Source organism: Peromyscus leucopus, chromosome 22 (genome assembly GCF_004664715.2).
Source record: "Peromyscus leucopus breed LL Stock chromosome 22, UCI_PerLeu_2.1, whole genome shotgun sequence".
NCBI lineage: Eukaryota > Metazoa > Chordata > Mammalia > Rodentia > Cricetidae > Peromyscus > Peromyscus leucopus.
This window is the reverse complement of record NC_051081.1, coordinates 47,609,969-47,682,057: the sequence shown is the minus strand read 5'-3', so window position 1 is coordinate 47,682,057 and position 72,089 is coordinate 47,609,969. Positions and strand designations below refer to the sequence as shown.

The 72,089-nt window shown below is 43.9% G+C and overlaps 1 long non-coding RNA gene across 1 annotated transcript; it reads left to right on the top strand.

Annotated features, from left to right (window-relative positions):
• Window positions 1-37,209: 37,209 nt before the first annotated feature.
• LOC114698829 lies at window positions 37,210-61,245 on the top strand. The gene is made up of 5 exons (XR_005089765.1): window positions 37,210-37,313; window positions 51,372-51,589; window positions 51,877-52,016; window positions 53,224-54,089; window positions 60,814-61,245. It is a non-coding gene; the product is annotated as an uncharacterized LOC114698829 (long non-coding RNA).
• The last annotated feature ends 10,844 nt before the right edge of the window (window positions 61,246-72,089 follow it).

Sequence of the window (72,089 nt, the reverse complement as noted above, 5' to 3'; positions counted from 1 at the left end):
GAGGTCCAGGAGACTCGCATCACAGTGAAGAAGATGTGAGGAGGTCCAGGAGACTCACATCACAGTGAAGAAGATGTGAGGAGGTTCAGGAGATACGCATCACAAAATAAGAACAGAAAGTAACCAGCTCCATAAGTGATGATGCCATTTTACCTAGTTACCTAATTTAAAATTTAAACATCATTGATTTCTTCACATTAGCCAGTTATGGTCTCTCTTCCTCCCTCTCTATGTGTCCCCCCTTCTCCCCCACCATTCCCTCTCTGTGTATGCATGCGTGCTCCTGCAACTCTGCTTTGGACTTGGCAATTATGAACGGAGTCCTAAATTATCCATAGCTCTCTTATTTGAACATAGATCCAACACATGATGGATGGATAGGCTGTCCTTCTGCATGAACTGGAGCTAGCAACCATTGCCTTATCGACATCTTAATAGTATAGCCACCAGTACACAGAGAAACCCATGCCACACAAAATCCAATTACCTTCCTTCCTACCGTATAAAAGGGTGGCTTGGAAAATCCGCTCTGTTGTCCTCTGGGGACTTCAGAGCTGCTCACCCAGGATCTGCCGGGATGTCTGCAGGAACCATCAACACATTCCTGGGGAGACTTATTTGAAGCCTCCCCTCAGAGGCTTTCCAGGACTGAATGGCCCCTTTGTGACAGTCCCCTGCCTCCCCCGCCACAGAAGGATTTATTTCTGTGGGCCGAAAGGAGTTCACGCTTTATAGCATGTTTGCCTAATGTGGGAATCAAAGGCCTCCCAGGTGTTAACAGTGGCAGTGGCGTGGAAAAGCCCAGAGCGACAGAGCCTGGTTCTGGCTGGCGCTGGCTTGATTGCCTTTTTGGCATTAGCTAACCCTCAATTTCCTTTCACCTTTCGAAGGAATGAACTGGGGGAGCTGAGGCAAAGTTTCCGAGGGATTAGAGTGTAAACCTGATCTTCCTGTAGCCTGGATCCCTGGCTTAGAAACCAGCTGCCTGAGCAAGGGGAGAGAAGGAGGTGGAGAAACCTCCACTCCCAGGAAACCGAAGCGCTCTCCATGCTTGGGAGATGCTGAAGACGAAATCACGCTCCACGGTGTTGTTTGCTAATTAAAAACAAGGGTTTGTCTCTCCTCATCCATGGTGATGGAGGCTTCTGCCCTGAGCCACCTGCACCGTGCAGTGTCCGAACGGCCTACTCTACCATGATGCTGACAGTCACAAGTGAAAGGCTCTACTGAGTATCTTGGGGGCCACCCTTCCCAATTCCCACCTCCAGACTAAACCTGTTTACTTCTCTTAAAACAATAAAACAAAACAAAACAAAAAAAACCAAATGAAATCACCAAAATAATCATATCACTTTGCCTTTTGAGACAGGGTCTCCCACTGAATCTGAGCTGTTTCAAATTTCAGATTGCATGGATAGCCAGCAAGTCTGGGCTCCGCCTAGCTCTGCCCCACAGCTCTGAGATTATGGTCACAAGCCTCTGTGCTTAGATTTGAAGTGGATTCGGAGGATCAAATGCAGATCTTCATGTTCCCATACTTTATTCACTGCTCGACCTCTCCAGATGGACCACCTTAATGTTTCCACTGTTAAACTCCCAAGCATCAGTGGTGTAGACTATGGCAAGGACACCTGCACAGTGACATGAAGTGGCCACTAGCAGTGGTGTTCCAAGAATGGGGATCCAGGAAGAGGCAGGCTGCTTGTTCCTACTGACTTTCCCTCTGCCCCACCCACAGAAGGCAGACAAAGGCCAGCCACCATGTTTCTCTACCAGTTGCATCTCAAGACGGAAATGGTCACTGATTTTTTTTTTCACACTTAATAGTATTTCATATAGAAGAAGTTCAAAGAGGTCTGGGTTCTAGCTCCCAAACTATATTAGAGACAAATTCTATGCCAGACAGCCAGGTTTCCAAGTGTCTCTGACTTGCACGCAGGGACTCAGTCGCTGTAGCATGCTGCTCTCATCTGGGGAGGTCAGTTCATGCAGAGACTGATGCTCAGAGGAACCAGCTGTCCTTTCTGAGTGGGCACTTGACATTAGCATCAGAGGCTCCAGCCGGGCTTTGTTTCCCCTGCTCCAGACTAGGGCCTCCCCATTTCTATCTGCCAAATACAAACAAGCCTTCTGCAATGTATGTCAAGTGTTATTGAAAGCCAGAGGGTGGGGGTGAACTTCAAAACCCTTCAAGCAGGGGAAATGAATGGGACTTTACTACTCTTCAGCCAATGGACACTCACATTTGATGAAAAAAACAAAAAAAAAGTGTGAAAAAGCAGAATCGTACAAGCATTAGCCTCTGTTCTTTGCCAAGTCTAGAGCAATTGTTCTATTTTAGTTATTTGATTATGAAAAACATGGGTACAGAAATAAACAAAATAAGAGACAAGGGAGCCTGTGACTCTCCTGGGGTGCTCTTAGTCAAATCTGCTGGGGGTATTAGGAGGTTTAACTGAGGAATCATGTATTAAACTAGAGACACTCTGCTTTACTGGAGAAATGTCTTCCATGGGCTCATGTATATGCACATTTCGCCCCTGGCTGATGGTGCTGTTTTAGGAGGCTGTGAGACCTTTACAAAGAGGTGCCTCCCCGGAGAACTGTGTCACATGAGAGCAGGCCTTGATACGTAGAAAACAGCCCTGCCTCTGGCTCTCTCTGCTTCCTGTTCCACAAAGATGGAGGAGGAGACTTTCTCAGCCTCACTCTTACACTGCTTGCTGCCATGCCTTCACCCAGGATGGACTAGAGTTCCTCAAAGGGTGAGCCAAAATCAATTCCTCCTCCCATGAATCGTTCTGTCAGGGATTTTCATCACAGTGGCAAAAATAACCGGTACGAAAGAGTAAGAGTCACTAGAATGAAACCAGGGATAAGGCTGGTAAACAGCTGGCAGGCAGGGGCAGGGAAGACCACAGATATAGTATATAAAGGAGCCGAAAGTTAAACCATGGTGGCTGTGGCTGGAAGAATCAAGGAATTGGGGGGTAGAATGTGGTGGGTTTTCCCACATACTTTAACTTCCATTAACAATTTTTATATTTGGGGCAGATCATAAAAGAAAAACTTTGAAAGTGTGAGGATACAAGGATCTGATAGGCAATCCTTCCTCTAGGGTTATAAACTGGGATGCTTTCTCTCTTCAAGGAGAGAAGTATCTGAGCCAGCTTTCTAAGGAGCATCATGGTCACTGTTCCCATCCATCCACCCCAGTGTCGTCAGAAAGGGTTAAATCTGCTGCTCAACACAGAAATGATGATCGCATGTTCACTGATTGATCTGAGTGTATTTCCAGCTCTACCAGGATCTTCCCTGTTTTTTCTGTCAGATCTCAAGCCCAAGAAGTTTTGTATCTCCTCATGATGTGGACCTTTACAGTTTTCAACCTCCAATCCACCTGTAGGCCCTTATTTTAAAGGTTTAATCACTGGTCCCAGCAATGTTGGGAAATGGGGGCCCCTTTGAGATATGAAGGAAGTTAGATCTTTGGATGCATTCCTTTGAAAAGAATATTGAAATCCTGTCTTTGCCTCTCAGTTACCATAGAATAAAGATTTCTTCTGATGTGCGCTTTCACCATAAAGGGACATGCTGTGGATATCCCTCTGTATGCTGTGAATGCATTACTCTGATTTGGTTGATAAATAAAATGCTGATTGGCTAGTAGCCAGGCAGGAAGTATAGTATAGGCGGATAAGCAGAGAGGGGAATTCTGGGAACAGAAAAGTGGAGTCAGGGGTTGCCAGCCAGAAACAGAGGAAACAAGATGTAAAAGTACTGGTAAGCCACAAGCCACAAGCCACGTGGCAACTTATAGATGAATGGAAATGGGTTAATTTAAGATATAAGATCTAGCTAGCAAGAAGCCTAAGCCATTAGGCCATATAGTTTTAATTAATATAAGCCTCTGTGTGTTTACTTGGATCCAAGTAGCTGCAGGACTGGTGGGTGAGAGAGATTTATCCTGACCATGGGCCAGGTGGGACACAAGAAAAATTCAGCTACAGAAGATACCTCATCACAACCCCAAAACAATGGGGCCAGGTGACCATAGTCTTAAACCATGTGACAAATTAAATCATCTTGTTAGTTGGCTTTCTTGGATATAGTTTTTTGGTTTTTTTGCTCGTTTGTTTGTTTTTCCCAAGGTAAAGACCAGCTAAAGGATATGGAGATTGTCTCTGTTGATCTTTCAGATCCAGAGCTGGCCTGAAAGGAAGACACAGCACATGACTTTGCATCTCAGTCAATTCTCAGGCTTTCCATGGGAGGCCAGGACTGCTGATGGAATTGAGGACACAGAGTATGAATGCTATCCCTGTCAATTGGTGAATAACAGAAGGGGTGGCATGTGGGGTGTCCCTTAACCTCTCACGGCCTCAATTTCCTTTTTGCTACAAGACTAAATGGGCACTGTGCAGATTGACCTGCAATGGACGGGGAGCAGTACTTGGTGGCTGAGGTGCTGGCCAATAGAGGGTGTCATTCTGACTAACTTTGCAGACTTGCTGTCTGCAGGGGAGGGTAGAGAATGGAAGGGCCTGTGCCACACAGGCATCTCCAGGCTGGACCGGCTCTACCAAATGCTGGATTGACAGGCTTCCGTTTCCGTGGACCTTCCAGTAGTGACAGGCTTTGTGCTACAGGGTGATTAGTGTTTTCATTCTGTGTCTGGACCCCACAGTGATTGCTTTTTATAAGGAAGTCCCGAATAAATGATTAATTAAGACTCCATGAAGTATCGCTCTCCCAAGCCACTTATTACTCAAGTAGGAAACCGAAGTGCTCATGCTGGGTTTTGTTAAATCGTGGCACACGGAACCCGTTAATTTCTCTGCCGAGTCTCAAAGCGGATCATTTCTTCATCAGCAATGTGCTTGGACCACGGTGGGCACTGGGGAAGGCAAACAAGGAAGGAAGGGGTCTCCACCGTAGAGATCGCTTAACGACAAACACGCTGACATTAACAATTCTCCCCACTTCCGTGAGAGGCAGATGCTGCCACTGTCCCTTTCCCTAGTGGGAAACAGGAGGCTCATGCTTTTGTGGATTTGATGTATAATTGACACTTTCACAGGGCCAGGAAATACTGACACCTGGAAGTGAAGCCGGGTGCGGTCGGTTGTGAGGTGTCTATTCTCTCTACTCATTCGTGTGCTATCTCCAAAACGTAGCCTACGTCTTACATGGCTTCAGTCCTGCTCGACTAAGAATGGCGCATGCGAGGCAGAGATTGTCCCCAGCTAAGTTGCCTCGCTTTGAGTCCTAATGCTGAAAGATGGAGGAGGATGGATGGACAGCATGGTTTAGGAAGATGATTGATGGATTCATTTTCTGAAACGCAGACCGGTATGAGGAGGTGAGCTGGGTACCCATGGGAGGTTAGGCACACTGCTGACTAGGAAAGGTGTCAATCCAAGATGGGCCCAAATCCCCTGAAGCAGATACTCATGAATGGCAGGTAGCTTACTTACCTAGTAAAGGCCCCAGATACTGAACCTTTAATGATCTGAGTTTGATTCTCCACAACCCACATGCTAGAAGGAGATGGCCAGACCCACCTCCTAGGTTGTCTTCTTATCTCCACTCACAAGGTATGGCACATGTATATATGTGAATATGTGTACACGCTTGAACACACACACACACACACACACACACACACATACACACACAGAGAGAGACAGAGAGAGAGACAGAGAGAGAGACATAGTAAACAAAGTGTAATTAAAAAAAAGATTTTAAAAGTATTCATAGCTGCTTAATGTACCCAAAGGTCAAATTAAAAGTTTTGTTGTTTGGCTTTTGTGCTGCTAGGGGAAAAAAATCCAGGATGTCTGCACACTAGACACGCCTTCTCAGAGTGTCTCTTCTACCTCCAAATTCAAAGTATTAAAGATGAGAAATGGGGATCCCATTACTACAGCACTAGACCTCACTCACATCAGTGATTCTCTCATTGGCACGAACACTAGGTTTGTTGGGGGAAGTTTTAATAGGTCATGATGTCAGTGATTTACCCCTTCAACATCTATCTAGCTCATGCTGTACGAATTTTATTTGTGCTTAAAGACCAATGTCTTCACAGATGACTCTAACATCCTGGCAGGTTTGGAAGTCACTGGAGTGGAACATTGTCTGATTTTCCAGAGACCTCATTGGCTCAGGCACAATTTAAAGATGAGTCATACGGTATCGCCTTTCTCTTTTACCCCTCTCGGTTTCAATGACCTTTTTTTTTCTACCCCATCTCCATCTCCCTTTCTCTCAGCCATTTATGCCGAGTTTAGTACACGGTAATTCAACCTAAGGTACCAACTCCTGGGATTGTTCTGACTCAGAGAATACTCTTAAAAAGAGGCAGGAGTGGCTTTACAACACTAAGGCCATGGGGGAATCTGAAATCCTATGAGGGATTTCATAGGAGCTCACACAGGATGCTCAAAGCAGTTACCATGGATACAGCAAACCTACACCGGGAGCCCACATCCACTGAAACATCCCTTGGAACGAAGACCCACAGACCATGACATTCCCAAGGTCCAAAAGGATCTCTGGCAAACGGTCCACTCGGTCCTCTATTCCTACAGTCTACACTATCACTAGGGAGCCACCACACACTCGACTCACAATGTGTCACACTGTTACATGCTAGACTCCAGCCCTTCAATTCTTGCCTTCGAGTTGGGTGGCGCCACAGTTGTGGGATCCTGAGCACTGACCTCAGAGAGAGGGAAAATGTACCCCTCACTCAATCTGGAGGAAGTCCAAGCTCAGGGAAGATTTCCTGTGGACTGTAAGGATTAGATAAAGGCTATGGTAGCATAGCAACACAGTAGAAGAAAGACCACCCATGCGGGGGTCTACTGAGCCAAGGGAAGAGAGGCAAAGAAGAGACCTGGAACATGGGGAGATCATTGGCATGTGAGCCCAGGTGAATTTCATCCCAGGTTTAAGTGCTCTGTGTAAATTAACTGAACTGATCTCCTCCCAGACTTCCCCCGTCTCCAGCCGTAAGAAGGAATTGTGGGTGATCCTTTCCTACCCCAAGTTCCCGTAATCAAGCTCCTGAAGACTTCCCAGTTACCATCCTGTGTAAAGTCCACACAAATACCCAACTTGTACCATCAAGCCAAAGGGGCCACAGGTAATGATAATGAGCCCCACCCACAGACCCAAACATATATACATGTGTGTATAATACATGTGTTTACTATAGCCTCCTCATAGCTTGTCAGTTGCTTCTGACCAGTCTATGACGGACAGTGCCAGCCCAAGATTAGCCAGCTGTGTCCCAGCAGGCGTTACTCCATGCCTCATTTCAAGCAGTGGCCAAGGTTATACGTCATTTGTCCACATGGCACAGTGAGCAGCCCTTGGTTTATGGTTTCCCAAGAGAAGGTGGAAGGACCTCGAGAGCTGTTTTTCTTTGATTTCCTGACTTGTATTTCTCCTAGAAAACCTTTTCAAGCTAAGTTTGTGTGGAATCCAAAGTCAGAAGCATCTGGTTTGTCCTGGTTCCTGCCTCTGCTTTCTCCCAATGCTCAGCTCTCTGCTTTTCACTACACATATCCCATTAATGCTTATGTTTGGGCCTACACAAGCCCTAAGGGACACTGGCAATTTCCTCCTTGGCTACAGTTTTGTGACCATGTCATGACCAGTTATATGGCTTTGAGCAGACGGGGGAAGCTAACTTTGGTTGGCTGCCTACTGATGTCATTCTAAAGATGACCCAGTGTTCTTACCCACTGCACGAGATAAAAACCATGATTACTATTGCTGTGCCTAGCTTATAGATGAAGAGTCTCCAGGTCTACCTTTGAGGTTGAGAATCTCAGTTTCAACCCCCCTAGTCTTTGGACCTCGTGATGAGAAACAGCCGCCTTTCTGGTAGACTCCACCTTCTACCTCTGAACAGCTTTGATCATCTCTTTTCTTCCTGTGTGTTTCCTACCCTTGGTGACACAGATCGCAACAGTTCTATTTTCCTTCTTATTCATCTAAATGATTTGAAAAAAAAAAAAACCTACTTGTTCAAGTGAAAATTGGTCCAGTAGGTTCTAAACAAAGAGGGTAGAAACTTTTGAATACCCCTTACCATGAGACACACGACACACACACACACACACACACACACACACACACACACACACACCAGGTATATTTAAAAAAACAGCAATGCATAAGGCTCTCGGGTATATTCATACATTTATACTATAGATGAATCTCTATCAGTCTACAGAAAATTAGACAAGCAAATACATTGAACCATCCACTGGTAGATAGTGGCAGGGTGTCCCAGTAGATCCATTTGTGCCCTGACCTGCTCCTTCCCAGGCTACGTACCTTCCAAGTTTGCCTTCCCTATCAAGACCAATGTACTGAAGACTTCCCTGAAGTCTGTCCTGGTCTCCTTGTGTAGGGGTTGAACTGCGTAATTTCAGGACTCATTTCCTGAGTCCCTAATCTCCAGTATCTTAGACTGTGAGTGTAGTTGGAAAGGGGACATTTACATAGCCGTGGAGAGAAAATGAAGTCATTCACGTTGGACCTAATCCCAGGGCTGATGTTCTTTTAAGGACAGGAATCTTAGACACACAAAGGAAAGCTGGGAAGACAAAAGATGCCAGACACGTGTGTGCACAGGAGAAGGAAGGGCCAGAGGGGACACTGATAACACAGCCAAGGAGTGCCCTGAGGGGCAACCCACTGCCTCCTTCATCTTGGACTTCTGCCCTTCAGAACTGTAAGAAGAGAAGCATCCAGTGTCTAGGCCACACAGTCTGTGACATTTTGTTATAGAAACCGGAGTGAACTCACACATCCTCCAGACAAACTTTCTCCTTCCTCCAAGTAGAAGTATTTGTCCTCCATTGAATGTGCACATTACTACACTTGGAAATATTTGCCTCTTTTTCTGCAAGAAAAATAATTCAATAGCTGTGTGGTGTTGACCTAGAGAGATGGGGATCTTTGCTCTGGAAGGCTACAAGTACGTTGTCATACTAATTAACATTAATTAACACAACTAATTAACATGTGTAAAATTTCTAGAATTCTCCCTCCAACAAATCAGGGTTTCCCTTTCCTTTTGTCTCTATCATTGTGTGTAACCCATTCTCTAGCTGAATGACCCTCACTGACGTTTCTCATCTGTAATTAGACACACTTTAGTCAGTCAGGAAAACCTTTCATGGTTATAAAGTTCAGATGGACTTCACTCATCAAACGTAGTAGTCAGATTCTGAGGCAGCTATGGATAGCACCTTGTTATATGGACTGTGGAGAGCATGGGGGCAGGCACAATTCAAGCCCTAATATCCTAATACTCATCCCAGCTGATGCCAAAACCTCATTTTGAACAACCACCTTCTCAGGCACTCATTTCTTTCTACTTGTGGACATCTTAAATCTCTATTGTTTCTGTGTGTGTGCGCGCGCGCACGTGTGTGACTTGTACATGTGTGTGCATACACATTTGCTCATACATGCATGAGTGGAGGCCAGAAGTCAATGTCAGACATCTTCCTCTGTTGTTCATCACTTTATTGTCTTGAGGCAGGCTCTGTTATTATTGAACCCCCATTGATTGACAGCAGAGTCAGGAACCAGTAAAAGCCAGAGGCTTCTGGTTTGGGATCTACACAAAACCAATTAGCACCCTGGATCCATCTGCCTCCACTTCCCGAGCTCTGGGGTTATGGATGTGGGCCACTGTGCCCAGCTTTTCAAGGGGATCCAACAGGAAGTTCTCATGTTTGCAGAACAAACACTTCACCCCCTGTGCCATTTTCCAGCCCCTTCATGGTTATACCTGTGCAGTTCTTACCCTGGGGCACACAGAATATATCTATTTTATTTTCCTTTTTATTCATTAATATGCCGAAACTGTCTCTTGTTTAGAGAACCCAGGTTCCTGGGTACCCCATGACATCTTTAGTTAACCTCAGCTGCTTTTTGGAATCACGCAAGATCTTGTCCACCAAGCCTGCTGTGCCATTACAGACCAATCATATGCTTTTCCCAGGAAGACAGCAAAGTCCAGTTCTCTTGTCAAAGTAGCACAGGTAACTCTGACGTCCTCCCAAGGATGAGAAGATTGCTCCTCTGGCAGGCTGGGAGGCTGTCTCACCTGCACAGGTGAGAAAATGGACAGATGCTAGGCTATCAGGAAGCCTTATAATCCATCACCCATGTCACCCTGGCATCCTAACACCAAAAGATTTCACACGTGGGAAAAACACGTGTGAGCTTCTATCAAATACGCCATCCTCCATTTTTAGTCCCAAGCACATAGGTTTAGGAGACAATTCAAACCATCTTCTTTCTATTCAGGGACACGGAAGTCATAATTAGAGGGCTCTTTTATAATAAATTGGTTAATACCCAGGGTTTCATCTGAAAAGGCCTGGTTGGTCAATCTGGAAGGTGAGGGCATGGATATAAAGTCAGCATTGAGATCCCATTGCATCTAGAGGGCTCCAAACACATATTCCATGGGTAGAGAATCACACCCCCACCCTGAAACAACTGGGTTATCTGTTTTTGACAGAAGATAATTGCTGTATTTGAGAAAGGAAAAGACTGGGGAGAATCTATTAATTCCCCGTGTTCCTATGTCCCCCTCTACACCGCAGTCTAATCTCTCTCTCTGTGTTTCTGTTCATGTCTATGTATATATACAGTCTGTGTCTGTGTCTCTGTCCCTCTGTTTCTGTCTGTGTCTCTGTCTCTGTATGTGTATTTAAAGGCTTTAATCTATTCTTTTGTCAAACCTATAGTAATTTGTACCAGGAGCAATCTTAGAGAGACACAAACAAAAATGTCTAGTTCTGGCAAGACCTGAGCTGGAAGGAAAATAATATGGAGAATGGGCCAAAGGCTTTGAGGTGAGAATCACTTCCCGGAACACAATAGTTTTGAGGGAAACTGGTATTATTAATGGGATCATCATGGGAATCTGCACCTAATAAGTGAACATCTACTCCAGGACCTGTGTGATACAGATGGATACAGGGAAGCTGAGGGAAGACAGACATCGCCCGAGTCAAAATCACCCAGTAACGATTCTACTTCTAGGACAGAGACCAGGTCTCTTGCTTCCTGGGTTTTCTAAAGCATCACCCTCCTAGGAAACACTAAGTAAATGTAGCTGAAACATGGGCATGCTTTACTGTCCTGCACCCCAGCAGAGTTGGCCTGGAGAACCATTAGCATTTGACATCCAGAAGGTTCCCTGAGCTGTCAGGAAGTAGATGGTAGAGTCCTTTCAAAGGCCAGAGAGAGGGTCATTGAAGACACTGAGATGAGGAGGTGATACAGGTAACTAGGATAAGGGACCATTAGGAGCCTGCTTCAAGTCCAGGCAAGAAGGCAGGCACTGGGTAACAGGGCTGGGCTAACATTATTGAGCTGTGCTTTCTAACCCAGACTACCTCAGACAGTACATCACACTGACCCAAGAAGATGGTAGAGACGGCACTGGTCCCCAGACTCCACCTCCCTTCTCATTCTGATTCTTTTCTGTTTGTTCTCATTCAAGCCAACTTCTCTTCCCAGCTCCCCATCTTGCTGGGTCCCCTAGGTATTGCCTCCTGTTTGCTTTAATTATATATACTATCCATTCCCTGTTCCTGCTTGCCCATCTCTTTCCATTTGGAACTCTTTCTCCACACACACACACACACACACACACACACACACACACACACACACCGCCACTAGAGATGATACTAGCACATTCGTTAGCCCATTCCAGCATCCTGCATCCCCAAGGTTCATTCTCACAGAGTTAACTGTGATACAGGACATGGAATGTGGTGATATACTGTGTACCTCAATAAAGCTTGCCTGAGGATCAGAGGACAGAGCCAGCCACTAGATAAGACAGAGGTCAGGCAGTGGTGGCACACACCTTTAATCTTATCACTTGGGAGGCAGAGATCTATCTGGATCTCCATGAGTTTAAGGCCACACTAGGCTACATGAGATTGATCCAGTATAGGAGAGAAACAGAGCCAGACAGTGGTGGTATACACCTTTAATCACAGCACTTGAGATCTCATGCCTTTAATCCCAAGACGTAATATGGCAGGGTAGAGAAAGGTATATAAGGCGTGAGGAAACAGGAACTCACTCTCTTTAACCTGAGGGTTTTGTAGAGTTAAGAACTAGTGGCTGGCTGTTCTGCTTCTCTGATCTTTTAGCTTTCACCCTGGTATCTGGTTCTGAGTTTTTTATTAAAAGACCATTTAAGATTTGAACAATAAAGGAAGTTTGCTGGAACATGAAATCCTTGAAAGTCTTATGTAATCCCAACTTCTGTGGATGTGGGAAGAGGTGGAGAAGAAAGGATGGAAGATGTGGAAATGAGATACAGGGAACTCTGTGAGAGCCATCCATTGTAGAGGGCTGTGAACAGGGAAGGAAGTAGTTAGAAGGAAGTTTATCAGGGCTGGAAGATGTACGCAGAGCCTCAGGTACTGGTCTGAACTAAGCAGACAAGTTAGCTTTACATCATGCTCTCATTATCACCAAACACAGCTGAAGCCAGACCACCATGAGGGCTCCTCTAGGACAGGTCATCTGCACTGTCCTAGTAAGGACTGTGGTGCTCTGCAAAGACCAAAGGATGCTAGCCTGCCTGCTCCTTCCCAGGAAAGTTGCCATTTACAAACCAAGATATAAACATTTTCAGTTCCATTTCCCTGTGCGTAGCTGCAAGAGAAAATGTCATGGGTAGAACAGAAGCCCATGCATCCTAATGAAAGATCATAGAAAGTCTCCAGAAGGGTGAAGACTAACAGAGCCATTTCTTTCTAGAAGCCACCCCAGGGCTGAAGTTCACCACTGATGAAACACAGAGCCTATCAGATGTAATTGTCTCTATTCAACCCCCATAAAAGCTTTGCTAGGGTTTGTGACCTGTCTTGCCCAAGGTGAAATGACCATGTGTGGTATAGAAATGATGAGACATTGGACTCCAAGGTCTGATGTTTGCACACGTGTTTCCCACAATTTGCTATGCCTTCCCTCTCCTATTACAACATGGCCAGATCTGCAGCCAAGGCCACTCTCAGGCCTGGGAGGGCAGCCAAAGGCTACCATGAATGTATTAGAAGACATTTTGTAAGCCATCAAATGTCAGAAAAGAGGATTATGCCAGGTGCTAGGAACCTCTCACTTAAACCTGAGTCTTTCTCTTTACTGTAAGTACACCCCATCTCTGGGTTGGGTGTACCCCCATGTGAACATTTCACCCTTAGAACTGGAATCTTCTACTGAATTGATAACTTAATTGATGGATGCTTCTCATCATAATGTGTTCAGACTTCTACTAAGCCAAATACCTAACTGATGGATGATTCTCACTATATTCAGTTTGCTGGTTTGGCCTTGTTGATTTTCACGAGATAAGGAAGAAATCTTCAAAACCCAGCCAAAATATATGCATATTCTGACACTAGCTCTTTCAAAACATTCTTGATATCCTTTTATTTGGCTATTTTCCTTAAGCTTTAACAGTGTAATTCAATATTAACGAACTCCATCGTGTCAACCCCATTACATCAGCAACAGCAGCTACTACAGAGAAGTAGGGATATCCTTTAAAACATAACATTGCTGATTTGGCCAGCCTTTCCATGTATGCTTCTCTTTGAGCTGAGATGGGCAAAACATGGCAAACAGTGTTCCCAGCTATGTCCATCAGGGAAACAAACAAGCCTTGATGAGTCAAGAGGACACCTGGCAATTGAGTTAGACTGTGTTTCTTCTGATCAGGCCAAATAAAGACAGTAAAAGCTTGTGAGGTCAGTGTCTGGCAACTTTAACCCACTCCGTGTTTTTTCACATGACCCTGCTGTTTAATTTATAGTTCATTGTTCTTAGGCCTCCATATTTTGCTTAGATCTATGCTAGATGCTTTTTCTAGCATGAGAACAGTCCTGACTGGATCTCCAAAGGTGATCTTCAAAATCAGACTTCTCTAGGTCCTGGTCAGGAATGGCAGCATGAAGGTGGTGCCCAGGTCTTCACCCTCCATCTTGAACCATGCTCCTGAGGACAATCCCCCCCCCCACCTTAGCTGCTTCCTCTCAACACTGGGATGTCTATACTGAGTGTGCCCTAGGGAGGAGGCTGAGCCATTTCTGGATAGGAGACGGTTCACTCCCAGGTTTCAGCAGCAAGGCATCCCTGCTCCTGAGGCTGGATTTGCTCTGGAAAGAGTGTGGGAAAATCAGTTCCCACTTCATCTGTTTGAGTCTGGGTGCTGTGAAAGCTTCCTGAGATAACCACAGGGAATCTCTGCAGTCACTGTGTGCATCCTCCCAACTGCCAAGACCTGGTGACACAGAACTGAGGTCATTCCTCAAGAATGCCTGTGGATTAAATTCAACTCCAGCTCGAAGCACTAGGAGTCAAAGCTAATGATGGTAATGATGGCAATAATTCACAGAACTACTTTCCCAAATATTTTCACTCATATTATCAGTTGATTAATTAGCATTTTTGTTGTTTTTATAGGAAGATACAGAAAGGGATATTTAATATTGTGAGAACACAGTTCAGTTTCAAATCCCATCGTTGGGAATGGCCAGTATGTGATGTCATGCATGCCACTTCAACTTATCTCGATCTCTGTTTTCTTAGGTCACAAATGAGTGTCTGCAAAGCCACAGGAAGGGCTGAAACAAACGACTTGATTGTAAAGGGTATAACCAAATTGTAATGGAATTGGCCCAGTCCATTTCTCCTTCCTCCCTCCTTCCTCCCTCCTTCCTTCCTTCCTTCCTTCCTTCCTTCCTTCCTTCCTTCCTTCCTTCCTTCCTTCCTTCCTCCCTCCCTCCCTCCCTCCTTCCTTTCCTTCTTCCTTGCTTCCTCCCTCCCTCCCTCCCTTCCTTTCCTTCTTCCTTGCTTCCTCCCTCCCTCCCTCCCTTCCTTAACAAGTCATAAAGTATATATCTACAAGAGTATATTTCTTTTCCAGGCTCTTCCTTCAAGGGGGAAGAATGCTGGTATACTACAGCATAGTAATCCTAAGAACACCTTTTGTTTCGAAAGGAGGAATTGACATAAGGTTTACTATAAAACACTGAATTTGCATGACACGGTTGTACAGCCTTATCCTTTTGTATTTTTAAGCCCCATTGATTAGTCATGTCATTTATTTTCTTACCTCAACTGTGAATGATGTTTAGCTCATCACAAAAATCAAAACTTTTTTTCAAGATACAAAGATGTGAAATGATTCATAAAGTGAAATGTGTTCTTCAATACCTCAAATCATGCTATTTCATGTTGCAAGCAATAACAGCACAAAGACTTGACCTTGACAATGGGATGCCATTAAGGATGAACTGCACTGATGGGTGTCCACTGCAGGCTAAACTCCATGTTGAGTGGATCTCCTGCACATTTGATTGTATCTTTATAATAATGGTTTCAAGGTTGAAGATGCTATACTGCTCTCTAAAGATGATAATCCTGAAGTGTAGGGCTTCTGTTTTGTTTTCACTGACCAGATAAAATAGGGAGCTATGCCTAGACCTGCATTCTATCTGAGGCCAAATCCTTCTCTTTTCCCTCCTGCCCACACTTCTCCCCTATGCACATGGACATGAATGCTGAAAGAGTATCACTTTCTGTCATGCCTCCTTTACCTAGAGTTCTAGGTCATTGTGACACATTCCAATTTCTCTGATTACAAATCTCCATAGTCTTCCATTTCTTTGGTGACTTTAATAAAGTACCACGATAATGTAGCAGGACCTACATAAGGTCAAAGGGGAAGCAGAATTAGGCCTTGCTAACTGAATGCACCTGTAGGCATGGAAGAGTATAGAGTTGCACCAACTGCAAAGGTACTTGGAATTGTATTTGTCTTTTGTTTTTATTATAACATCAGCAATCCATAGATGGTCCCTGAGATATGATAATCAGACATAAGACTTCTCAATATCTCTGGGAAGCAACGCATGTGTGGTGGAGGCTGACTTCAAATTTTGAATTTGGATCTTCTTTAAGGCAAGTGATAAGCAATGTGATGCTCAGGCTTCTCATCATCCACTTGATCATTAAGGGAGTGAAACAGAGAATCTTAATAGACCTGTTGCTAAGCTGTGATGGTTGGTAGAGTAAATACATTAAACCCATTTTCAACTTAGGCTTATATGGACATAACCCTGTCAAAAGCTGAGTCACTCCTATAATTGTATAGATTAAAAGTGATGCAATTTTACTTTTTAGCTCCAACCAAGAGAGAAGAATGGGACACTTAAAATATAAAAATAAAAGCTACACAAACAGAATATATGAAGCAAGTTTTTTTTCTTCTTGGTTCTTTTTTGGTTTTTTGAGACAAGGTTTCTTGGTGTAGTTTGGTACCTTCCTGGATCTCGCTCTGTAGACCAGGCTGGCCCCTAACTCACAGAGATCCTCCTGCCTCTGCCTCCCGAGAGCTGGAAGTAAAGGTGCATGCTACCACCACCTGGCAAGGATTTTTTTTTTAAGCTGAGTATCAGGTAATGAAAAGCAGTGGGAGGGGAACAAATAAATGGAAAATCTCTACAGCTTTCTCTACTCACCATCTTGAGCCTGTTCACTGATGGGCACAGGGGTGCATAACAGTGCCAGAGTACCAGGAGTCAAAGGAAGCTGGAGAAGCAAATAGAGAAGCATGCTATACAGAGTGGAAGTCCTAGAGGAGTGAAGAGAAACCTGGAGGCTTTCAGAAGAATATTGATGAAGGCAGGTACAAAAGAAAATCTCTCTCTCTCTCTCTCTCTCTCTCTCTCTCTCTCTCTCTCTCTCACACACACACACACACACACACACACACACACACACACACAGAGAGAGAGAGAGAGAGAGAGAGAGAGAGAGAGAGAGAGAGAGAATCATATTCAGAACTCCCATGGGTCCAGATACAGTGCCCCTTTCACCAGCCAGATTAGAAAAATCTGGAATAACGATTCCCCAGACATTGGGCAGACCTTCAGGCAAGGCTTACCTCAGTGAAGTGGGACAGTTAGCCCTGAACTGAGGGTGATCTTCCCAGTAATGATCCAGGAAAAGACTTGAATGGATTAAACTTTTCTCAAATAACTCAAACTGCATCCTCGAATAAATCTATGGAATATTTACAGGAGTGAAAAGAATCCGGCATCCAACGGTATTTACGGTGTCTGGCAGCCAGTCCGAGACTGCACCAGAAGTGACACATTTGTTGGAGGCAGTAAACAAAGACATTAAAGCCGATATTCTAAATCTATTCCGTATGGCCAAGAAGTGATGTCAGAGACACAGGAGTTTGGGGTTTATAAAGAAATTGGATGTCTAGAGGTAAAAATTACCATATGTGAGATGACAAATATACTGGGTAGAAAAAAAAAGAGGAAATCTCAAACATGGGTGGAAAAAGATGGGAGGGTGGATACGGTGATTGAAAGGGGAAATATGTTCAAAATACCTTGCATGAAGTTCTCGAAAAATTAATTAAAATATTGTTTAAGAAAGAAAAATATATTGGATAAAATTACACATTTTAGAAAAGAACGTTAGTAACGTGAATTCTTAACAATTGAAAAATCAACATGATAGAGAAGTGTTAAGACTAAAAATTAAATTAAAAAATGAGTAAATTTTAAGATTATTTTGAGTAGCCCAATAATTTGACATTTGAAGGAGAAAGGAGAAAGGAAACAAGTCCAAATCTTTTCCACATTTGACCAAACTATAAACCAACAGATCTAAGAAACAGGAAGATAGGCATATGTCATCACACATGACATTGACAATAATAAAAGTAAATATTTTAAAAAAGAAATATAAAGGCTGAAAATTTCATCACCAGCAGACATAGACTCTGGAAAACTTAAAGGAATTCTTTTGTGTAGGATAAAGCAATACCAAATATGAGTCCATATAGATTAAGAAAATTCCCTGGAAATGACTGCTAGAGGGAAATACATATATTCATTATGAAATCTCTTTACAGGATAATTCATTGTTAATAAAAAGGGTGGGAGGAACAATATTATGTGAAAGTAAATGAAATCTGAAGGAAGAAGGCATGGGAACACATGACAATCTCATATTTTATACTATAAGTGAAGTGTCATAACAGTGTTCTGGATTGACTGTGGTAATACTCTGGAAAATACTAAAACAATGAGACGATGACCTAATGCACTAACAGAAGAAATAAAATGGAATCCAAGAAATTCAGGCTGGTGGTACACGCCTGTAGCTCCTGCACTTGGGAGATCCAGGCAGGATGGTCAAGGTTGGGAGTTCAAGGTTAGCCTGGGCTACATAAGAGCTTATCTCACAAAACAAAACTGAATAATAGAAAGTATTTTTCCTAGGTTTTGTTGTTGGGGATTTCATAGAATATATTTTGATCCTATTGCTCCCTTACTAGCTCCTCCCAGATCCCCACCCCTTCCCTAACTCCTCCCAGATCCCCACCCCTTTCCTAACTCCCCTACCCCTTTCCTAACTCCTCCCAGATCCCCACCCCTTTCCTAACTCCTCCCAGATCCCCACCCCTTTCCTAACTCCTCCCAGATCCCCACCCCTTCCCTTCCTCCCCAACTTCACATCCTCTTCTTTTTTAGCCAATCAAATAGAGTTTTGCTACCCTAAGATATAATTAATATCAAATAGAAGCAGAGAAATAATAAAGAGGAAATAAAGAGAAAGTAAGACACAACAGCTAGAATTTTTTTTAAATGGCAAAATGATGAATGTGAACCTAATGTGCTGCATAAGGACATTGAGTTACATCCAGAGACTTACTAGAGACTTCTAGTAAGAGGCATAACTGCTTATGTTTTATTAGAAAATAAATGTACAAATGTATGTTGCCTGTTAAAATTTTATCTTATGGAGCTGTAGCGATGGCTCAGAGGTTAAGAGCATTTGTTGTTCTTGCAGAAGACCTGAGTTGTTTCCAGCACTCACATCAGGATGCTAACAATCACCTGTAATTCTAGTTCCAGGGTATCCAACACACTCTGGGCTACAAGGGAACCCACATGCATGGGGTGTGTATACATACACTCAAGCACACTCACACATTGATTCTATACGTAAAGGTATAAATGGGCTCAATATAAAAAGTTATAAAAGGATGCTGTAGTGGAAGTTTTCCCCAGTCCTGCCCCGCCCCACGATCCCACAGCCACTTATAAAATAATCACTCAGAAGCTTATGTTAATTAAAACTGCTTGGCCACCAGCTCAGGCTAACCACTGACTAGCTCTTACATTTAAACTCAACCCATTTCTGTTAATCTATATGTTGCCATGTGTTCCATGGCTTTACCTGTGTGCCATTACATGCTGCTCCCTGGGCAGCGGGCTGGTGTCTCCTGACTCAGCCTCCCTCACCCCAGAATTCTCCTTGTCTACTTACCCCACCTATACTTCCTGCCTGGCTACTGGCCAATCAGCTTTTTATTTATCAACCAATCGGAGCAACACATATTCACAGCATATAATACATCTCAAAGCAGGGTGTATCATACAAATATACTAAAAATAAACCTATTTTAGCCATGTTATTATCAAACAAAATAGATGTGAGAGGACAAGACATTGTTCTGAATAGTGTAGACAATTTTAAAATTATAACAATGAAATATGTAAAAGTTTCAGAGAAATTTAAAAAAATCCTAAATAGATATTCCTGTGTTTGAGAAGAATTACTATTTTTTAACAGAATGTAAAATTTTCCCATATTAACCATTAGCTTCAGTATAGCCCAATCAAAATTCCAAAGAACTTTTAAATAGTAACCAACACATTAATTCTAAAATTCCTGTGCTGTTACACAGGACTAATGTTAACTGAATCATGTTTGAAAAAGGAACGATGGTGGAGGCTACTACTTCCTGATGTTGACTTCTAAATATGTGGCTATGAGGACCAGCGAGATGGATCAGCAGGCAAAAGAACTTACTGCACCGGCATCATCATCTGAGGTTCAATCCTTGAAACCTACAGAAAGCTGGATACGATGGCTCACAGCTGTAATCCCATCTCCCCTATGAGGAGATGGGAGGAGAACAGAAGGAGATAATCTATTCCTGAGAATTCTCCTCTGACCTCTACACACACACACACACACACACACACACACACACACACACACACACACACGCACACGCACACACACACGCACACATGCATGCATGCACATGCACACACAAGCACACACACACTTGCTCACACACATGCTCACACTACTACTACTACTAAGAAAAAGAATGATGTTGATAATAATAGTAAATATATTTTTTAAATTTTATGTGCATTGGTGTTTTGCCATGGGTTTCAGGTCCCCTGTAACTGGAGTTACAGACAGTTGTGAGCTGCCATGTGGGTGCTGGGAACTGAATCCAGGTCCTCTAGAAGAGCAGTCAGTGTGCTCTTAACCACTGAGCCATCTCTCCAGCCACAAGGATAAATACTTTTAAATTTAGCTATGAGCCAGTGTGCTATAAACACACATGTAGGAAAAACACCAATGCACATAAAATAAAATAAAATCATTAAAAAAGAACAAATATATAGAGATACACATTCTCAGAACAGGTAAATCTGAAATTTGACCCACATATATTTTGATTATAGATTTTAAAGAAAAAGATGAGAAAAATGAATCAGCAGAAAAGGATGATCTCCAAAGATATGATGCTGTGATGCTTTGAATATCCATGATACCCAGCATTAGGCCTGTGTTACGGCTCTGGGACAGTGGGACCTGGGAAAATAGAGCCAATAAACAAGGCAGACTAAAGTCTCATGCAATAGCCAACTTTATTCAGAGCATCAGTCAGTTTGTACTCTAAGGGTTATGAGGAGTCACATGAATAAAGTGTATAATCACAAGGGTAGGTTTCATGTGGTGGACAAGTCACACATGGCAAAAACATGTTTTTTTCCATAGAGACACCTGAACAAATAACAGTAGACAGGTGTAACGAAATAAGCTGAAGTAAACTTGCTCCTAGCTGCTACACCTGGGAGGGGTACAAAAGCATAACCCAAGAACAATTCTGTGTTTTTGAAGAAACAAAGGTCGCAAGCCCTTTGTCCTGGTTTCTTGGAGTCTTCTCACAAGTACTCAGAAATCTCCTCACATGACTCCATTCTTGGACCATGTTCCAATAGGCCGGTACCTTTGGCCATATGCAAAAATAACTCCAAGTAGATAATAAGGTTAAATATAAAACCCCACTCTCTAAAGAAGAAACCTCTGAGAGCTTGGGTTATGCAAAGATGTGGCAGCACAAACAAGAAAAGAACAAATGAAAAATGGGACTATGACAAAGTTGGAAACTTCCACCCTTTAAAATACTTCCGAGAAATGAGAAAAGAACCTGAAGAATAGACTGAACATTTGCAAACCACATATCTGCATGGTTGCATCCAGAATATATAACACACCCTTGCAAGCTCAACAAAACAAGCAACTCCACTTTAAAAATAATACATAAATAACTATGGTAAATATTTGAAGAGGCACTTCACCAAAGAAGCTATACACACAGGGGGAATAAGTATATGAGAACAGGTCATGGATCATCCATGAATGGGCTCACTGAGGCACATGACACACCTGCTGAAATTTCTGAGACTCAAAAGAATGACTATTAAGTGTTGGCCAGATATGGAAAGTTTGAACACCACAGGTAGGATATGAAATGACAGAGCCACTTCAGAAGACAGTTTAGCCAGCTAAAAGAAAAATGTGAGCATGTGTCCACCATATAACCCATCCTGTTCTCATGTATTTACTACAAAGGAAAAGGAGCAGGTGCTCTGACAGAGACCTGCTTTACAATGCATGTAGAAGCTTTGTTTATAACAGACCAAACTGAGACCTCACCCAAGTAAGGAAGGCCAAAACATAATTCTATATCCCAGCTACTTCAGAGGTGAAGCAAGCAGATACCAAACCCAAGGCCTATGTGGGCTACAGAGTGAGTTCAAGGCCAGCCTGGGCCAGTTAGTGGGACCCTGTAAGAAAAAATAAGTAAAAAAGAGTACTGTGAATCTAACTCAGTGCTATAGTCCTTGTCTAATATGTGTGAGACTCTAGCTCAATCCCCAGCTTTAAAGCTTTAAAAATAAGTGGTAAAGTGACAAATTGTGATATATCCACATGATATAATAGAAAGACCAAAATAGAGGCCAAGGACACAGGAGAATGGAGAAGTTGATGAGCCAGCACACAGCACAGCACAAGAGCAGAAACAGCAGGGGAGGGGCCTCAAAGCAAAGTTGATCACTGACCTCCACGTATGTGTTTCTTCTTCTTCTACTTCTTCTTTTCCTCCTCCTCTGCTTCCTCCTCCTCCCTCTTCCCTCTTCCCTATCCTCTTTCTTCTTCTTCCTTTTCTTCTCCCCCTCCTCCTTCTTCTGTCTTCTCTCTCTCTCTCTCTCTCTCTCTCTCTCTCTCTCTCTCTCTCTCTCTCTCTCTCTCTCTCTCTCTCTCTCTCAGACATACACACAATACACCATTAAAAATTTCAAGACAAATATATTGCTATATTATACATGAATCTAAAATTAATTATTCTAGGCCAACTAAGCACACATGACTATATGTTGATAAAATTCCTGGAAATGTGATGTGCACAGCAGTGAAAGGAAGCACGCTGTTGTTGGCGGCAGGAAGGAAGGAAGGAATAGTGGGGGGGGGCACAGGACACGTTTAACGAATGATGGACATATTCATCATCTGGATGTGTTGATTCTTCCTGAATAAATGCTTTTGTTAGCATTTAGTCAACTTGTTTTTAATTGTGTTGAGTTCATTAAATACTGCAATAATTAGGGCAGTTTTGAAGAATAAGTACTTATAAAGGCAGCCTTTTACAGATCATATTTCCAAAGGGCTACAAAACAACGTTCTGATGAAATATTGATTAAAAGTGTCCCCAATAAGCCACAGGACATGCGTGTTAAACAGCTATGCTTGCTGTTCTGGTTGGAATAACAGCTAAACAGCCTGGAGGAAAAACCATGACAGCTTAGCTCAACAGAGCTCAGTGGACCGCATCATCCCTTCTTTCTGAACTGGGCCCCTGGTAACTGGTTCACAGTGAGAGGAAAGGCAGCCTGTCATGGTGCCCTGGATCTGGGCACGGCTGGCTCTAGAAAAGCACAGGTGGATTAGACAGATAGGCAAGAACTCACAAAAGCAAGAATGGTACCAAACATAGAAAACCTGTCCCTAACTGCAGAGCAAAGGGGACGTTCCACCTCCTGCACACAGTCCAGTGCTCATCATGCAGTGGCTCAGGGGGTTAAAGAGATGGTCGTGGGGTGGGCCATAAGCCTTTACCCTGAATACCCTAACTGTCTCCCACTATGGCAGAAAGAACACGAGACTTTGATACTGTGCTCTCTCTTCTCCTTACATCTTTGCCCATTCCTCCATAAGGTCAAGGCCTCTGATGCACCATTATCCATGGATGGAGCCAGAGCCAAGTCTTCTGCTGGCTCTCAGTGTTTTCAGATCTCTACTTTTTGCCTCTCCTCCTATTCCTCTCTTCTCTCAGTCTTGTGTTTTTCTGCCTCCCTTCATATGTGCCTCATATGGCATCTGAACAAATAAGGCAAGACATACATGAAATATGTCCAGGAAGTAGTGAGTAGGTAGCCTCTAATGTCTCTCCTTCTACTATGGAATTCCAGGGATTGAAATCAAGTCATCAGTCTTCGCAGCAAGTGTCCTTACCCACTGAACCATGCCATCATCCTGCAGCCCAGTGTTTGGACATCATCAGTAAGGAAAAGGGTCATCTAAAAAGCTAATGAGTTAAATAAACAGTATAGTAAAAGGAAACCATGAGTTTGACATCCTCATGACCTTGGCAGCCTAAGCAGGTGATACTTAGAATATAATAGGCACATAGCAGACATCATCATTCCCTCTGTCCCTCTTGATACAGGGATATATATAATATTATATTATATTATACTATACTATATTATATATATATTAGGGAAGAGAATAGAAGATTCACTAGACCTGCAACGTTTCTCAGGATGATAAAGAGAACTTCTGTAGGGTTGGAACTCTCTCTGGTCCCAAACAACCTGGCTGCCTTGCTATATTGAAGACTTGTATATGTTAGAGTGAGGAATGCCAAAGTCCATCTCTACAGAGGAGGAAACATACAAGGAAGCCAAGGAAAGGAAGAGTACGATGAATCATAAAGCAAGCAGGGCTCTCATGGTGTCAGTATGGACCCCTTTGAGAGATCCTTGTGCCGAAGCAAATTGGAGCCTGGTTGGAATTCCAGCTGTGCCCTTACTGGCTGGGCAGAGCTTGGCAGGGTGTTTGACTTTCTCTCTGTTTATTAAGGGGGAGAGTGACACTTGCTACCAAGGGCTGTCATAAGGATTGGAGTAATTCATACAGAGGCATGAGTGAGGACCATTTTAATCTACTGCATGAAGTCTACTCTATGTCCCCTTAGTGAAGTATGATAGAGACATTTCACATGTAGCTAGAGTTATGACTTTAAAATAGACAACCAACTAAATACAGGCAAATGGTTCCTGAAAGGATGCCAGCCACCACCACCACTCCTCAAAGCAACACATTCTTTAATAAATATGATACAACTTACCTTTTAGGTTTTTTTTTCCTTCAAACAGAGGAATGTAACAGACCATTGTATTATTCAGTGGACCTTTAAAAAATAACTGAATTGGATATCAAAATGCATTCTGTCTTTTAAAAATTTTTCTAGTTTCTGCTTTTAAGAGATATGCAGTTAGTTGGACAGCTATCAAATCGTAGTACCAGAATTCTAGCTGTAGGTCTTATGAAGCCATCTTTGGCAACAGTCTCAGATGAAGGCCAAGTTCAAGTTCAAATCTAGAGGCAGTTAATAAGGGAAAATGATGTAGGAAAATAACCAAGTGTGAGGTCTACCTGAGGTCTCAAAGGTTTTTGGCAAAATATTGTTTTCACAGCACAACACTCCAGGCTCCTGCCCAAAGCCCTCTGTCTTGTTAGCACAGAGCCAAGCAGGAAAATAGCCAGTGGCAGGAGGCATCAAAGCCACTTCCTCTCACCCATCCATGCTTTATTTACATCTGGGTTTTATTCTCCTTTAACTGTGCTATCATACTGAAGTGACTGTCCTAAGTGAGATTTTCCCCAAGCAATTCACTTAGCTACCAATACAGGTCACCAAAGCCAGTAGTAAGCAATCATCCTTTCTGTATTTTGTGCAACTCCTCTCTCAAGAAGTGGACAGACTTCTTCTGCTGCTGAATGTGGCCAGGGTCAGGTCACATTGACTAGTAGATGAATAGTTGGTGGTTGTGAACTCCAATAGGCCTGGTAGTTCCTATGCTCTGGGAACCTACGCCATCCTGGAGAGGGGTCAGCTAAGCTGCAGGAGACACTGCCTGCTATATCACATCTCACAGCAGGCAAAGGCCTCACATGAGAGCCAACTTCCAGACCCCAGGCCTGGAACACCTCTTTGGTATTTCCCCAACCCTGTGTGAGACCCTGCTCAGGGTTAACCCTATGCAAGACCCTGCTCGGTGTCAACCCTGTGAGAGACCCTGCTCCACTTTCAGGAAAGCACACATGTGAGAAATGAATTGGGGTTGTCTTAAGGACACTAAATTTTAGGGTGGATTAAGAAGTGATGGCAATTGCCTGAAACAATTACATCCTCTTCGATATTTCAGAACTAGGGAATAAAACACATCAATCCACGGGACACTGTAGTGAAGGTTTTGGTTCTTTAAGCTCCTCCAACATTATCCGACCCTGATACCCTTTGTAGTTTAAAATACATATTTATGTAAAGAAAACTTCTCTTTCCTTCTCATTTTAAATACTGATAAAATTACCTAGCTCAGGAAATATATTTCTAGGAGAACCAAACTTCTAGATGCCCAAGTTTAAATCAGCATCCTATCTATTCCTTTTAACTTTCAGTTACATGTTCAATTATACACATGTTTGCCAATATCTGCAGAGGCCGGAGGCATCCGATTCTTTGGAGCTGGAGGTATAGGTGGTTGTGTGCCTCCTGGCATAGGTGCCGAGAGTCAAACACAGGTCTTTTGTCTGGAAGAACAGTGTGTGCTCCTAACCATTGTGCCATCTCTCCGACCCTTCTCTTTATTTACCAAGGCATGGTCTTTCGGAGGAAGCCTAGCTGCATGGTACATTGCAGCTCTCAGCAGGCAAAGGACTCACACGACAGCCAACACCCAGACCCCAGGCATGGAACACCTCTTTGATGTTTCCCAAACCCTGTGGGAGACCCTGCTTGGTGTAAACCCTGTGAGAGAGCACTGGCTAGTGTGTTGGCCAGCTTGTCCCCAGGATCCACCTCTACCTCCTAAGTGCTGGGATCACAAGAGGCTACCAAACCTACTGGGCATGTATGCTGTTACATGGATTCTGAGATTCCCAACAGTGTTCTGGCCTGCACAGCAAGTGCATTTCCACTTGGCCATCTCTCTTCCCCTTCTTTGTTTCTAGATTCTATGTGGAAGCCAACCATGAGGAATGTATATAAATAGGGGTTGGAGTTACTTCCAGCCATACTTCTTCTTGTCACCATAAACTTCAGCAAAGTGCTTTCTGGCCCATCAAAAGGACATAATAAAAGCAACAACTTACGAAGAGGTGCCCTGGCTTTTCTGCTTCTCTTTTGTGAAACATTTTCCAGAGTGCAAGGACAGAAGCCTTTTAACATGGGGTACTTAGAGGGAAAAAAAGGAAGTTCAATAGATCTCTTTACGATGTTGGCAATAAACTATCTCAGACATTCCTCATTGAAGTTAAGAAAGTTTGAAAATATGATGGGTAGTTATTACATAATGGGCTGAGGAGATAAGCTCAAGCATGAGCACTTGCCTTACAAGCAGGAGGGCCTGAATGAGTTCCACTCCCAGAGGCCATATAAAAAGCCAGATGTGCCTGGATGTACTTGTATCCCAGTGCTGGATGTGTGGAGGCATGTAGATCCCTGGACTTTGTAGCTTAGGTTTTCCGGTCTTGCCCACAGTCAGACAATCTCTGCCACCGCCCACAGCCGCTCAACCAACAATAAACAAGAGACTTATTTAGTTACAACTGTCTGGCCGTGCAGCTTCTTGCTAACTATTCTTATATCTTAGTAACGCATTTTACAATCTATACTGCCCGTGCTGGTCTTATCACACTTCACATTTCTTTCATGCGCGCTGCATGTCTCTGTCATTGCGTGGTGCGCATCTTGGTCATTGCGGTGCTAGCAGGTCTCTTTCTGCCTTTGTCTTTTATTTCTCTCTTGCTGTCCGCTATCTTTCTGCTAGCCGGCGATAGGTTTTATTTATTAACAATCAGAACAACTTGAATACAGACATCCCCAGCACAGCAAGTGCACACCATCTCACACCTGCACTCAGCCATGTCTAATCATCCTCTATACGGACCTGCTACGCACAGACCAGAAGCTCCACGACATACAAATCATCCCACAGCAGGACTTGAAGGCCAAGCAGCTTGTGATACAAGTTTAAGCCAGTAAGAGACCCTGTCTCAAAAATCAAGATGGGCAGTGTCCTATAGAGTGACACCCAAGACTGACCTCTGGTCTGAATGCTCCACACATGCAAACATTCACCACACATTGATACCTCTGTACACATACAAACATTCACAGAAGACAATATACACATACATAAAACCAACCAAATAAACAAATGTGAAAATAAGACAGGGAGATGGTTCAGTGGACAAAGTGCTTGCCATGAAGGTATGAAATTTGGCCCCGAGACCACCAGAAGCCAAGGTCTGTGATCCTTGTACTCAGGAGGCAGAGATAGGGGGTGCCTGGCAGAAGCTGACTAATTAGATGAGCTAGAATTGAGGAACTCTGGGTTGGTGGAAGAGTCTGTCAACACAAAGTGGGGAATGATCAACTCAAATACTTTATGTCAACCTGAGGCCAACACACATAAGGGGGCATGTGCACGTACACCTGTATACATGTGTACCCACATTTACACACACACACACACACACACACACACACACATTATAGATTTACTAGGCAATATTAGTCACCTGTTGTAGACTCACTGTGAATCTTGGTTAAGGTCAAAGGATTCAGAGACACATACAATCCAACCACGAATAATCATGTGAGTTTGCTTGGGAAAAAGTGAAAGGTAACTATAGTCATCATATCTTTATGGTCAGCATGGGGAGTTATCAGCATGGAGGCCAGGAATCAAGAGCATCCAAAAGGAAGCTGTTGTAGCAGGTAACTACAGAAACTAAAGGGTCACGCATGACTGTTGCTAGCTTTTGTGTCTGTCATGGTCTTAGCAAGCCAAGTACACACATCTGTTATTAAGATTTGACACCTCTGACATGCATATACAGCTAAGGAAAGGAGTCTAGAAACCACTGTCAGCAAGATGGTGGTCATGATGCAGTGGTCACAAACTGTACACTCATGAGCTGAAACCTGACTGTTCACATGCTCTTCATCACATGCAACTCTTCTGGTTAGATTTTATTGTCAACTTAACACAAGCAACAGTCACCTGGGATGAGGGAATCTCAACTGAAGAGTTACTTGGATCAGATAGGTCTGTGGTCATGTCTATGGAGGATTACCTTGATTGATGATTATGTGGGAGGGCCCAGACCATGTGGGATGCAAATCCCTAGGCATGATGCATGGAGAGAGCCACCAAGCAGCATTCCTTCATGGTTTCTGCCCTAGGTGAAGCTGGAGGGCTTCTCTCCAGGTTCCCCAAGCCCCGCAGTCCCACAATCCACTTATAAAATAATCACTCAGACGCTTATATCACTTATAAACTGTATGGCCGTGGCAGGCTTCTTGCTAACTGCTCTTTTATCTTAAATTAACCCATTTCTATAAATCTATACCTTGCCACGTGGCTGGTGGCTTACCAGAGTCTCTACATGCTGCTTGTCCTGGCGGTGGCTGCAGTCTCTCTCCTCCTTCTTCCTGTTTCCCCAATTCTCCTCTATCTTTGTCCCGCCTATACTTCCTGCCTGGTCACTAGCCATCAGTGTTTTATTTACATAGAGTGATATCCACAGCACTAGGTTTGTGCCTTGAGTTCCTGCCCCGACTTCCCTCAGTGGTGGCTATTAACAAGTAAGTTGAACTAACTTTCCTCCGCTTAGTTCATGATATTCATTTATCACAGCAATATAAAAGAAAATAACTAATAGAGAAACACCAGAAAATAGTTTTTTTTTTCACTGAGTTGAAGATGAAAAGTCCAAATAATAATAAAGAAGCTGGGGAGATGATTCAGTGGTTAAGAGTCTTTGTTGTACAATCCCAAGGACCTGAGTTCAAATCCCCGGCACCTAGATATGGCCACCAGACATGTGCCTTTAACCCCTGGGACTGTGCAGGTAGAAGCAGAAGGATTGCTGGGGCTGCCTCATCTTAAGTCCATCTCCAGGTTCAGTAACAGGTATTGTCTCAAGGAAGCAAGATGGAGAGGGATAGAGTATGACATTGGTCATTCTCTTGTGACCTTCACATGCACAGGGACACAGACAGACAGACAGACAGACACACACACACAACACACAATTTCCAAATATTTTAAAAAATCAAGTGGTAAGGGAGTCATGTGCCATCATACAATGTGTCCCCCTTCCACATCCTTCCTCTTCTTTCTATTCCTCCACCCTATTCTTCTTGGTTCCTAAAACAAGGACTTCCTTGTGCCTGGTGGCATCCTAGGGAAGATGAACTGTTCCCACAGAGAAGACATTCCTGGGTGACACTGAACTTTCCACGCTTTTCCTCATGCAGGTCCTAAGCCTCCCTGGAACAGTCTCATCGTAATTCAGCTTCCTAAAGATCTGACTCCGTAAGGACAGGCAAGGCAAGCACTGGACATGCCGTGCCCCTGGAAGCACTTTCTGGGCATGCCCAGGCAGGACTTTCTCAATGCAAACGCAGTGGAATCTGGGTTCCTGCCTTCCCTGCCTGAATAATGGCCTCGTCATTGGCAGAGCTGAGGAGTTCCGGGCCTCTCAGGAGCTCCTCAGCACAGTATGAGCTCTTAGCTGTGGACACTGTGGGGACATTGCCAAACCACAGTGACCTCACTGCATTTCTGTCCCTGTCCCATTTGACCTGGTTGTCCTCCTTTTCAGCACCTCTGTCTCTCAGAGTGGCTTCCACATCTGCCAGGAAGGCTAATCCTGTTCAAGCTGCCTTTCCCTGGTTCTTATTCAGCTGATTCAGTATGAGTCAATGGCAAGGGACTGGGGGAAGGGACAAGGTTAGAGCTGGGACAGTTTGGTCCTTTCCAATGGTATCCTGGCAGCAGCTTGTGCTGTGTTGTGTCTCCAGCTCTCCCCTGCAAAGGATGTGTGGTTTCAGTTTGTGTATTGTAAGGGGTTGTGACAGACACCTTGGCTACCTCAATACATTCAGCAAAGATGTAGTCACTCATTTCCCAAGTGTCCACAGCCACCATCTGTCTTGGAGGGCTTCCTAGCCTCTCCTCTCTCTGAAACTCCAAGGGGACCGTGTCCCTAGTTAGATGATGGTTAAGAACCTTCTATTTGTTACCCCAGCATGATGAGCAGCTGGTCAAGAGCCCACCTCCCATCTCTGTTCATAAACCCTTGTCACAATTAGTTGACATGACATTTCAGATCTAAGTTGACAAAACTGACAGCCAGGAAGTGATTGTTCATTCTTCAGTGGAGCTATTTACAACTGGAGCTCATATAGACTCCATTTCAAAAACTCACAGATTGATGCCATTGTTAAGGTCATGGGCACCAGAAACATTATTTCCTTTGAAATAGGAACTGGCAATCAGGTACATCCTCAGAAGATGCCAGAAGGAGATGACAACATGGCCCTCATAACTAACTTCTGCCATGGTACTGCTGGTTCTATCTTACAGGTGTAGAAACTGAGGGGCTGAGATGCTGAGGAACTACTCTGTCTCAGTTACTTTTCTATCGTCATGAGAAAACACCATGACCAAGGTGACTTCTAAAAGAAAGCATCTAATTGAGGTTCACCATTCCAAAGAGTTAGCCTGTGACCATCATAGCAAGGAGCATGGCAGCAGGCAGGCAGGCAGGCAGGCATAGTGGAACAGGAAGTGAGAGCTTACATCTGAGTTCCAAGCACAAGGCAGAGAAACGTGAAGCACAGGGATGTAAAGCCCAAGGTTTTAAAAACCTCAAAGCCCACCCCTGTGACACATCTCTTTCAACAAAGCCACACCTCCTAATCCTTCCCAAACAGTTCCACCAACTGTGAGCCAAGCATTCCAACGTATCAGCCTATGGGGGCCATTCATATCCAAACTACACATGCTCCAATTTCATATACTTAGCCTATCAGTGAATCAGCATGTCATCCTATGAGTCTAAAACTTTGAGGAACAGGAGAATCAAGTACTGACTAGAAATAGAATATCCTAGTCTGTAGCAGGAATCTTAAAAGTTCTTATTAATAAAATCAAACCCGAGGCGAGTTATTGGGGTCCATGCTGGTAGATCAGAGAGACAGAACTGGCCACAGCTATCTCACCTTGCCATTTCCTCAGCTGGTCCTGTTTTCTCAGACTGGAAGCCTCTGAGTCCTCATCCGGAATGAATCTCAGCTGAACTGTGTTGCTCCAAAGCCTGAAAGCTTAACCAGCCAAATGCTTAACCAGCCAAATGCTTCTAGTTTCTGGTCCTCACGCCTTATATATCTTTTTGCTACCACCACTCCCTGGGATTAAAGGCTGGCTTTCTGGGATTAAAGGCATGTGTCACCATGCTTGGCTATTTCCAGTGTGGCCTTGAACTCACAGAGATCCAGAGGGATTTCTATCTCTGGAATGCTAGGATTAAAGGTGTGAGTGCCACCATTTTCTAGCCTTTGTATCTAGTGGCTGTCTGTTCTCTGACCCCAGATAAATTTATTAGAGTACACAATATTTTGGGGAACACAATACCACCACACTAGTCCAGTATCTAGAGGATCTAACTGAACCAGTCAGAAAGGATGTTCTATTTATAATATAAAGATTCACTTGTAACAGTATCCCCTTGATTTTAATGGAGCAAAAATCCCTCAATTATGCTTTGAAGAATATTTCAGTAGAACATTGAAGCACATATCTATGTTATGTCATCTTATAGACACATCCCCAGCGCCTGTGCTTAGCATTCATCCAAGGACTAATAAATGATTGTGGAACTATAGATGGAAGGAGAGAAGGAAGAGGGGAGGGGGACAGAGGAAGGAAGAGAGGAAGAAGGAAGAGATATCTAACATGTACAAAATCTGAACATTTTGTATATGTTAGATATCACATTAAAGTTAATCAAATTCATTTATTAACTTACTTGCTGAATTTTATATTCTAGGCCAGCACAATATGCTGGGGAATATGTCGATATTCATTTGATAATCTGACATAGTTTCTATCCCTCCAAGTCCCTCATATTGTTATTGAGGAAACCAAGCAAGTAGGGCAGTACAGCTTTCTTATGAAAGTGTTAAGAGATTTTTGTAGATTGCTGTGTATAGATTAAGAAGGAAACAACCAGTTGTATCTTGGGAGAGGAAGTTAATGACCCACAGTGAATTTTTGAGTTTTGCATGTTGGCCGGTGACCTGCAGGATGGGGGAAGCACTGGGTACCACCCTTGGGTGGAGTGCAATGGACTCCTAGAAGTGAAATTGGCACAGCAGGGCATCACTCGGGGTGTGAAGCTCACACACTGAGAGGTGTGACCAGAGACTGAGAAGATTAAGGGGGAGGGTAAGGGAATCCTTTGTTTACATTCAGTCTTTGTATACAGTAGTCTGGGCTGGAATTGGGATTTTGCCAGGGATCAAGCCCAAAGACTGAGATGCTAAAAACCTCACCCACTTAGCTCTCCAAGAAACTGGGAAGTGGGGAGGCTAATTGTTTTTTTCATTATTTTTATTGAACCAGTTCACTGACAATTTCATACATATATATTATATATTATATAAATTTAAATATAAAATATGTTCTGGCTACTCTTATCCCCCTTCATGTCTCTTATCTCTTTCCCACCCCTGTCCACACGGTTCCTTTTCCAGATTTATGACTTTTAGTTTTGCTGGTTGATGTGCCCAGTTAAACCAGGGCTGGCTGTCTGTGTGGCTGTGGGATTGAACCTGGTGGGGTCATGAGTGGGAGGACAACTGAAGCCAGTGACTCCCCCTCCTCTGAGTCTATCAGTAAGGCACAGTTCAATAGAGAGGGGTGCGGCCACCAACCTCTCCCCTGTCCACGCCTGGCTGTTGGTGAGACCGCTCCCATGCCGGTCCGTATAGACACCTTTGGCTGTTGAGACGTCATGATCGCAGTGCCATGTCTTACACAGAGCATGGCATTTGGAAGCCTTCTTCCTATCTTCCAGATCCTGCATTCTTTCTCCACTTTCTTCCACAATGTTCCCGAATCTTAGAGGGGATGATCCAAGTGTCTTGGGGGGCAGGGATGGGGGGCGGTAGGGTAGTGAGTACTCAACCTTTCCTTAGTTTCAGTACCTGGTGCGGCTGTGAGTTTCAGCATTCACCACGGTTCGCTGGAGAGACCTCTATGAATGAGACTGAGGATGCTAATTGTCTATGGGTATCAACATGTATATTGAAAAGCCAGTTCAACGAACACTCTGTCAATTTAGCTAAACCACATACATCATTAAGAACTAAATCCTGCTCCAACTGTCCCCGGGCTCTACTTTAATTCAAACCCACATAATCACCAAGTAATGGCCCCTCTGTCCTCATCTTTGAGATGTATCCTTTCTTGCTTCTTTGGAGCTGGGGGAAGGGGAGCCTAGAGGTGACATGGTTTGCGGGGTACTACACAGCTGGGGAGGAGTTTCCTCCCACCTGTAAGGAGATTTGAGTGACTTGGGTTTTGTTCTCTTCCTGTCTCCCTTGTTGGAGCCTGGAATGTCCCCAAAGGGACGATGATGGACAGAACTGTTAGGCCATCTCCACCTACAAAACAGCTTAATATCACCTCCTTCTCCTCTCTGCAGATAGCAGGTGCGGTTCATGTCTCACATTAAAGGTTATTGAGAATGTCACATGCCAGTGACGAGCAAGCCAGAGCCATGGAATGGAAGGCTGCACCCTCTAACTTCACCCTCCTCTCCCCTTAGCCTGAAATCCACATATTTGGGGAAAAATCCACTTGTGTCTGGGTTGTCTTCATTTCTCAAAACCATTTTTTTTTTTTTTTTTTTTTTTTCTTTCTCTTGTCTTTGCCTTTCCTGGACTCACTTGGTGCCGGTGGTACTCAGAGATCGCTGCTCTGTCGAGTGCTGGATTAAAGCGTGCACCAACCGGCTCAAAACCATTTCTTAAGTATAGTTATTTCACAGGGAAAACAATTCCTGTTCATTTGGGAGTTTTATGAAAAGAAAAAAAATATTGGGCTCAGGTACAATCCAAGAACTCTGGTTTGTTCTTTTATGTTGTAAGCAAAGGGGGCTGGAGAGATGGCTCAGTGATGCTCCTGGGGAGAACCTGAGTTAGGTTCCCAGCACCCATGTTGGGCAGCTCAGAGCTCCCTGTAACTCCAGCCAAGGACACTTGTACCTCCCACACAAGCACACCACAATAAATAAATAGTTTCTAAAAGTAGACAAACCACTAAGCCATACTAGGTTTGCCTTTGTTGCACTATAAAACTGTTTTAGAATGACCCTGACATTAAAATTCAGGATATCTTCAGCACAGAATTTCTTGAAGCCTTAGTGTTCTTCATCATTACCACATTTGACATAATTACACCTTGTAAATACCTCAAATTTGTAATGACATCCTTTCAAGGATTATTCCTAATTATTGTACTTGACATGACAAATTAAACATGTTGTTTGACGTAATTACACAAAATAATTCAAAATGCTAAGCATGCTTAGAAATAGCAATTAGCATAATTAAATAAAAAGTGACTATAAATTTTGATACGAATTCCCTGTCTCTGAGTGAAATATTTCTGGGATGATTTCATGAAGACTAGGCTATGTGATTTATAACATTACTTTGGAATCAAGAGGGGTGTAACATTTCCCATGATTTGCCAAGTCTTGGACGAGGTGAGAGAATGTAGGGATGGAAGGAACAGGTTACACTGGAGCCAATCTGGAATTAACCAGACTCCAGTGCAAAGCCCCAATCCAGCCATCGCTTCCCGGGAAACACTCAAACAGAAATGATTTCTTTCAGAACCGCTTTCCTCTGTAAAGAAAATAGTGTCAGGTTGTAGGCTTCACCTAAAAGCGAGGCTTTATTGCGACTGATAGTTTTAATACTAGTTATTTGTTTGCTTGTTTGTGTCCTCTTCTTCAATCTGTCTTCTTTGCACCTCTCATTTAAGAATGTGCAAGCTGGAGACTCCTGGTGTGGTAGACACGAGGCAGAGAGGAGTGAGTACTCATTGACATGTCTAGATTTCCGTGTCCTAAAACAAAGACTTGGACCAGGAACACATGAATAGTCATAGGGATAGAAAGAGTTTGCTAAGAAAGAGAAAGGCACTTCCAACAATAGGCCGGACACTGGGCAGAGGGGTGGGAAAAGTTCCAGGCTCTCAGGCCTTGGACCACAAGAGTCTGCAGCCTCTGTTAGTCTTTACATAGCACCAGCTTTGCCGGCGGGAGATCCCGTGGTTTTTGTTGGGCATGTGCTGTTTTGTTAGGCATAATTCATGCTGGTAGACATTTCCAGGGTTTCTCGGGTGCTTCTTTCTTTCGTTTGTCAATCATGATGCTTCTGGAACTTCCCACTCCAGCCAGTTCTCTGTCTCACTAGGCTTTGGAGGAAAAGAGCGTTGTCTAAAGTATATTTCCAATTAACCCAATGAACAAATCCTAAATTGGGGGGGTGGGGGCAGAGGGACTGACCAGCTCTTAGCTTGTAAGGCTGTTTGAACTGAGACTCAAGAGATTTTGTGACTTGCCTGAGGTCACACATAAGAACTTGAGTTTGAACTTGAATCAGAACTTGAACTCAAGTCGGATGGCATGGAGAGCTCTTTGCTCCATTAGATCTTTCTTGAAGAGGGTGCTGTCTCTTGCTGGCACTGCATCCACCTCTCAGAGACGCATGTCTCCTGGGATCCCCTGTGAACTGTCAGAGCTGGTAGCAGAGACAACATGTGCATTCCGATCTTGTGTGTAAAACACTGTGATAAAGTAACTCTTTTTCAAAAGAGTGACAATTGATCACACGTCTCATCAGAAAGAATGGCTGTCAAGTATGCCCGTTCTGTCTTAAGGTAAAAAGACGCAGGAGACAGATGCTATTATGAAGTAAATGAGCTCACTGGCAGGAACTGCTCCTACTGGGGGTGGGGTGGGGTGGAAGGGAGCTGACAGCACCCCTCACCCCAAGGGAAGGCTTCAGGCACAGGTTCTGGCTTCTCCTCCCACGGGGCCAGCTGAGACAGTGACTACAGACTGAACCACTCAGGCCGCAGACCTGGGTGCAAATGGGTTTCTGCAGGCAAAATGAGGGAAGATTAAGAAGCTATAGAGGCAGTAGTCTTTTTAAAACCTTCTTTGTACCAATAACTGTGCCCAATATCTTGGGAAGGGAAAGGGAGAAGGCTGTTACTGAAAAGATACATTTCCCTCCAAGCCTATCCTGAGGTCATGCACATCAAAACAGAAGTAACTTAAATGCTAAGTAGGAAATGAGGTGCTGGTGTGTGTGTGTGTGTGTGTGTATGTGTGTGTGTGTGTGTGTGTGTGTGTGTGTGTTACATGCACATGAATGTTTGAGTATCTGTTCCTGTATGAACCCATGGAAGGTCAGAGCAGGATGCTACCACTCCCTACCTTATTGCCATGAGACAGGGTCTCTCATGGAACCTAAAGGAAGCTCACCATTCCAGCGAAGCTGACTGGCTACCGAGTACTTGGGACATACCTAGCTCTTCTTCTTAACTCCTCAATTGCAGGCTCAGGCAGTGTCTGGCTTTTTATACTGGACCTTGGGTCCCTGTGCTTACAGAGCAAGCCCTTATTCACTGACCCGTCTCCCTAGCCCATGTGGGGTTTAACTAGCTTATCATTAAACACATTTTCCTGGTAACAGACAGGAGTGCAAGTGTGTTTATGTATGTATGTGTGTGTGTGCTCATGCCTTCTGGTGAATATGTAGTTACAGTTCCCAGGCTTTAAGAACCTTGTGGACTAGGGAGGACCCGAAGATGCCTGCCCCTGCTCTTGACTGACAGGTGACTTGGGTAAGTTTCTTAATTCTTGGAGTCTCGAGTTACAGCTACTGCATGAAATGGATGGGGTGCTGAAGAACAGTGTCTTCATGGAGGAGCTGTGCTCTTTTGGCTCTGTTTCCTCTTAGGTACCAACCTTGACTCCACCACCTAAGTGTATGCACTTAGTGTTTATTGCCCATTCATTTCAGATGTATAAGGCTTTTCTCTTTCACATGTGTATGTACAGACATCCTGAAGCATCCTACTTCAAAAAAAAAAAAAGTAAATATGAAATACCAAATTCTAAGGCAGGAGAAGAAGTTTGTGTCTGTCTCGACCCATTACATGATATCTGATCATGGAAATGTCACTAACACTCCCAAAGTGTTGTTCCATTATGTGTAGGGGGTGTTAAATCAGGGTGGTAGAGGCAATGGGGACATGAAGGTGATAGCTGGGACAGCACTGGGTATGTCTAGCTCCCAGAAGTACAGAAGAGAAGTGATGGGGAAAGAAGACAGGGACCCAGAAAAGAATTTCTAGGCAGACAGCAGAAAAGATTGAACAAGCACTGGTTAGTGGCCTGGGGCAAGGACAGAAGTCAAGCTTGATAAGCAGATGTGTGTGAACAGAGAGCAGGGTGTATGGGGGCCAGAGCCTTCAAATGCACTGGGTCTCTGCAGGTAGAGACATTTAGATCCAGGAGCCACAGGACCGCGACAGGTTATCCATCTGAATGGGGACTGTCCCTTACAGGCAAACACATGATTAAGTTCCCCCACATTCTCCACCATGGAGAGAGATGAAGTAAATGGGATGCGGAGTTCTGGTATCCACTGTGATGGGATGAAGGAGAAGCAGAGCTGGTGAAAATTTACAGAGAGTAATCAGAGTTCTGTGTCTTCCTTTACAAAACTTCGGGGCCATTGCCAGGGGGCAAGTGAGGGGAGATAGCTGAAGAGGTCAGTGGAAATGTAGATTCAAAGCACTGGAGATTTGAAGGAGTAGAGGAACAGGGTCGGATCCAGGAGAGCTTGGCACCCTGGAGGGCCCCCACCCAGCAGTTCTGCCTTCACACTTTGCAAGCTCTCTGCATCCAGCCTCAGGCGGGATCACTTCTTCCGGTGCAGCAGATTGGATTTTCTATAGGATCTTAGTCTCAGGTGCATTTGACTACATCTGAACTCAGCTTAAAGGAGTAAAGATCTATGCTTTGGAAGGTTTATTCTGTCCGTGGTCATGTGGTTCCATGGCGATGGGTCTGTGATGCAGCAGAACATCATAGCAGCAGTATCACGTGACAGAGCGCTCCTCATGGCACAGCAGCCGAGAAGAGAAGATACACACAGGAGAAAAGGCCCAGGGACCGCACGCATCCTTCAAAGGCAAGCCAACTTCTTCCAATCTGTCCCACCACACCTCCCCAATAATGGCAGTCTATTATGAATCCATCTATTCATTAAGCCATTGATTACGTCAGAGCCCTAGGCCTTACCAAAGTCCTATCTGTGAACATAGCATTGGAGACCAAGCCTTCAACACCTGAACCTTTGGCAGAATTCTTTACAGCCAAGCCAAGAAACGATAGCTTGCTTATTTTTCCTTCAGGCAACCACTCCATATTAACTTTACTAACTAAATTCCCATACAGACTTATGGACCAGCCATTTTCTCCTTCTAGGCGTCTTCTTTTTTCCCCTACTTTCTTAACCATTTTGAATGGCACTTCCAGCTTCCTAAGGGCCTGGCTTGTTCAGATGCATCTTGTGAGATATGGTGTGGCACTCCTTCATTGTTCCCAACACAGTGTCCCGCCTCTTACACATCTCCCTGTACATCTGAGCTGTGGACAAAAGCCACGAACGTCAGTATATGTTCACTTCGGTGAAGAATCCAGCTAGACAGAATGTAAGCAGGATTGTGAATGCTGTTCAGAGTCCAGGTAGTTAGTAACTTGCTCAAAATGGTAAGAGGAAAACATGTGGGGCAGGGCAAGTCTAGAGATGACTGGCCAGTTTCTACTTGGTTTGTCAGTTTGGAGGAAACACGAGCGAGCGTGTTTAGAGGGTAAAATAAACATGTCAGAAAAAATAAAGGAACCAAATGGGTCAGAGAGCCAGGGAAAAACAGAATGTCTGAGAGAGTCACAGAGGGAGATCTTGAAGAAGGAAGTCCCGTACTCTGTAAAGGAATGAATGGTAATTATCATTCGGAGATGGTTAGAACAAGGGGAAGCAGGTAGGAACAGAGAGTGAGTTATTTGGATATAGGAGAATGTGTTGAGCCCCAGGCTCAACATCTGCCTGGGAATTTCAGGTTTACTTGAAAACAGGGAAGACTGGAAGGGGCGGGGGCTGCAGACGGGAACTATTCACCCTGCACACATTAGAGCATTTAATTATCACACTGTCAGCCGGCTAGGCTTGCAGCACTGGAAGATGTTAACTGTCTTGCAAGTCAAATTGTAGTTTGCGGTCCATTTGGGACTTGACTAGAGATCTGTCCGACAACATCTCTCCATTTAGTGACCTCCCCTCCCCTTTCCCCGTGCATCCGTCCTTTTCTCTCCTGCTAATGACATCTTGTTGTGATCATTAATGAGTTTTCATAAGGTCCACTGCGCTTCTGTCTTATGAATTACCAGCCAAGGAAAGGCTTTGCTTAACTCTACAAATATCTAAGAAACTGGTATTCTTTTCTGCAATCAAGGGAAAATGTAGCCACTGGGGACATGGTTCAGTGGATAAGACGCTTACTGTGCAAACTTGAGGACCTGAGTTCAGATGCCCAGCACCCACAGAAACCGCTGGAAGGTTAGCACGTGCCTATAATCACTGTATTGAGAGACTGAGACAGAGAGGATCCAGGGGGCTCATGGCCCACCCAGTCTAGCTGAGAGAAATTGTCTCCAAAAATGAAGCGGAGAACGATACAGGGAGATGCCTACCCCCAACCCCGGGCCCCACTGGGGCATCCACAAGCAATTTGTACAGGGAGCTCCAGGATATAGCTTTCATGAGTTGTCATCCATGCTGGGCTGAGCTTTTTGGGGATGCAGCCACCTTTGAGTCGCTACTGCTCCAGCAAGGGCTCCCAATAAGCTCTTGGATTCAACCTGCTAGACTTGAGCGGAAGCATTCCTTTGGTCTGCCATGACTCCCCTATATAAGGTGAATACATGTTTGCCCACATCTCCCCATGAAAAGTCATGGAAGGGGAGCCAGGCCTGACCTGTTCTTCTTTCCTTTCCTCTCAGTAAAAATATATTGTATGACCTGTGCAAAGTCCTTCAGAGAACCTGCAGTGTATCCTTGTACTTGTCTGCTTTCTGGGTCCCGGGCTCCTACTAACTTGTGAATAATACCTTCAGAAACCCCACGTGTGTGTGCAAGCATCTCTATTCTCCTTTGCCTACCTGGGTCCAGTGTGTGTTTGCAAAATGAATGAATCAGTCAGCCACTCAATCAATCAAGACTGACCTTTAATTAAATGGCCACTTATTTACTTTCTGGTCTACAGTAGAATTTGTCCTGCTGGCAATTAGAATTGGAGCCTTTAGAAAGGTAAACCTGAAAAGCACTACACTGTTAAATACATTCCTTTTTAAAAATCCTATTTCCGCGGCTGCTTTGTTCTGCCCAGAGAAGTTTGGGATGGAAAGTTGAATGAGCAATCAGCATGACAGCCTCTCTGTGATTACTCCTGTAATCTGCAGAGCCTAAGTGGTGGCCTTGGGGAGACTTTGAGTCTATTTCCTTATTAGGAAATCATAGTGATTTCAGGAAAAGCACAAAGGAAATGTTTCTGCTGAGAAATAGCATGCTGTAACTAATGAGGGAAGGAAAAAAGTATGTACTTTGAAATCCCACGTAGTAACACTATGCCTCAGAAGGAAATTGTGTCTTCAGGAAACCCTAAGCTCGCACTGGAACAGAGAGATGCTATGTGTGTCTGGCCCTTGAAGGCATGTGACACAGTCATGATCTGCATCCCTGTACCCCTTGTCAATCACACAAGGGGCAACACAGCTTTTCTTGCCTTTTGTTTTTGTTTTGGTTGTTTTGGTTTTTCTAGACAAGGTCGCTCTGTAGACCTGTGTCTGACTCCTCTGTAGACCAGCTACTCAGAGATTTGCCTGCCTCTGCCTCTCAAGGGCTGGAATTAGTGCTGGGATCAAAGGTGTGCACCACCACACCCTGCTGGATTACTATGTCCTTTATATACAAGCAGATTTCTGCTTCTTTAAAGGCAAGGATGCTGTGAATGTCACCCTGTCCCTGGCAACTATAAATAAGAAGGGAACCATGCCATTCAGAGCTTTAGTTACTGGCTCCCTGTCAACCATCCTTTCATGGCCACAATTCTTTCCTTGCTATTATGCAGCCACCATTTGTAGTTACTGAAAAATGCTTAAGCTCTGCTCATTGATAAACTGTATGCCATTCTGATCTCAAGAACATACCCAACAAGTCACTTGAGAACGAACTGTTCAACTTGTATTAATATACTTAATCAGTGTTTAAGCAGGATTGCAGAGTTGAGAGCTTTACCCAATATATTCAAACAATATGGTCCTCGTGCCCAATCCGGGTATTAAAGATACAATGGTAAACAAACACACAGTGTTTTGCCCTTGTGGACTGCTCTAGCTAACAGGCAAGGCAAATGTGGGGGAGGAAATGCCATTTCATATGAAACTGGCCATAGTACAATTAAGTGCATGCTGTATAGTGAGCCCTAAGAGAACGCAGAGAGAGGATGACCAGATACATGAAGTCATTTGATCTCTTGGATGATTGCTATAAGCTGAAATTTCTTATTCATGGTTCACAATGACCCCAGACTCATCTAGGGCTAGCTCCTTGCCTGACATATCCTGGCATCCAGGCTGAAGGCAATGGGTCAGTCTCTCTCTCTCTCTCTGAAATGCATAGAGGGCATGGAAGGGCAGACAGTGGCCAGAATCGGCCCTCACCACTTTCTGTTGTTTGTATTGGTCAAAGTGAGTCTCACACCTGACACTGGGTTTACTTAACACTGTCCAGAGAGCAGGGCAAGGAGAAGCAACCTAGACTAACTGGAAACTGCCATGGATTGTGGCTGGAACATAAAGTGAAAGATGAGACGGACCCAGTATAAAACAAGGAGTAGGCGATAGGTAACCTGGCATTTGACTTGAGGAATGAGTACAATGATGAGGCTTTACTCAGTCCATCTTTTTCAGGGATTTAGACCTCAGTCTCATTCTAATTTCTCACAGCAACATCTAGAATACGGTTTGAACAACATTCTGGACTAATGGTCAAGCTAATTTGATCTATAGAGTCAAGAAAAGATAGTTGAAAAGCAAGAGTGTGTCTCTCTATGCACTAGTCTTAATGTATAGCTTCTCTACAGAAAAATATCCAGCTGGAGAAACTGCTCCACATTTATTAGCAAACATAGTCATCCCTTGGAAAAGATTAAAAAGAAAAAGAAAGGAAGAGATGGAAGGAAACATTAAGAAAAAATGTAATAATCTATATTAAAATCTTTGGTACTGACACACCAAACTGTAGCTCATTTTTATAATTCTTATCGCTACGTTATTTTTGTCTGTCCACTGGTATTTATTTTTTTCAGATGGTAAAACTAATGTTGAGAGATTATTCCCCTGCCACAGATTAACAGCCTCTCATATTGAGGTCACACCGATCGTTTGGTATGCAGAGTCATCTGCCAGCCTCTGGCTAGCCGGCATGGGCACCAACTGGATTCCCACCCACCAAGACCAATCAAGATGACCAGTGGAGAGCAATGTTGAATTCATTCACAAATAGCAGGAACAAACCCTGACCTACTTTAAGCTGTGAAGTGGGGCTCCTGAGCTTCCTTTTCTGGATGAGAAGAGCTAAGCCTGCCAACCGGCTTTGTTTGATCTAGACATCAGGCATTCATTCGCTGATTGGATGGGACAGGGCGAACACACACTGCACAATCTCTGTCCCTGCTTGGTGCTGGCTTTGGCAGGACCAAGGGGAGGAGCAAACAGAACCTAAATTGAGTCCTTACCTTCCCGGTATTTCATTAATTTGACTTCAAGCTCCATTCTGCTCCCAGAGAGGTCAGTCTTGGTTTTTGACTGCATTTTTTGGTTCTCATTGATAAGTAGGTTGCAAGAAGCGGAGTTACACAGACATGGAAGAGCTAAATTACTATCCAAGACGAGCCAGGCAGAGTGCAGAGGGACAGGCTGATCAGAGGAGCCCAACGCCAGGCCATTGTATAGAGATATGAAGATGGCTTAATGAGAACGAATGGGTCCAGATAACAACTCAGCTCCTATGAGCACCCATGAGCAGCCAGGGAAGATGAGATGATCTGTGGGACCTAGTGTGTTGTGTTGCTGGGTTTTCACGCAGGTTTCCCTGTCTCCGAACTGCACCTTGAAGACAGGATAGGGCTGTCGAGGAAGAGGAAACTGAGTCAGAAAAAAAAAAAGTCAGATGCCACAGCTCTGCTGTATGCTTGCTGTGGGTCTTAGGGAAATGATTTGCCTGTACTCCAATGGGAAGAAGAGGGCTGAACTGTCAGGGCTTGCTCAAGGCACAGCGGCTGGGGTGGCTGCACAGAAGACATCAGTCCTTCCTAGCCATCCTCAGTTGTCCAGATCTAGTGTTTGTGCTATTTATGTCTCACCTCACATCTCTGTAGCGCTCCTGGGGAGCTGGAGGGACAAAAATTTCTGCTTTACTAAGAATTCTCCTATTATTTTTCTCTCTGGAGAAGCCTGTCCTCCTTTGATCCGAGATTGACAATCAGGCTATTCTGAGAAGGACTAATTACAGAACACATCCGGTGAGTGCCCCTCTTTTCGCCCACACACAGTTACTGGAGCTGCAATGTGACAAGCCCGTCTTGCCAAGTGGCCCAAACCTATGGCACCTGTGGGCAGTGGTTGCCCATAGCAACAGCAAGGGGGAGGAGCTGTGAGGAGAGAAGCCACAGTGTCTGTCTGGTTTTGCTTGTGATTTTGTGTGTGTGTGTGTGTGTGTGTGTGTGTGTGTGTGTGTGTGTGTGTGTAGAAAAGCTTGCAATTATAAGTGAGGGAGTCAGGAGAAGGTGCTGGGTAGAGGAAATGGCATGTCTGCTTGCATTAATTTTAACATGTAACTTCTTAAAGGGAGAGTGTTCAGCTGAGGAAGCTCTGTCTCTCCTCATTTACTGGCAAATGTAGTCATACCACAATATTCATGGGAGATGGCCTCCAAGAATCCCCAGGGTTATCAAAAGCCTTGTAAGTTCAAACTGTCTATAGAAAACAGTAGTATATATGCATGGAACTTGTGTGCAGTCCCTATAACACCCAATGCACTGTAACTGCTCTTTGAAGTTAGCGTTACACTGTGTTGTTTAGGAAATAACGACAGGAAAATAAATCCTGTATAGATGCCATTTTTTCCTCAGCCTTCTTAGTCTGTGGTAGGTTGAATCCATGGACACTGAGAGCTGACCGCATGTATGTAGGTAAAAGAGACCTTTACCTCATCTCACCTTAAATCACACTAACCCATTCTTGGGAAAGATTTTGGGTTTTCTCTGTCCTTTTAGGATGATGAATTTGGAAAAGGAAGAGTCTGGAATCTCATAGAAATGTAAGTCTATTGGCAGATATCAATACTTATAGTAATCTGTCCCCAAGTTGAAAGGCACGGAAGCCCAGAAGCCCAGTGCTTTACCGCGTCTGCATACCAAGAGCCAACAGCAAGGGCTGCTGTTCATCAGTACGGTCTTTTGCGGACCCCCTTTGGGCACATCGGGGACATCTCTAGGTGGAGCTGCTTTAGAAATATCACCAGCCTCTTAGATTCCCAGGTCTCCACAATTTTGTCCATCAGCTGGGAATAAACTCTACCTTTTAAGTCGCTTAAAAGATGTACTGTAATTTAGAAAGTCCCTGACCCCATGCCTGTCAGCCTGTGGTATGTAAGGACTGCGAATTCCATGCCTGGAAAGGAAGACTCTTGGATGTAGGCTAGGAATGAGCGCAGGACAGAGAAGGTGGACAGCCGGCCTTACCAGCCCGTCCACATCTGTGGTGTTTTTCACAGCTCCTTCCAGACTCTGACACTGCCTGGCGGCGGGGGGATGAAGCTCAGTCCTGTTGCCTTTGGAGACACTCTTCCTGGTTTCTAAAATGAAGCTAGTTAGCCATGCCTCTGCCTGCCGGCTAAGGATTCCTGAGGACTGGACACATTTTCTGCTAGGCAAGGTTCACTGAGCAGTAACCCTTGGTCTGGACAGCCTGAGAGTAAGTCTCGGCCCTGTAACCCAGACATGCAAGGGTGTGTTGGATCTGTGGGACTTCTGAATGTGTAGGTGCACGCACATCTGCACATATGGTAGGAAGCCAATAACAACCGTAATTGTGGTTCTTCAGCACCTGTCCAGCTTGTGTTTTCCTTAAGTATTTTTATTAATTTTTTTTGAGAATGTCATACAATATATTTTGATGATGTTCACCCATCCATTTCCCATCTCTTCTCGGGCCCACTCTCTTCACACGCACCACCCTACCCACCCAACTTTGAGTCTTCTTCCTCTTCCACCTCCTCCTCCTCCTTTTAAACCCATTGAGTCCAGATTGTTTTTTTCCAGTTACTCTTGGGAGAAGAGCTTGTTCTGTGATATGGTCAACTAACCAGGGGGGTCAGATATTGCTAAATTCTCTCTCTCTCTCTCTCTCTCTCTCTCTCTCTCTCTCTCTCTCTCTCTCTCTCTCTCTCTAGAACCTAGCGGTGTGACTTGGGTGCCCACCTGCCCTCTTCCATGCTGGCATTTTTGTCTGGCTTGACTTTGTACAGGTCTTATTCATGCTGTCAAAATCCCCTGAGATCATTTGTATAACTGCTCCGCCCAGAAAACCGTGTTTCCTGGAAGCGATCCACCACCTCTGACTCTGACAATATTTCCATCCCCTCACCGTAAAGAATCTCAAGCACATATGGTCCCATCTAGGATTGAACACTCTACAGTTTCTTATTTTCTGCACTTGAACAGCTTCGGTCTCTCTGTCAACTGCCATCTACTACAAAAAGCAGCTTCTCTCGAGAGGGTTGATAAGTCCAGGGGTCACTATAATATTGTGTCTACTTAGCATAATAATAGTATTAGATTCTACCCTGGGGCCTATGACCTATCGAGCCACAGGTTCTTGACCTCACTGACCATGAACTGATCATGAGAAAGCATCTTTCTGCAGCTCTTGGAACTTGATCAGCACAAAGAACTCACTATCAGCTCCTAAGCTCAGTTGCTCTATAGCTCTCCACCTGCCTCCTGTGTCTGATGTCCCTGCTGGCCCTCGGTTCTGAGGACTGATCTCATTCCTGCTCCTCCAAACAGACTCATGGTTGAGATAGGTGAGCATTCTGTCTGCTTTGATGAAGATTTATGTAATGCAACGTGACAGGAGCTGAGGTGTGTTGCTGGAAGGGTTTTGCAAGAAAGACTTCAGAGTGATGACCTTTACCAGAACAATTTGAGAAAGGCTGGAGCAGAATTTGCTAAAAAGAAAAAAATAGAAGAAAAAAAGTTATGTTGTCATATATACATATATACATATTATGTGTGTATATATACATAATAAATACACACACACACACACACATATATATGGAACTTTACAGTAAAGAGGCACTTATGTTGAAGAACATCAGAAAGGGTTTCATTTTCTGAAAAGGATCACACTGCTTTTGTCTTAGCAAGTATCTGTCCAATCATATCTATTAAACTATTATCATCATTATGTCTTTAACTGAAACATGCTTTGTTGAAAATACCCTAGGAGACAAGCACTGACATGCATACCTTCATGGAAAATGGAACACAGAGCAGGAATTGGCGTGTCAGATTGTGCTGTGCATGAAACCAAAGCAAAGCTGTTCACCTCTTCCACTCCATTTGTTCACCAGCTAAGTAGCAAGAATACCACTGTCAAGGTTCCAGGTCATTTGGCACAGTCCAAGTTCAGTGTGTGGCATGTGATGGAGAACAGCTCTGTTCCCTGAAATACTGAACAGCCATATTGAACCATTGACACAATGTTCTAGCACCATTGCAGGGACACACAAGTCATAGGTGAAAGCCCTTGGTCCCAGCACTGATGGAGCACCACTCCATAGAGTATAGCAGTCGGTTAGATTGTCTCCCCATGCAGCAGAGTTTTCCCAAAGAGCTTACTCCTCAATTGAGTTCATAGTTACGCCTTGGCATATAATCCCCTCATCTATGACAGCATGCAAGCTCTCATGAAGACATTCAATACTGAGATCAAATGAAACCGGACCATTTGTATCCCAAGTTGAATATGAACTGTTTAGTGAGGTTAAAAAGAATGCAGGCCCCAGGAATAAAGCGACAGTCAGCATGAATTGTAGCTTCTAATTGCCTGGGAAGGGGAGGAGTGTTCTTTCAAAGGAAACGTTAGACAATGCCCATCATTCACGGGAGCACATCCTTGTGTGCACAAAGACAAAGAAGTGAGTGCTCATTATTTATTATTTATGTCTTGCAAACACTGGAACATATGGTCAAATTTTCAATTTCATATTTCTACGATTCTTCCTACTGAATGATATTCTTAAAGCTGTCGCAGTCATGTCTGGGTGAAGGGAAAACAGAGTGTTACAAGTGCCTCAGGGAAAGCATCAGTCCATTCCCCTGATGGGTTTAGGATACAGGCAGACAGATGTTAGGCTGTGCTGATCGTAGATTTGTGCATAATACAGACTGGTGTGTTAGATTTTGATCGGACATTTGATCAACATTTCACAGACACATTCTCTATGTCTCTCTCTCCTTCCCTCATTTTTATACATTTCTCAGCCTCTCACTTAGGTTAAACTCATAATGGCCTTCAGAAGAGAGAAATTTTCTTATGTGAAAGCTTAAACATAAGCCAGATATGGCTTTAATACTATCATTTGGGAGGCAGAGGTAGGCAGACATCTGGGAGTTCTAGGCCGGCCAAGGAAGCATAGTACCTTGTCTCAAACACTCACACACACACACACACACACACACACACACACACACACACACACACACACAGAGAGGGGGAGGAGGGAGGGAGGGAGAGGGAGAGAGGGAGAAGAGGGGGATGATGTGACATCATTCTTGGAATTGTTTTCTGCTCTATTAGTTACTCTTTCTGAGTACCTTCAGAAAGAGTTAAAGACTGATTTCAGTTCACAGATTCAGAGGGTTCAGTTCACGACGCCAGGGAAGCCATGGTGGAGCACCTCCCTTCACATCATAATGATCCAAGAAGCAGAGGAGAATCCTATCTACACACTCCCCATTCACACAATAAATTTAGCTAAAAGCAGCCAACTGTAAGCACACCGAAGCCTGTATGCTATATCGTCATGAAATTCCCCCTGCCAAGTTCATTAGTCTGATATCTAGAGCCGTAGTCTTCTTTGAAGTCTGGGGACAGAGAGCAAATGCAGACAAATTCCTTGCCAGAACACGCCATACTTTGCCTCTGTCTCAAACCTTGCAACTGCTAGCAGTCTCTTTTGTACTGGCTGGTCCACCACGATGTAAGCCGAGTATCTGGCCAGTGTCTTCCCTGCCATGATGGACTGGGTCCTTTGTAGAGCAAATGCTCCTTCCTCAAATTTGTCTCCTGGGTATTTTTGTCACAGAGGTGAAAATTAGTATAGTCGTCCTCTAAGAAGTCTCAGTTTAGAGGTGAATCCACAGGGGGGAAAATGTCTTCTGGTGTTGTCAGAAACTGCTGAAGGACTCCCAATTCAATACCCATCCCACCCCAGGTTCCCACTGCACAGGGACTCTATTCAATGTCTTCTCACAAATAAAGCGTCCATAAATACTGTAACGGGGAACATTCGTGAGTTAGTAAAGTGTCAGACATAGAATTGTTTTCCTCAGTTTCCCTTCACAAGCTAACGTCGCGATATCCGAGACTGCCATAATACAAGCGAGGAGAGACTGGACTTCAGAGGGTTCCAGTCAGCTAGGGAGGAGAATTCAGTGACGCGGAGCTCGTCTTCTGCACCCGCTCTGGCGTCTCTTACGCTTTCGCTCTTTCCCATTTGTCTTCTGGGATGCTGCCTTCCATCCCTAGGTCTCAGCACAGAAACCATCTCGTCAGAGAGACTTCTTGAGTTTCCCCAGCTAACACAACTCTGACTTTCTATTTTCCTCATTTAAAGACTCACATCTTCCTGCTAGAATAAAATGCCCATGCAGACAAGGATTCTTCATTAATCATCTCTTTTGTCTTACTATCTCGACAGAGCTGCTCGTAGAACAGGGGCCCCATTGCCTCTCCCATCTCTTCTTTTGGGGATTGCATTGTCTTGTGCCCTCTGGGCTCCATGGCCTTCTCCGGCATAAGGGGAATAGAACAGGATATAGAGTTCATGCTCTGCTACATCCAGATGGGGGGAAGTTGCTCAGACTTTCAGATCTTTCTAAGGAAGAAAATGACTTCTTTGCTCAGGAACTCATCCCATTGTGTAGCCACGCCGCCAGGAAATGCTTCTCCAGATCTGACCCAAATTTGTCCAGCTGTGGCTGAAACCAACTTTGTCCTGGGTGGTCCTCGGAGGGGACGGCTGTAGAAGGAACCCTTTGTGTCAAATGACGCAACACCCCACCCAGACCATGAGAGAGAAGGAGGTCTACAGCAAGCTGCTGGCCTCATGGATTTCATAGCTGGAGGGGGGCCAGACTTCTGTGGAGACAAAGCCCCAGGAGAGCCAGTTGATCTGGCTCCAATTCCAGTTTTCTTCTGCCAGGTGAGCTAAACAAAGCATGCGACTCCAGAAATGTCACCTGCCCATCAATGACATGAATGATATTTTTAGACCTGGGAGCTCTTGCTTGTTCGGGTCTAAATTAGAAAGCTCTAACTCATAACGCCAGTTAAATGAAAAAAATATTTCTTCTAGAGTCACCCTCTAGAAGAGTTCTGTAAGGCACATTTATCCAAGCCACCTCACTACTGTTGTTATTTCCATTTATGCCTAGCTCAGCCTTGCAGCCCCTTCTGATCAGCTCAACAGAAAAAGAGGAAAACACTTGTCAAATAGAAGTTCCCGAGGAGTCAGATCATGTCTTTCAACCATCTGATAAGCTCGGAAGAAATCCTCAGGCCTCGGGGCTACTGGCTGACTCACCTTAGGCTGGGAGTGTCTTCACAGCCCTGCACCATCCACCTAAATTTGGTTCTAGTCATCTCCTCATCCCTGTCACTCCATCAAAAGTGTCAGGGCAGGACACAAGTGACAAGGCAGAGAAGCAGAAACAGCCCAGGCTTCAGAGGGGCTGCCTCACTCTGCTGTGGGGACAGGCAGTTGTTAACGTGGAGGAGCTAAAGCTCCCCCAACTGGGATGGATGCGTGCTTCGGTGTTTCCTTCTCAAATAAGCTTGCTTCTCAGATTTTTCCTACAGGCATCCAGGCACAGAGAAAGGGCTTAGTACCGGAAGCCACCCCTGACTGCTGTGTAAATGGCGAACGCAGAGTTTCTTTGCTTGTTCATTGTATAACAGCACAAGGCTTGCTCCCAAGGCTCTGGTGCCCAGCAAGTATCAAACCAATAGATGAATATAATGTAGAGAATCTCAAAGCCTAAGAGCAGTTTCCTGTGAGCATGACTCTGCTTTCATATGAAGTCATGAGATCGTGGAGCCATGGCTATATTTGGATTGTCTAGAAGAACAGAACAGATAGAATGCATACACAAAGAGAGATATACACATACACACACAGACACAGATACGCACAGACACACACAGACACACACACACAACATGCACGCGCACACACACAAAAACACACACAGAGACACATACAGATTTCCTGAATGGCTTCTAAACACAGACAGACAGACAGATAGATAGACAGACAGGCAGGCAGGCACAGGCAGGCACGCACGCATGCACGCACAGATTTCCAGAATTGCTTCTAACCAACAGGTCCAACTATGGCTGTCTGAATGCTAAAGAGGCTGAAACCAGCAGCTGCTCAGGCCTTGAAGCCGTTGCCTCAACAGTCTCAATCTGGTTGTTATCAGCCTTCAGGACACACTGGAAACCAAAGAAGCTGGATTCTGACGGCAGCAGTGGAGGCTGGCACACCAAAGAGCGAAAAGTGAGGCAAGGAAGCCAGCTTGAGATTTCCTCAGACCACCTCATCTCTGGGCTGCCTGCCAGAAGAGGCTGCCCATTCTGGGAGAGGGCCTTCTTCCCTCGGTTGACCTTGAGATGCCCTTGCAGCACCCCCCAAAGGCAGGTAGGTGTCTTAGCTCTGGAATCCTTTTCTTTGTCTTCTCTAACTTCAGAACATCATGGCTAGGGTCCTAGCTTGCTTTCTGTCGCTGTGATAAACACCATGATCCAATACAACATGGGGAGGAAAGGGTTTATATCAGCTTTCAGGGTACAGCCCATCATCGAGGAAAGCCAAAGTAGGAACTCAAGGCAGTAACTTGGAAGCAGAAGCTAAAGCAGAACCCACAATGCTCTTTACTGGCCCACTCCCTCTAGCATGTTGAGCTACCTTTTTTTTACATATTCTAGGACCACATATCCAGGAATCACATTGGCTACAGTGAGCTGGCCCTCTGAGGTCAGTTCACAATCAAGAAAATGCCCCCAGGGACATGCTCACAGACTAGGCTGATGGAGGCCATTCCTCAATTGAGGTTCCTTCATCCCAGGTATGTCTCGGTTTGTATGAAGTTGGTGAGAATCAACTATGGCAACTAGGTTGGGGGATTTCAAGGCATGCAACTGTCCCATGCCACATGCTTACACCAGTTCTACTGAGGTGTGCCCAGTAGACATTACACTTTGTTTATGGTGATTTGCTTTACTCTTGCCTCTTGGGTTCCTACAGAAAGGAAGGAAGGGTGCTGGGTCAGTTAGGCACCAGGCCCTCAGAGCCACCTTCAGTTGCTAGGTCTCTGCTACTGCATAGTCCATGCTCACCACAGATCGGCTGATTCCTAGCCTCGTGCTCATAGTAGACAACTTGAGTGCCAAACTGGGGTTGGACAAATTCTGCTGGCTTTGGGTTAGACGGCATTGGCTCATCCCCTGGGCAAGTCAGTTCATCAAACTAGATCTGTGTTTGTCAGTGACAAAATGAAGATCTAAATGTATGCCCTGCCTAACTTGTTTGACTGACATGTGAGATGAAATCTGAAAATGTGTTTTGTAAACTATGAAATTTCACCCAAATGAAATAGATACAGCACCAATTTAAAAAAAAAAAACCCACCAAACTACAACTATTTGTTTTTAACATAATGCAGTTTGAAGTGCCATTAATGGACTTTTTGTCTTTCAACAAAATTTCCATTGGAGTTAACATACTAAGAAAATTTGGTAGTGACCCTGAAAGGCAGAGAAATGTCATGTGAAAGTTATAATCACTTGTTCTTCATTTAATGGTAAATATACATTGAATTCCTAGTATGTGGCTCAATCTGCAAGCGATGAAGAAGAAAGATGTGAGCTCTATCTAGTCTCAATGAACTCACAGTCTAGTAGGGGGCAAGAAAGCAACCACGCCATCACGCTCCATACTCTGGGTAGAATGCTGATGTTGAGCGAGTCAGTCCATCAAATCGAGCCCTGGTTCAAGGAGAAGCAGTAATCCAAAAAATACAGAATTTCAAATGAAGGAGGGTAAGAAGGAGCACTCGAAATGGAGGGAGGGGTCTGTACAAAGAATGTGAAGTCAGAGAAGCATTTGTGAGCCGGGCGGTGGTGGTAGCTCACGCCTTAAATCCCAGCACTCGGGAGGCAGAGCCAGGCAGATCTCTGTGGGTTCGAGGCCAGCCTGGTCTACAGAGCGAGATCCAGGACAGCACTCAGGGCTTGTTTACTCTGAGATGTGGCATGTTCTGATTTGTGTTTCAGGAAGACCATCCTGGAGATGTCCTTAGTCACTGAAGTCCTGGAATAAGCTGGAGGCTGGGCTTTGCCTGTCTGTCCCATTTGAATCACTTAGGGAATCTAGACTAAATTCAGACTCTGAGTACAACTACTTTAACCCTAAACCCTAGGGGTTTGCTTCTGCACATGTCTTCTCAAGGAGATTCATGAAGGTGAACAAACTGTTCCAGGGTTGATGGTGACACCCAACAGGTTATGTCCACAACCTAAACCCCCAAACTTAAGGGTGTGACTTTTGGCTGAAAAAAGTCTTTCTCCTTGTATAATTTTTGGTTTTGGATGCTGAGCGTTTGTCATGTGGGCCTCAGCACAGTTGCATGCATCCTGAGAAGATGACCAGAGATGAGGAGACAGAAGAAGAGGCAGTGTGACAAGACCATGAAAGAGAGAAAGGACGAAGTATCCCTCCCAAGCCTACATTCCTGACATTTGGCTTCCAGTGTTGTAAGAGAACAGGCATCTCCTGTTTTAGAACGCCTTGTGTATTATCATTTAAGGCAATCCTGAGAGACTAACCAATAGTAAATAAGCTTATTCTTGCTATTGCTGGAGGCAACAGTGTGGGCAACCTTAAATGCAAATAGACACAGTCCTCTCTGTCTGGAGTCTTCATGCACTAGCATTTTGGGCCAGTTGACTGCTGTACCTGAGAAGTGCAGGCCTCCAGGGTGCAAGGATGTCAAACAGCAGCCTCCTTCCTATAGCAATTTTGGTGGTCTTGCAGGTTGGACATGTGAGGGGGCTTATCATTGAGATACTACCGGTCTTTTGACTAGGCACCAGGGACTCTGTATCCATTTCATCAAGCTGGGAGGAGTTTCCTTAATGAGGTAAGTGTGCATACATTTAGACTTACGTGTATTTTCCATGTGTGTTTGTGTGGGTATATGTGTATCAGCGTTCACCTCTTTCTTCATTGAGTATGTACTAGGGGCAGCCATGTCTGTCTATGTCCAGCTCCTTCCAGGACCCACTTATTTGAGAACGAACTTTTCATGACACTAAAGAAATTTCCAGAACATGATTAATGTAGCCTAGGTCCTGATGAAAATAATGAAGACACACACACACACACACACACACACACACACACAAAAAAAAAAAAAAAAAAAAAAAAAAAAAAAAAAAGCAAATGTGGTGTCTGCACAGAAAAAATGTTCCCGTCTGGTGGACAGTGACACCACTCGTGAACATGGAGGAAAGTGACTCTGGATCCACATAACTGTAGTTCAAACACGGTCTCTGACTTCCATTAGTTGAGTCTCAACTAGCCAGTTTCCTAAACGCTCTAAGTGTAAAAATGAAGTCATTAATATCTACTCTTTGGATTCTTGAATCCCAATTTCTCAAGTCAGTGAACACAGAACCTCGGAGCAACCCAGGCCATCCTAGCTCTCCTTAATATGGAGCTATGGCTGTGATCTGGTGGAAGTAAACACACAGCCAACAGGCAGAAAAACTGGAGTCCAACCTGCTTCAACGTCAGGAGAACCTTTGAGGAACCATCAAGACGGAACCAGGGAGCGCCAAACTGGTTGGGTACAAAGTTCAAGCAAGACATTGAATCTGCAGGAACGCCAGCCTCTGTGTTAGCACTGACCTCACAGGCAATGAAAACATACACGGTTTTCTAACTGATGCTGATTGAGAATTAACATTTTCTCCTGGGGTTACTTGGGACTCCTCAAACTGTACAACGCTCATCTTCCTAGAATTATAATGAGCAGCAGACCATCATTTAGAGAAGGAAGGTATTACCCCTCATCTGGAGAAGTCATTTCATGTAAGAAACTTCTAAAGCCTGGTTTTTTTTAAACTTGCTTGAAGCTAAAGCATTTTTAATGAGTAAATCAAATATATTTTAGTATTTTTGAAATCTAAAGCTTTTATATATAGCTCCTAAATGCATGTAATATTGTTCACTTAGGAACAGAGGACCACACTCCTGAATGGCATCAGTCCATCATCATAGACATTCAGTAGGCCTTTGGCATGTGTGTGTGTGTGTGTGTGTGTGTGTGTGTGTGTGTGTGTGTGTGTGTCAATCTTAGCTGTTCATCATGATATGTCACCAACTAAAGCAGTCGTTCTCAACCTTCCTAATGCTGCCATACTGTAATGCAGATCATGGTGTGGTAACCCCCAACCATAAAATTATTTTTGTTAAGCCGGCAGTGGTGGCGCACGCCTTTAATCCCAGCACTTGGGAGGCAGAGGCAGGCGGATCTCTGTGAGTTCGAGGCCAGCCTGGTCTACAAAGCTAGTACTAGGAAAGGTGCAAAGCTACACAGAGAAACCCTGTCTAAAAAATATATATATTTTTTTTGTTGCTACTTCAGAATAGTAATTTTGCTACTGCTATGAATTGTAATGCAAACATCTGGTATGTAGGATAGCTGATAGGCAACCATCAAGGGGGTCATGACCCACAGGTTGAGAAACACTGATGTATTATCTTCAGGTGCACGGACTTGCATTTTGAAGGACCACATTATGCCTCTTTCAAGTGTCTCCTGGTTTCCATGGAGCCCACATAAAACTTGTCCCTTTCTCAGTGTAGGCTCCCCCTGGCCAATCAGTGTTCCTAGTAGCAGTTCAATGCTTAGGCCCACAGAGAGTCATTCAAAATTGTGTGCACTGATTTAGAGCTAAGCAAAATGGCTCCTGCCTCATTTAAGAGGCAGTGATCCCTAACTGAGTTCAAGAGGACCACAGGTATATTGGCTTCAAGGTCATGGCTGCTCTGCTTTCTGATCCTGCCAATGGTGGCCTTACACCTATGGTGGCCCCACAGAACATTCAAAAGGTGAGCTAATACTGAAAAAAAAAAAATCTCATTCAGTGTGAAAATTACTCCAAACCTGGAACCCACAGACATATGAATGTTTCCCCCCAGGAACTCAATTCAGTGAGCTGAAGATTCTGCAGTGTACCTTTTCATTAGAACGGGCTCTAACACTTCAATAAATCTCAACAGAGTGCTCTTCTGAAAAGCCTAGTGTTCATGCAGGAGATATATAATCGTGGCGCTCCACGTTTTAAAGATGAGGCAAGCAAAGGCAAATATTCCATAATTCATGGTGTGCTCTCTTCCAGAAAACTTTTCTATTAAGAATTTGATTAATAGTCTAACCACACTCACTGCACACAAAATGGCTTTGGAGACATGGGAAAATATACACGCTTCTCAAGAGAAAGCGTGGATCTTTTCCTTGTCTGAGATTGGTTAGTCTAGAAATAAGAATGACAAGGCTGGCCATGCTCTCTCCTTGCTTGCTTTTAACTGGAAATACTTCTCAAGGAGCCTGAATGAGATGATCATTATGTCTGTTCAGCTAGTTACTTCCTTAAGTGGGAGAGACAGCATGGTGTATGCAGAGAACATTTGGGACATCCTGCAATTAACACCAGCTCTGCTTGGAGGAGACTGTGTGCCCCATCAAGATGGAGCTCTAGCCTCCAGTTTTACAGCTGGGAGGATGAATTCAGGCAAAGTGTGCGTGTTGTCAGCTCACAGCAGGGTCACAATCAACGGCAGCTCTTTGAGGCTCTGCATAAGCCAAGTTTCCCAGGTCGAAGCTCAGTTTTTTAAAGAAGACAATTAGATCTTCCCCTCAATTCCTGCGTGGGAGAATGCTGGCATTTGTTGAGCCCTGTTAGTGTGGCAGCCATTAACTCAGCTCCCCAACATTCCTACTCGTGAAACCTGCAGTGGGTTGAATGGAGGCCACTGGGAAACAATGTACACATCCAATTCTACCTCCTTACTTGAAAACGTGTTTGGAAGTATAATTAAATTAGGGGTCTCGAAGCAAAGCAATGATCCTGGCTTATCTAGATGGATGCTACATACAACAAAAGATTTTCCTAATTGACCAATGGGTTCGGGGAAAGAATGGACAGTTCTCAAAAGATGAAGCACAAATGGTCAATAAACAATATGGAAAAATACTCAGTTTCGCTAGCTATCAGAGAATTCTAAATCAAATCTACATAGAGATTCCATCTTACCCCAGTCAGAACGACAGTCATTAAAATGGTAACAGCAGTTACTGAAGGGTGTGGACAAAAGGGAGCCCTCCCACCCTGCTGCTGGGACTGTCAACTGGTCCAGCCACCATGGAAGTCAATCTGGGGGTTCCTCAACAAACTCAACGTCAATCCACCGTATGACCCAGCTCTGCCACTCCTGGGTAGTTTATCTGAAGGACTAGAAATCAACCTATCCCAGAGATACTTCATGTCACTGTTATTGCAATGGGATTCGCAAGAGCCGAGTCATAGAACCAACCTAAGTGACCAGCAACAGAGGGACAGACAAGGAAAAAGTGGCATGTGTACACAGCGAAACTTTCCCTGGCATAAAGAAGAATGAAGTTAGGTTGTTTCAGGAAAATGGATGCAACTACAGATAATCGTAAGTGAATTAGGCTAGTCCAGAAAGACAAACATTCTATGCTTTCTGTTGTTGTAGTTCCTAGATTTTATATTGATGTATAAAATCATGTATATACAGGTGACCTAAACGTACAGAAGTCCACCCATCCAGCAGGACTGTGGCAGGGGAGAGAAATGAGAGGGAGGGACAAGGAGAAAACACTCATCACACTGGAGACACATGGTTGAAAGCTTTTTAAAATATCCATTTTGTAAATACCCTTATAACACAGAAAGACAAAGAAAAATGTCATATAAAGCTGGAGGCGGAGTTTAGAGTAATGGGGCTTTGGGCTCAGGAATATGGGGAGCAAGAATTGGATCCTCTCCCAACGCTCCCAAGGAACGTTCCCTCTGGATTTCAGATTTCCGGCTTCCAGAACATAAGAGAGAATATGTTCTGTTGTTTTGCATTGCTAATTTGCAGCCATTGGGAATATGGTATTCATATTCTGCATGGATAAGAAACCTTGAAGGAGTTGAGCAATCAGCTTAACTTCAGTTGATTAGTAAATATTCTGTTCAAGATGCAGATCCAGGTGTCCACAGGAAAACACAGAGATCTGTTTGTTTGCTCATTGGATTCCAATCCAAGGGTTGTGCTGAAACCATCCACAGAAACCGATGTAATTAAAATGAACAGTGAAACTCAGAAACAATCAAAGGGTCACATGAACGTCATCGCCATGACAACTACCACCCAACACAACACCATCTCCTAGACTGATCCAGTGACAAGCAGCCGGCTGACATCCTAATATGGTGGTCCATACTGCCAGCACTAATAAAGGCAAGCACGGGCTTACGAGAAAGAGCCAGGCCCTTGGCATGTCGGCCATTGGTACCATCACTAAATGTCATGAAAAACTGTGCAGTCAGAAAGTGAAAGAGTCGGACCAAGAGAGGCAAGCTTTGCCAGTTTCCTAAAAACAGATAGGAGTCAAGTCTAGGCCCTACCAAAGCATCCTACACGATCCACAGAAAGTTATTCGTTTGCTCTGACCCCATTTTTTCTAGCCGCAGACAATGAAATCCTTAGAATATGTTGCTTATAGGAACACATTTGGCAACATTCTCTAGCATTGCCTTCCAGAACATTTCTAGGCTATACTCAGAGTAGGTAATATGTACCAAATTGTAGCTTGTTAAGATGTCAATTTTGTCAAAAGTCATTGATTATACATACATACGTGTGTGTGTGTGTGTGTGTGTGTGTGTGTGTGTGTGTACATATGTATAAAGACCAATAGCCACATTAAGAATACCACCCAACAGGAATTAAGCATGGTGGAATGTCCGTGGCCGTTTTGAACCTTAGCAGTCAGGAAGCTTAAGCTTTCTTCAGTTGAAGGCGGGGCTGTCCTTCACAGGCAGTTCACAAAGTGCTGCTGTCCACACAGCCACTGATTTCCAGGCTGGAAGGCAGGCACACACCACCTCCACTCCTTAAAAGAGAGCATGTTAGAGCCTTGAGCCTCATAGTAAGAGACGCTAGGTTTAACTGCGAACCCATCCAGCCCTTCTTGAGACAAGAGCCACTGCAGTTCAATGTCTGTTGGTGACATGCTACCACAAAATGGCATAACTAGCCTGAACTGTTTTCCATGAACTGGGGAAGTGATTTGCCAGCTTGCAGACAGTACCTCTCCTAGAGTAAATAAATACCCAAACTATCATTTGTCCTGAAAGGCAAATTTTTCTCCTCATTTTCCCAGCATCTGAGCACAGTGACAATCTGTAGCAGCACAGAAAATAAGTGAACGAATGAAAGATTCAGTTCATCTGTCAATGTGGGAGCCAGAGCACAGCTTTCCCAGAACCTGGCAACAGGAAGCTCAATTCTAGGTGCCTTGGAGTGAGTGTGAAGCCTGCCCATGTTACTGTTTTATAGCCTCCCTTTGCTAGAGTAAATGATGAGAAATGCATCTCATAGCCTCCCTTTGCTACAGTAAATGATGAGAAATGCATCTCATAGCAGAACCTGGACCATCTAAAATCATGGACTTGCACCACCTAAGACAGAGATAGATCGCAATCTTGCAATGAACATTTTATCTTAGGATAAAGCTTTGGGACACTGCAAAAAGAATGTGATGGGATACGCTGGACAGTTTCCTAAAAATATATTTGTCCTCTGAGGTGGATGCTGGGCCCACTCTGTGATGTGTCTCTGCCTCCCTGCTTCCCTGCATTCCAGGCGGCTGGCCCAGCTCCTTATGTGTTTGTTCATTTTGGCATGGCTGGGTCTGGTTATGTAATTGTTCCCTTCACCATGAGACCTCAGAGGTCACTCACTTTAGCATCATGTCAAGATGAGGGTCTCCTGTGCTGATCAGAGGCTTGCAGAAAGCAGGTGCAGGGATGCGGGGTGGGGGGATCCCTACATGACTGAGGCATGCCTACTTCCAGACCTAGTGCCACAGGCTGACTCTTAGGACTCTAAGAACATAGGAAATTGTGCAGTAGCTAGGAAGTGGGTGGTAGCTGTCTTGGGGCACCCAGCATTCATTTCAGGGGTCCTTCTGTGTTTGGGTGCCGGGGCCAGAGGGCCAATGAGTTCATGGAGTTTTCTCCCTGACTGTGATTTAGCCCATATTCATATTTCATGTTCAGATGATCGGCAGGGGTCAGAAATGCTTGTGTCCGAATGGCAGGTGTAGAACTCTTTTCTCCTACTTAGAGAAGGGAACAGAAAGATGCGCATGCGCATTTCAGAGCACCGCCCTTTCCTGTTTGGCCAGATTGTTCAAGGCAGGTTGAGATTGGCTTCAGACAGACAAAGAAGAGAGAAAGGTGATCAAATATTTCTTGAGACAGAATCAAACTGCCTTCTCCCACCGACTAGCATGGCAAACTGTAGACATTTAATAATTATGCTCACTTCCACATTGTCTACCAAAGGCTAACTTCAAAAGGATTTGGAAAAACGGCCCGAGACCTCGTGACAATCAAGTCCACTGAGCTTCTCTCTACACTCAGTTCCATATCAGCCTCTGGTCCTCACCACATTTCCTCAGCTGGGTTTTCCGATTTAACAGAGGTCTCCAGTTTTGAGCCGGTACTTCAGTCTTTAGCCACACAGACCCCATTAGCTCTGTTTTCCCTGGTTTTTTTCAGAGCCCAGGATCCCTGGAGGGTGTTCTTCCTGGACTTGGCCACTTAGAGAGATTGGGGGTGGGGGGTGGCCACATGAAAGTGAAGTCACTGGAGTTGTACAAGAGAATTAGAAGAGCAGGAAATGTGCAGTGTGGCCTCTCAGCGTCTTCCGCTGTGACCTTGGGCATGACCCTTCTGCTGTCTTGGTGTAAACTTTCTCCGCCTCCCAAAGGAAGCAATTGACCTTTGAGTTCTGGCTTCAGTGTTGAAGAGTTTATGTATCGGGGACCCTGCAATAAGACAGACTATTGTGAACTGATGACATCCCCCACAGACACGATGAGGAAAAGAAATGTGGTCCCTGGAGAGTAATCGAGCTATGCAGATGCTCTGTAAATATGAGACATGGCATTGATTTTTCGGAATGTCAGAAGCTGTAAAGTAAATCTCAAAAAAAAAAAAAATAATAATAATAAAAGAAAAATAAAGTATCCTCGATTACCAAATGCCCTTTCTCTTATGATTTTTATTTCTCTCTCTCCTCACCTCTTCTCTCCTTCCCCCTCCCCTCCTTTCCCATTTCCTTTCTTCTCCTCTCTTTTTTCTTTCCTACTCCATTGTTTTTACTTTCCTACCTCTAAATGAAGCATCTCAGACTGGACTCAGGAGCACTCTGGGAAGCTTCTGATGAAAAGGCATTGGCATTCGGCAACCACAATTTTGAGTGAAGAAGTTTTGCCCTGGTCTCTGGGTCTCATTCAGGGCTCCCTCTTTCAAGCCTCATGTTCCCCCTGGATTGCCTCTCCTTGTTCCTGCATCTTCCATACACAAAGGAAGACAGACACTTCCCCTCTCTTGGGGCAGTCCTGGGCTCCTCCATCTGGATTTCAATCATTCATTACCAATCCCCTTTCTGTTTTGACAAATTTCTCACAGGAATTCCTTCCATCCACATTGCAAGAAACTCCGATCTCTCCAGCACACATAAATCAGTGTTCTCCTCTGCCTATTTACATGTACATGTTTTTAACTGACCTCATGTTTACAAAACAGGGCCTCCACACTTTCTTTGCTCCTTGTCTGGCATTTTTTTTTTCTTACAGCGAATTGCACCAGCAGATCTAGCCTCCAAACCTGCTCAAGGTCACCCATGCCTTGCCCTTCCCCGCAGCACAGCCAGAGTGGAATTGGTTTCCTCCAGTCGCTTCCCATTTAACAAACCATGTTTCTTCATTGTTAGAGAAGCTCTCCTTCCGTGGAGTCTATTCGCAGAGCCCTTGAGAGTGGCCCTTGGTACATGCACATTGTCTTTCCTTTACTTCAGAACAGCAATAGCTTGGCAACTTGAAGTATTCCTTACGCAGCTTAACTAAATAGTCTACAGCCTTTCTCAGCATGTCCTCTGAACCAGGCACACAAAGCACATTCCCAGGAGAGCCTACAATACTGTTACCAACTTCTAAAATTCAATCACTCCAAGAAGAGTCATATGTTAATAAGAGAATCTTACAATACTCCCAAGACAGAGCATGTAACTTGAATTTTTCTATTTATTTTCTACAGTTGTTCTATCTATCTATCTATCTATCTATCATCTATCTATCTATACATATATGTACTTATATATTTATAAACATGATTATTTTACATGGTAATTACATTTCCAGTAACATTACTGAAATCAGTTGTTAGTTCTGAAAAAAATTAAATTAGGTTTTATTTATCCAGCTTCTATAAGATTTCTTCATAGAAATCATGTTTTATACAAATACACATAATTTTCCCTTTCTCATTTGTTTGCCTTTCATTTATTTATTTTTCTTGCTTTATTACAGTGGCCATAAATTCTAATACTTGAATATAAATGGGGAAAGTAGCCAAGTGTTAGAATATATGGCCACTGACCTGGGAGAAAGCATTCAATCCTTCACCGTGAACTGTGAATGCTTTGCCTTTTCAGAACAGTCAGGGTCCATCTGGCGCCCAGTTCCCTGAGCAGCAAGCATGAAGCCTGGATTTAATTCACTGGGGATTTGTAAAGTCTCTAGGAGGTATTCCTGGGTCTGTGGTTAGGGGAGTTTTCAGTTTGCTTTTTGTTTCTTACATTGCTATTTTGCTGAGCAGTTAGTACAAAAGTGATCCTACTATTTTCATAAAACAGGTTTAAAGCTACTTACAGAGAAGATTTACACAACTTTTCCATCCCTGAACCTCCTAATTCTGAGATGCTTTTTCAGCCATGCATCTTGACAATGGCACTCTAGTTTGCTCACACACTGTTGGGCACTTGGCTCTTTTGTTTACAGTCTTTAAACACACACACACACACACACACACACACACACACACACACACTGAAATCAAGATATATATATGTGACTTCCTCAAGGTTACCCAGGAAGTAAAGAGCAATGTCCCTTGACATGTGCAGTGTCCACGAAAACAGAAACCTAACAGTTTGCACTCAAATGTAGTGTATGTATGACTCCAGGTGTACTAGTCAATTCCCAAACAGGAGGTCATTCTTTGTGCCAGGCATAGTACAAATGCCCACTCTGCTGAAATGGGGGAAGGACATGGGGATTTAAGGAACTCAGCTTCCTGAAGACAGAAAGTGACTGTAGATTCTAACACACCATCTCTAACATATGCTCATTCCCTGAACAGTGAATGAAGTATGTGTGAGTGTCTGTTGAACTGCACCCAAATGACTTAGGTAAACATTCTGCGACTCTCTGGAGGAAGAACTGGTAGGACTGAAGTTTCAGAGCTGGAATGTTCGGAACCTGCCCAGAGTTTGCCAAGAGAGGCCCTGCTCTATCCCATAGACATCAGACTGTCTTTAGAGCAAAGTCAGGACCAATGTCTGAGTGCATTTGCGAAGATCCAAAGTTATTTTTTCAAATTCTTCATCTACAAAGTGAGATACAGGTATTTACCTCAAAGGGTATTAAAAGGATCCATGATCATATGAAGAACTAATAGAGATCCTAGCTTGTAATAAATGCCCAGTCAAAGTTTTTTTTCTTACTCATTCAACTGCCTTAAGAAAGTGAAATCAATATCTGTCTTTATAAAAACACTATGATATATTGGGGAAGATAGTAATAAGTTTAAAAAGATACATGCTTGATTTTATTTAACCATGTTTTCTGGTTTAATTCATATATGCCTCCAACAGAGTTCTCAATTTACAGCCAAGGTCATGTCTATTGCCATCTGGTTGTTCTAAATAATTCCTACTCAAGGAAGCTTGGCCCATAGCCAGGAACAGGTGGGTGGCTTTGATTCTCTCAGGCCAACTGTAGCTCAAACCAAAGGATGCCTTTTCAACAGTGAGCTTGGCCAGTTGGAGGCCATGAGGAAATGTCTTTATGAAAAGTTGTCAGTTACAGAAGATCTGGGAGAAACAAGCTCTCGGGACTTCTACTGTCTATTTGAGCTTCATGGGATCTGTTCCTTCTATGCTCCACAGAAGGGATCCTAGACATTTGCAAAACAGAGCAAGGAAAACCCCAAGATCTCAAATCAAGATGTCCAACACGCCAGCCCCTCCCACCTGCAATTCCATAAGTGCATAGACAAGTTGATAGACCCCAGCAGGAGGCAGTTGAAAATAACCACCAGACTCCGAATTTTGAGTCTTGGCTGATCTGGGAGAGCAAGTTCTCAAGGTGTTACATGCTACCCATATGAGAAATCTGTAAGTGAGTGTGCAAGTTGACTCAAAGCTAAGTTCCCCTCAACTTTGAACTAGTATGAGAACGCCTCTCTCTCTCAATCTCTCGCTCTCTCGCTCTCTCGCTCGCTCTCTCTCTCTCTCTCTCTCTCTCTCGCTCTCTCGCTCTCTCGCTCTCTCGCTCTCTCGCTCTCTCGCTCTCTCGCTCTCTCGCTCTCTCGCTCTCTCGCTCTCTCTCTCTCGCTCTCTCTCTCTCTCTCGCTCTCTCGCTCTCTCGCTCTCTCGCTCTCTCGCTCTCTCGCTCTCTTGCTCTCTCGCTCTCTCACTCAATTGGTCAGACATTGATTCTGGAGCACCGTAGCAAGACCCAGTTTGATGGAAACCTTCCTGAATCTTCGTGTTCCCAGATAAAAGGAAGCCAAACTGAATTCTTTTGTCATTAAAATTCCTTCCTTTTAAATTCCTGTAAATGTGAGTAAATTGCCTCAGAATCAGCGTTAGCACTTAATTGGAAGACAGAAGAGACTGCACGGAGTTTGACAAGGGAAAGCAGGTGAAATGGAATTGTCACCAGGCATTGAGTTGTTTGACACGCAGAAAAGCGAGCAACGTGATAGACACTTGATGCTGACAGGTCAGCATCCGAGAATTTCAAAAGTTAAATAATTAAGCTTACATAATCCCTTTCTGATTGAGTATCCAGATTCAATTTAATTAACATTTCTGGTCTGTTTTTTGTCAGCAACAATGTATTATTAGACTTAAAATGGAGAACTTTATTTTTAAAAATCATTCATAATAGCAGCCTATGAAATTATTGCCAAACTGAGCAAAGGAGTCATTGCCTTATCACTTCTTCTACTGGAGCGAGAAAAAAAAAAAACTTACAGTTATTTTTAATATGCTATTATTATTAATTCCTTAAGAATTTCATAGTGTATTTAAATCTTATTTACCTCCACTCTTCCCTCTAAACTGATCGCAGGTCCATCTTTTACCTCCCGAACCCTTTCCAATTTCATGTCCTCTCCCCCTCTCTCCCTCTATAAATAGCCCAATGAGTCCAATTTGTGATGCCCGTATACTCATGAGTACAGGCCCATCCATTGGAGCATGGTCAACCCAACAGGGACCACACCCTTAAAAAACTGATAATTCAATCAACTGTCAATTACTCCTCACTTAGGGATGGGGTTCCTGAATCTGCCCCCTCATCCTTGTTCTAATGATTTTTCTAAAGAGAGAAGAAACTGAGCCATCTCCAGATATATCTGTAAGATTACAATGCATATGATATTTGAATTCAGCTCATTAGTGCTTATTAAATGGCATGTACTCTTCTAGGCAGGCAATGGGGCTTTGAGGAGGTAACTGGACTCTGTGGTCAGTCTTGAGGACTGGCCAGGCATCAGCAGACAGACCATTAAGTAAGCATTGTTTTGGATAAAGGCAAAAGGAGGTCTGCAAAGGAGAATAGTACCATTCTACTCCAGGTCTGACAGAGCCAATGGGGAGGGAGGGAGACAGGAGAAACCACGGTTGAATCCTTAGGGATAAATAGGCTATGCCTTTTGCAATGCCATAGCAGAAGTGCAGAGCTACCTTACTCCCCAAATTGATTACAAACCATTACTTTACAAACTTCTTTAGAAAAAATGGGTGTCTATAAAAAAAAATCATGACAGTTCAAATAAGACGTGAACCTAGATTATAATAGAGTAAGATCAGAATTTCTCAGCACTCATAGCAGGACATGAGGTAGAGAAGCCAAGAGCTAGTCTTGCACCAGACTGTCAGGGATGGAAAGAATTAAAAAAATAAATAAAATGGAGTTTGGAGAAGAGATATTAAATAATAATTTTACTTATCAAATGTAGCTAGAGTTTTCCTGCCTTGCCCACAGTCAGGACAAATCTCTATCACCTGCCAGTCCCACAGCCACTCAGACCCGACCAAGTAAACACAGAGACTTATATTCCTTATAAACTGTATGGCTGCGGCAGGCTTCTTGCTAACTGTTCTTATATCTTAAATTAATCCATTTCATAAATCTATACCTTGCCACATGGCTCGTGGCTTACCGGCGTCTTCACATGCTTCTTGTCATGCTTTCTTTCCTCCTCTCTGTTAGTCCCGCCTATACTTCCTGCCTGGCCACTGGACAATCCGTTTTTTATTAATTGACCAATCAGAGCAATTTGACATACAGACCATCCCACAGCAATCAAAGAGTGTGGCGGAGAGATAAGTTCTGACCTGACCTAGTAGACCTTGAATTCTAGCTAAAGATTGTGGATTTTATCTATTGAATTGCATAATTTTTATTGGATTTGTATATAATTTCACATATGTATACAATGTATTCTGGTTACTTTAATCTTCTACCCTCTCTAATCTCCCTGTGATCCCTATTATCACTCTTCCTCCCTTCAAGTCCCTTTCCTACATGCAATAATTTTAGTATACTTTTGAGATCCATGAAATTTAACCAGTATCACATGGGTTTGGAATTATCCTTTGAAGCCTGACGGGTCGCTCAGTGGGTACACAACTATGACTGCCCCTTCCCCAAAATCCATCCATACCAACAGCTTAGCATGGAGGAGCAGGATCCTTTAAGTCCAACCTATGATCAACTGGAGTCTTGTGCATGCTCACTGTAGGCAGCCATGGCTCCTTTGAGGGCATGACTACTTGGGCTGTGCCATGCCCATGAGACAGTATTTTACATCCCTTTTCCCTATCATCATTCAACTTTTACACTTTTTCTACACTCTCCTCTTTCCTGGTCCTACCCGAGCCTTAGAATGAGTCATATTAAGTATCTTGTTCAGGGTTGAGCACTCTACCATCACACATTTTCAGAACTTTGATGAGCCAAGATTCTTTTCATTCACCACTCTTCATTGCAAAGACAAGTTTCTCTGATTGAGGCTGGGAGTAGCATTTGTCCGTGGATAGGAACAGCAGGAAGTTTGCTCCTAGGTCTAAGAGGCCCTAAGCAACATGGACTTTTCATAAACCATTGGTTTATGTTAATAGGCATGAATTATCCCTTGTGGTGCTTGCCCCAAATCCAAGCAGAGAGCAGGTGGTTACCCCCAAATAGTTATGCCACTATTGCATCAGTGAATACATTTTGCCAGGTTGATAAGATTCACTGCTGGGATTGACTGTGGATGCCTTTTCCCTTTCAGTAAGAAGAAAAAAAAGTGATAATGCCTTCCTGCACTATGAAAGCTAACCAGCAGAGAAAAACCTCCATCTTAGTTCCAAACTGATTTCTCTTTACCTTGCAACCAAGGTATGTGATGTAATCAGCAATGAGTTATTACCAACTAGCTCTGGTTGGCAACCACAAAGAGTGGCAAGAACCTGTATTTGTTTTAGGGATCTGGAGTTCCCATGACCATCTGTTGAAAAATTTCAAAGTTATATCAGCTTTGCATCAAATAAAGGAATGGTAAATGAAGCTTGTCTTTCTGTTTTAATTATCCTACTCTAGGGAGCATGACCTTCAAAAGTATTACCTTCTGTCCAGTAGTCCAGTGCTCCTTTATTTTTGATTTCCACAAATACTATTTATTAGCAATACCTCCTTCCCTTGTAAATGTATCCTGTATTGAATACTACATTATTGTATTACTCTAATTATACCTTAAAACTAAACCTCATCTCATTTGAACAATATCAATGTCTTTTGATATTACTGGGCTCTAGACATTTGGGTATTACTGCCTTCTAGGTTGGCCTCTATCTAGTCTTGATTGTGGCCCTGCTACCGTTTCCCTTTGAATTTAATTATTGCATAGGGTGTTGCTTCTTTGACATTAAACTCACTGCTATGCCAAAAATTCTATTTATAGCCAAACTTACTCAGTGGGACCTAAGTCCCTGCTGGGCATGGTATTTAATGCCTCAACAAGTGGACCAAACTCTTGGAAGCCAAATCCGCAATGGGAAGTATTTCTAAAAATAGCTTGATATATAGAGTTTTAAAAAGTGTTTTCTTAGGCAATTCCATTGAATTTACTTTTATTTTTTAACCGTAGTTTTTGTTTTAAATTAGATGTGAATATTATAACTGTTGCATACAGAGAACCTCTAACAATCCATCACTCTCATTGGCCAGACCATGATTTTCTATGCTTGCAATGAGATCTGAGCTACCCTTATACCCACTTCTTAATAGATGATATGATCACAGTTATTGGTAGAGACACATGAAAAACAAACCAAACCTTTTTTTTTTTTTTAAAGCGTTTGATTTTGAAATGGTAATTGAACTTGAACAGGCCCAGGAGAGGAGGGCCTGGGGTCAAGGTGAGAGAGCAGGTACTTCATATGGGACATGGGAAGGAAGAACTCCTGCTCAGTACGTTAGTTTTTCTCTAGAAAGGAATTCAATACCTCTGTTGACCTTCCCATCCCCACTACAGGTTCTGTAGAGGCCCCGTCTTTTAACCCACAGCATCTTGGCTATGAGTGACCACTTGATTTTTTTTTTTCACCTCCTCTTGTTCCAGGGACTTCCTAGTGGGGCCGAGTTCTAACATCATAGAAATGAGATGCTCCAACTTTTGTCTCCTTTTGTTTTGGTTTCAACTCTTCCAGCATTTAATGTACATACTACGAGATATAAAGGAAAGGGGGTATCTCCATTTCTATGTGTGGATAATTTTACAGTCTTCATGTTTGGCAGTCCAGGTCAATAATAATTGATCCTACAGTAGTTAACCAGAAGATGGTATTATCTTTTACTTTGAGGAGTGAACTGGGGCTCATTAAAATGCTTTGAGATGTTCCTTGCAGAATCAGTAAGCAACACAAGTAGACTCATATTGGTACAACTGGCTGACTCAACAGCTTCGTCTGGGAGGGGCCACCGGAGACCAAATGGCTCTAACAGACTTCATGCAGTGACTCCCAGGAGATGACAGTCTAGTGGGACAAGCAGATGGAGACATATCTACATTGACCTGTGATCAGACAAGGCTAGCCCACAACCTCCAATACTCAACTCAGCCACCCCACTGTCTGAGATTCTCCCAACTAAATTCACATCAGAATCATTTTCTACTCCAGTTCACCTATCTGTTATTTCTCTGTCTTGTTGCTGTTGCCATGGCCACACATCTGACCAAAAGCAATGTGAGGACCAGAGGGTTTATGTTGGTTGAGGGAATCATGGCGGGGAAGGCATGATGACGGGAGGTAGGGGGTGGCTGGTCACATTCTACCCACAATCAGAAAATAGAAAGAGGGTAGAAGGAGTGCTTGGGTCACACTCTCCTTTATATCCAGTCCACGTGACCCCAGCTCAGAGAATGATGCTGCTCCCGTGTATCATGAGTCTTCCCTCTTCAACCCAATCTAGAAACTTCCTTACAGATGTGCCCCGAGGTTTGTCTCCCAGTCAGTTTGAGATCCTTTTGCATTGGCCATCAATATTAAAAAAAAAATCACACACAGCAGGAATATGTGTGTGTGTGTGTGTGTGTGTGTGTGTGTGTGTGTGTGTGGTAGGAATAGAGATGTATACAAAGTGCTTACTTTAAGTCTTGCAAATTATTTGCCTCTTTCTCTTTTTTTCCAACAAAGCATAGAGTTCTTTGATGAAGGCAAGTGAGAGACATGGGTTTGGAGTTGATAATTAGTCATTACATCCTCTAGACAAAGGCTGTATGGTGCCCATGATTAGCAACCCAAGAGCTAGTGAGTGGACGTATAGAAGGGAGAGTGAAATGAATGAATCTATTTGTGGACTATAATGTGTTCTATATTCCAATGAGGCCACATACTTTAACAACTAAATGCACTCATAGAAAATAGCTTTTAATGTAGCATCCACAGGCCAGCTTCTCGTTTGCTATGGTGTTATTCAAGGAGGAATCACCAGTGTCTATTAGAATCAAGTTTGCACCTGGGTGTTAGGAACACCCGAGTCTCTTGTATGCGAACCCGCATTTTGGTTCATGACTTTGAAAGGAGGCATTGCTGTATCCAATGCCATGGCAAGCCATGGGTAGTGCAAACTACCTTTCTCCCCTTGCTGGTATGGGCATCCTTTTCCTAGGCACCTACAGAGGGGACAGAAAAATGTTGCCATTCATGGAATCTCCTGCCATCCTCAGCTGCTGAATCAAAGGCTAATATAAAAAAAGAAAGGGATCTCCCTATATCCAGAAACCTAACACACTAGTAGGATGTATATCGGGTCTAAAATCTTAGCACAAGAGCACAAAATGCCAAATTTCATCTGCTATAGCCAGGCTCTGGCTGAATGGAAGAACGTCCCTCCTCCACCCTCTCACTGCCTCCCTACGGGATGTTCCTGGCATGTGGTCTGGAGCAGAACACAATTTTGTAGCTTTTCCGTATTTACCATCTCAGCAAGCATGGACGCTAAGGAGGAAAAGACCGGGGCAAAAAAAATAGCTCTTTTTTTAAAGGAAAAATGAGCACTCATTTTCTCTTTTGTTCACAGGAGCATCATTGTGGGTGAGGTAAGTCAGTGTCCATCTGTAAGCAGGAGCATAAGGGCTGGAGTGTTGTTTTATGTGGTTGTGACTGATGGCCAGGTTCCAGATAAATTAATCTGGAGAAACCTGTCTCCCTGGATGATGTTCTGGGTTATAGGAAGGATGCAGTTGAAGTCCACAGAGATTCATGGGCCCAGCAGCAGGTGGTCCATAATGTGACAGATCTTGACTTGAAGAAATCTGGTCTCAGTGGTGGCATCGCCAAAAACCCAAGCTCCTGAAGGAACAACCTGAGGTAGACCACTGTGCCTAGAATTTGCTTCTAAACTGAGCTCAGGCTCTCTACAATGGAAGTGGGGATCCAGAAAGAATTGGCCTGATAACAAAGACACCGGTCTGCTCCAGAGAGTAAAACAGAAACAATAAATTCCCAAGAGATTACATTCCCAGCCCTTCCTCCCCAGAACAATGGAGACAAGGGACACTGTGTCCACAGCAACCTTCACTTTTCATGTTGGAAATGCAAGCTGATCAAGTTCAAAGTGAGGATTGCATTTCCTAAATATTTCACAAGCTTCTGTCAGCCATGACAATTCCAGAGAGGGCAATTCAGTGAGAGTTTTGTTGAAATAAAAAGGTAAGCGAGGTGCCCAGGGAGGACAAGGGCCTTCAAGGTAGAAGTTTACACTTAGGTCTTTCTTTATTAACCTGCAAGTCCCTTTACATCAATGAGCCTAATCATCTTCATCCATCAGGTATATCACTATAAACTGCTGCCCTTTCGCTGTGACCTGTAAAGATCAGGGACATTTGGCTGTTACATAGGGCAGTGAGGACCAGCTCCTCCTTCCCTTCAAATCCCATGGCTTTGACACGACAGGGTGTCTTCCCTCTTCCTTATCTCCTTGCTGTGTCATTGTTCTGAGAGTTAGTCTCCCCTGGATGTCCATCCCAATTAACAAGACTAGTTGCTTTTGAGATTCCGAGTTAGAAGGTGTGGCTGAGAGCTTGGAGCTGTTCCAGAATCTTTTTTTTTTTTTTTGGTGGGGGAGGGGGATTTCTCATGAGATAACATCTTTGCAACTTAACTGTTCATGAAGAGCGAACACCTGGGGCCTGCTGATGCTATGTGAGTG